At 47.9% G+C, this 72089-nt stretch overlaps 1 protein-coding gene across 1 annotated transcript; it reads right to left on the reverse strand.

Moving 5' to 3' along the window:
- Positions 1-1981: 1981 nt before the first annotated feature.
- LOC146839137 (uncharacterized) lies at positions 1982-39513 on the reverse strand. Its single transcript, XM_085603153.1, has 5 exons — positions 39416-39513; positions 15476-15547; positions 14073-14126; positions 9789-12943; positions 1982-9705 (listed from the first exon to the last, which is right to left on the reverse strand). The coding sequence occupies exons 4-5, from the start codon at positions 11828-11830 to the stop codon at positions 9636-9638; spliced, it is 2112 nt and encodes a 703-aa protein (XP_085459279.1). The 5' UTR covers positions 11831-12943; positions 14073-14126; positions 15476-15547; positions 39416-39513; the 3' UTR covers positions 1982-9635.
- Between the last annotated feature and the right edge of the window lie 32576 nt (positions 39514-72089).

Consider the following 72089-nt stretch of genomic DNA (forward strand, 5'->3'; position numbering starts at 1 on the left):
ATCCGGCCAACACCGGCCAAGTGGCCCCGGCAATGGACACAGGGCCCATTCGAAACGGTTTAACCGTGTGGGGGAGGGCGCCATTAAACCAAATACGATGCTGCCAAGCGGAAACAGGAATCTCCTGCGTCCTATATGGCGTATAATTCGCCGGGACTGCTGTAGGAGTGTACCAATGAAACGTGTTATCGTCCGCATTCACCGCCGGCAAAGTAACCCAAGAGTAAAATAACTCATAGGGATAAGATGCATATGCACTCACTACAAAGATAATAGACATCCCATCGTCAGGCACTCCAAACTGAGTCAAATGATGCCGGAGAGGTGTGCGGCTATGCGCCGCGATACCGACTTCAGCCATAAGGACACAGAGAAGAAAAACAATTTTTATTAACAGTAGCACAAAAAGGGTATATATAAAAAACCTTTTTAATGGACAAGCTTCCTCGAACCTATAGTAAATATTAGGTAGGTTAAAGCCGTCACTCCCGTTATCCGGAAACAAGAGTGAGGGCGTTGTGGACTTAATATAAGCACTACTAAGGTGCGTCAAATCATGAACGTTAGGTGCGCCATGTTGCAGGGATTCTGCTCATGCACAGAACTATGCGCAGGAAACCAGGACCTCAGTGAATTGCGGTGTACCAAAAACTCACCTCAGTACCCAGTGTCATGCTCCTCCCCCCTCGAACATCGTACGTACCGTGTAACCCTCGACCTCGCTGAGTGGTGGTGGGGGCATCCATCAGGAAACCAAAGCAAAGGTCCTTTGGGGGTGGCTGACCGAGTGGTGGGGGCGACTCGAGGAAACAACGGAGACGGAAAGCCCGGACGGGGACAGGCGCCACTTAACCGAACTACAGTTCCCAGGTTTCCCGGCTCTCCGTTACTGACGCCGATCACGTGGGCGTAACCCGGAAGCAGCTCCAGTTCAAAACGCCGCTCGGCGTTTCACTCGCTGCTGGTTATTCTCCGAAGCAGCCGAGGACTTCTAAGCAGCTATTGATTTCCAGATCTCCACGCCGCCCGTGTAGGGTAAGGGTGCACCTGCACCATTGAGAACCTTGTGAGCCGACCGGCTCTCGTAACTATAAGCGCGGAATAACGCGTTTGCTCTTAACAATTCATACGCTATGGGCGTTGTTCGTATTCCTGTATTTTGAGAACCTAAACCTTGTAAACCAGTTTGAAGTACCGATGCAAGCCTTGAGGGGGTTAGGTGATTAGGAAACCAGTACCCAGCAGATGCATCGTGACCCCAGTGACAATTGCAACGTTCATGGAGTTGAAAGATGTATTTTAACTCACCTTCCTTTGTGTGTATTAACAGGGGGTTTAAGAGGCGGCAGTCTGCTCTTCCCCTGTGATGTGAAGCACGGCATTAATTCTGGTGTGTATGGTTACCGGGCGAGGCTGAGAGTTGTTGCATGGGGGATGTGTGAAGGGAGCAAGTACTTACAAGGCCTCCTTTTTCTCCGTAGAAGCCATAGTGGCATCCAGAACATATTATTGATTGTGTGAAGTCCAGGATGATTACACCTGGAGAACAAGAGTTTTATTGATTTACAGGTGTGTTAGATACCATATACCTACAGGCTTGAGTTACCTCCACAGTGTTCAAATGAGGCTAATGTATTAGTGTCTTTTCTTTTCAGATCTCCCTCCCTGCTGTTCCCATCCTTTCCTTCCCCCGCTTGACCATCCCGCTCTCCTGTGCTTTAACAGCATTCAGGGTTGGGGCTGTCGAGAGGTGGACCCCCTTTGGCATCGATCCGCTCCCGAGGAATCTTTGAGGCAACACCCAGAACCCCTATCCGACTAGCATCAGTGTCTCATTCGTTCTCCGTATCATCTCGAAGCTACCAATGATTAGACAACCCAGAACAAGCGACTTAGAGTACTCTCAGGAATGGTGGGAATCAGAAACACCTTTTCGTTATTATTCTCATATCAGTCCACAACAAGAGTAATCAGAGACACATTATAGTTTAAAATGTTTATTTTTAACTACGTGCCCTAAGATGCAGTACTTTGGCTAACATAAGCAGACAAATGATTAAAAATAAAACCATCAGCATTGTTACAATACCAAATAAAATGAAGGGAGAAATCATGTTATATATGATAGTGGATTATAGTCACCCTCCCTTCATAACAAAGCTAGTATTATTAAACTAATAGAAGGTCTCTAGGTTTGAATGGGGAACCCCATACCGTAAAGATCAGCATAGGTGAATCACATCACAGGATCAGCTCTGCTCTGTGTCTGGAAAAAGTTTTCTCCAAAATGTCTGAATCATGCATGCAAAATGCAATATTAAAGGCACTTGAGTTTCAGATATTTGCAGCTGTGTGCGTGTTATGTATAGAGTGTGGGTCGATCAACATGAATTCAAAAGCATACATTGTTATTTGACCCTGACGGCTTCTGCACACAGTGTTCAGTCCAAGGTCACGGTGCACGTCTAGGGATGTGAACAACAGACCTTTCTCTTGTGAAGAAAAAGCAAGCAAGCAGATTTTCTTATAATAACAGCTACCTGCAGTGTCGTGTGCAAAAGCAGCAAAAGTGGCAAGATGGCGTTTTAAATCTAAGACACTTATGCTAACATAGCAATGTGTGTACCTGGAACTCCGTCTCCACTACAAGGCCATATCACTGTATGCTGATGATGCATTTGTGTACCTCAGGAACGTGCAGCCGTATCTACCGCAGGTGATGGAGGTTCTAGATGATTTTGGTAGGGCTTCTGGACTGAGGCTAAATTGGACCAAATCCAGCTTATATCCCATGCGCAAACTCACAACTTAGAACAGGAAGTGCAGCCCCAATTAGCACGGGGTGGCACCATGACATCTTCAGGTATTTAGCGGTGAACTTACCACACCGGTGAAGAACTTATACAGGGCAACTTAGGTGATGTCCAATGTTTGCAGCTCCCTGTCGTTTTGGGGCTCGCTGCCACTATCGACCCATGGGTAGAGTGGAGTTGCAAAAATGCTGTTAATACATTTATACTGCTTCTTGACCCACCCCCCCACTTTACTCGCCCCGGCGCTTCTTCAGGAAATTGAACTCTGTTTCTTTTCTTTTGGACTTAATCTGGGGAGCGGGTCACAAGAGAGTCGCGCTTCGCAAACTATACTCTACCTTGGAAAGGGATGGAGGGATGTACATATAAAAGACTAATAAAGAACTACAAACTACTGTGTGACTTGGAAGCCTATTATTTCTCAATACAGCCCTTGTTTGTGATCTGGTTACAGTTCTCACATTATCATCCGCACTAGAAGAAATGGGAGCCTGGGGTGTCTGATCATAGATACTCATTTACATACAAAGGGGGGTGAAAGCCTGCTCACAAAGCACAACACAACTTGTTTATGTAAAAGTTTATACATTGCACAGGGAGTGTGATTCAGGTAACAGTGTGAGTGTTGTATGACAGGAGCGGGCAGTCTTAGTTGCTGAGACATGAATGTCTGAAGGGTGCATCTTTAGCTCTTTCAACTGTTTGAGAGTGTGGCAGTCTCAAATTCGGGGGGCACAGATACCAACAGCTTCCCTCATAATCTTTGCTTTTTGCATCTACAGTTGGTGCAGATGCCACCTAAGAGAGTAACCTTTCCAGCTAGGCAGTGTGCTTTCTGGAGTCAGCCTGCTTTGATTTTCCCAAACTTTGGTCAGCAAAGGTAAATGTGTCTTCAACTAAAGTGTTCTTAGGTCGCTTTTGGTAACGTGGCTTGAGCAGTATGGCCTAAGGCACGCTCGAAGGTAAAGCAAAATAGTGGAAGTCACAAATTTCAATACAGTTTATTAAAAATAGACAAGGAACTTTAAGATTTAAACCAAGTTTAGATAAAAAAGAATATGTAATAATTATTCAGAAGCAAAATCTAAAGGAGGGCTGTGATTAAAGGATTATTAATTAGCAAAAACACCTGTCAAAACCAAACAAAAAGGTAAATGAATAAAATAAAAGCTGTTCCACTGAATCAATCAGGAAGTCACATACAAAACTGTATCTGACTTCGCTAGCTATGCTCGAGGAGACAAAGGTAAGTTTAGTCTCTGGAGATGATCAGCAATTGAATTTGATGCGAGGTTTTTAGCTGAATCAGTCGTAGAAGGTGATGAGCTGCACAGAAGTGGCTTGAAGTACAAAATTTCCGCAGAGTAGAATTTGGTCATCAATTTGAACCTGAATCTACGGCCATCAAAATCTAGGAAACTTTAGGCAGTTACACACAGCTGCGATCATCCCATTCACTCTAATAAAAGCCCAAGTGCCCGCATCCACTTGAGCGTTACCACAAAAATGGAATACTCAGGTCGAGATGGATGCCTCGAGGGCTATTCACAAAGGTATCTTACACCTGTGAGTAATCTATACGTGCAAGAAAGCTCTTAGAGTAACTTTGCTACTTTTAGCTATCCACCATTACATTAAAGTTACTCAAGTGTGGACTTGCACGTCTGCACACCCTTAAATAGATGTGGAGCAAAATGTACAAATGTAACTTACTGAAGCAAAAATGAACTATGGGCGGTGCTACATAAATGCAGCACCACGCATAGCCGAGCACTGGTAATGCCTTCTAAAACTGCATTTAAATCCAAACGATTGTTACAAAATTACCTATATTTTAAAATTAATTATTTCATGATAAAATTTGTTAACCTTTTAATAAATAAAATGTTTTAACTATTAAATAAATAATTTCAATTAATTCTATCCATAACTTTTTGTAAGGCAGTTCCGCCTCTGAACAGAGTTGCGAAAGGAAATTTAGTAATTATGAGTACATAATAGAAAAAACAAGGATTTTAGTTTAGATGGGATTTTTCATACAAACCTTTGAAAAAACATGTTTCAAATAATTAAATTTCAAGTTTGTATGGTCTGACCACTATATGGTGACCTTCTCTGTTACCATTAGCTGTCCACCGAATATTTTCTCTAATTCTACAGAATCTAGACTATCTAGAAATTGGAATAATTTGGACTTTAAGAAACTTAATTCATGTCTTGAGAATTCTAGACCTTTTTCGGAAGTTACTAGTATTGACGCAGCTGATGCTGTTAAAACCTGGTTGGCACATGCTGCCGACGCTTGCATACCGCAGCGTTTGCAAAAACACAACTCTCACCACCCGCCTGCGCCCTGGTTTACAGCTGCTCTAAAAAAAGAAAAAACCATCTGCAAAAACCTCGAGCGCAAATGGCGTATAAAATATGATCTGTGTTCCAAGCAAATTTACAAAGCTGCCTTAACTAAATACCATTCCTTATGCAAAACTGCAAAAGCTGAACATGTCAATCTAACTATCCTTGAGGCACAAAATCGTCCTAAAGCACTTTTTAAGGTAGTACAAAAACTCTCGGGTGCCTTGTGTCAGCCTAAACCACCTTGTCTCGATACCGCTCAGTGCAACTCTTTGGCTGAATTTTTTATCGCCAAAATTGATACCATATATTCTGATTTTGAAAAATCTGTTCCTCCTCCTTTTCCGTCTCACTTACCAGCCTTAACTACATCTTCTGATCGAGTGACTCCAAAGGATAGGTCCTATTTCCCTGCTCAGCTGACCCCCCCACAATACCTAACCTTACGACCCCCTGTGATTCAGGGGTCCTACGAGATACCTGTCCTCCTGCTTCACAGTTGATCGATACTTGGGACCCTCTTAATATCAATACTCTCTCTGATATTATCAGTAAAATTAAATCCGGCTCTCCATTGGATCCTTTTCCCCCTCAAATATTACAAATGTTGGACAATTCGTCCCTTGAACTTATTATGGATCTTCTTAACTCCTCCCTTAGAGAAGCTATAGTACCCCCTGCATGGAAACATGCGATGATAGTGCCTTTGTTAAAAAAGGCCAATGCCGACTCTAGCATTCCATCCAACTTCCGTCCTATTTCACTTCTCCCAGTTTTCTCTAAAATCATGGAAAAGCACATCAACTCTCAACTCTCCTCCCATGTTGAGTCAAGGGGAATTCTAGTCGCCGCTCCTACACGACGGTGTTTGCTACTGCGCTGACGACTCCTGTAAACGGAATTGGAGTTACGTCCTCTACTGAGTAAGTTTACGTCAGTACTTATCCGGTTTTCTAACTGTTGGAATAATACAGATTGGACTGTTCTGAAAAACCAGTGTCTTTGAATCACTTGTCATCGTTTACGCTTGTCCACCGGCCTTTTCATAACATTTCGACAACTCCGGCAAAAATACTCTGAAAAACAGAAGGTCTTTAGTGGTGGAGATTACAGTATACTCTACTACATAGACGACATGCTAGTTTTTAAAGACTTTATATATCGGGAACTCTCTGCATTGCTGTAACTGAATATCTCTGCGCCACTCAGTTCGACAGTTTGAATCTTTGCCTTGAAGAAGCCCATGTTTGGGCGAAACGCGGTGGCTGTGGATGTGACAACATCATTGTAATAAAGAAAAAACCTGAAAAGTTTACTAGTTCTGTGTGTATTATAAAATCTGTTTAGTACCACACTGTATTAGCTAATTCACTCTTGCGTTGCCTCTCATATCTCTTGTTTATCATTATTGTCTATGGTCTTTTAAGCGGCTGGCCATTTGAGGTGGGCAACACACGTATTACTCAAAAGTGACATGTTCAGGCAGTGCATATGTGCTTAACCTAGCTGCTTACTTCTCAAATTTCGAATTCTACACCCATCCCAATCCGGTTTTAGGTCAGGTTTCTTGACGGAATCCACTTTATTGGGGGTCTCTGAAAACATACGATGCCGAGTGGATGGGGGGGAAACCGTGGCACTCATTTTGCTTGATCTGAGTGCCGCATTTGACACGGTTTCCCACCCCATTCTTATTAATGCCCTTAGATCATCTGGCATCACCGGCTCAGCCCTCAACTGGTTCGTTAGTTTTTTATCTAACCGTACTTTCCAAGTCTTCTCTTCCTCATCTGCCTCCCAAATTTATACATCGACGTACGGTGTTCCGCAAGGTTCCATCTTGAGCCCCTTGCTCTTTAATTTGTATGTCAGACCTTTGGCTACTATTGCGGAGCAAGCCGGGCTCACTATTTACTCGTACACCGATGATACCCAGGTCATTTATTCTCTTTCTACGGGTTCACATTCCTCCCCCTCTTCCCTCTGCTCAGGACTCAGTAACATCGCTGCTTGGATGCATGATAACAAACTGAAACTGAACGGGGGGAAAACAGAGCTACTTCTGTTTGGCCATAACACCACCTTATGGGGACCCTAACATTGGCCCTCTCAAATGGGCACTTTACCTATTCCATCTAAAACAGCACGCAACCTCGGCGTCATTTTCGACGACCAGTTATCTATGAAAAATCATGTGGTTAAGACTTCTTCCACTTGCATCACTATCATTAAGTGGTTGCGTAAGATCATCTGGATGCTCCCCCAGGATACTCAGAAAACCGTGGTCCAGGCCTTAATCACCTCTAGACTGGACTACGGGAACATTCTTCTCCAGGGAGCTTGTAAAGAGGTGACTCGTAAACTACAGACAGTCCAGAATATGGCAGCGCGACTGCTCTGTAAACTCCCCAATACATCCCCTAGCTCCAACTCTCTACGCACTCTGCATTGGCTCCGCATTGAAAGCCGGACAAAAGTTAAGGCCCTTTGCTTCATGTACAGAATAAATGCTGGTCTGGCCCCACCCTATCTTAACTCCTTGGTACAGCACTACTGTTCCCCCCGTACTCTGCGATCATCTAATCAGCATCTGTTCTCGGTCCCTTGAATCAAAAGATCCAGAATGGGTGGCCGCTCCTTCGCTTGGTTGGCCCCTTCACTCTGGAACTCCCTTCCTCTCCGGTTGCGAACTGAACCCTGCTACCTTAAGTTTCGTAGACAGGTAAAAAACTGGTTATTCAATATGTAACAGCCTTCCTTTCTGACTCTTCCCCTCTCATTTGGTTTCTAGCGCCGGGAAACCTACGGGTAGCTGAGCGCTTTATAAACTTAAATATAATAATAATAATAATAATAAGTTAATAGTGTTGTATCACTTTTATTTGTTATAAAATAAATTTACCTTTATATTTAACATAAAAATATTTTATTTTTTTCAAGTTTGATAAACTTATAAAATGTACCCTACATTTTTTACACAGGGTGAGCTTCACCCAAGTTGAATATATAAAAAATGGTATTCTAAATCCTAAATTAAAAGTTAAGTAATATTTTTATTATGTATTCATAATTATTAATTGTAACAAATGTAATTATACCTTATTAAAAATGAATGTTATATCAGTGTTTAAATGAAAAACCATATGTTTATTAAAATAATAAAAGGTTTTCTTTTGAGATTTTTTTGCAATTGAATTTGTATTTTTTATTTGTAACTAGTTGCAGTTCCAGTGGATGGCCATGTGTGATGTAGGATTTACTCCGGCTCTGAGCAGGAGTACATTTACGACTGTTTTAGGTACATTATGGCTGGAAAGATTTTATAAGTGGGGTTCGTAAATAGAAATGGGCATACTCCTTAGTGGGTGAGTGCCTGTCCTTCCCAAACCGCTCCCTATACTCCTCTTCACTCCTGCCTTAGCCCCTCCCCTTTATTCTTAAGTATTTCATATTTTGCAGGCACTCCCCTCTGTCACTGCCACATTTACTACTAAAAAGTATACTAACAAGTGCGGAATCTCTGCAGTCGGGGCAGACAACTCCACAAAGAAAAAGACAGGAGAGGCAGAATGAATGCACGTAGTTTGTGAATCGCATTTTCTTGTATTTTAGTTGTCCTATTGTAGTTTATGAATAGGCCTGATTATCTGTGAGACTCTCTTTGGTGTATCTGACGAAATTGTAAAGCTGGTGAAACTGTCCTCAGCAGATGGGAAGCAGGTTCCATTTGTAGCAAAAAGGACATGAAAAGAGGCCGCTAAAGTGGATCTTTGTAATACGAGGCTGTGTCCCATTGGAACAGAAGTCATTAGGAAAATCTAGGGTGGTGCCAAGAATAGTTTCCATATGGTTGGCCTCGTCTGTAGTAGTACAAAGACTAGAGAAAGATGGGGTGGTATGTTACTAAGATCAACTACCAGTCATTCCATCACCTTTAGTTTTTCTCGATGATCAGCCCTACGTGGCACAGACATGAACAGATATTGGTCCCATAGAGACCTACGACAAAGGGACTCCTGCTGCAGCTCCCTGGTGAGGCTCATTAAGGCTGGAACAGTTTGAAGTTACTTGGATTCTAGATCCTAGCGGCGTGGCCTCAAAGTTCAGGATCGAATGGACCTTGTGGGTTGGAGCCATGGATTATAAACATTCAGGAGAAAAAACACACTGAATGGAATGAGGCCACAAATAGTTACTAAGGAATGAAGTTAATTCAAGCATTTCCATCCCTCGCTGTGCGCTTTTCTCAGTAGAGTTTGCAGGACAATCAATGGATTGATGTCTTTGTGACTGCTTCATCTGAAGGTTTTGCGGTGCTGAAAGCTCCTCCTCAGGATTTACAGTGAGCACCTTTTATTCTCCCACATTGTCTCTCTCATGTAGAGAGGTTGCATTTACAACTGAAGTTTTTGTCACATTGAAAGCACGGATCATTTTCTTTTACGTTGTGGGTTCTCTCTTGTTGAATCAAACTGAATCGCCAGCTGTCGCTTCCCTGGCATTTAGAACAAGGACAAGGTTTTTTCCAGGTAAGTTCTTGCAGGTTGAGCTAGACCAGATTTCCGGCTGAAACTTTTCCAGCATTCAGAGAGCTAATAAGGTTTGTGCCCAGTGAGAGTTCTCTCATGTCTAGTGAGTGTTATTTTATGACTGAAGCTTTTCTGGCTTTCAGAACACTTATACGGTTTGAGCCGAGTATGGATTCTCTCATGTACAGTTAAACCGGATTTGTAATAGAAACTTTTTGGGCATTCAGAGCACTGATACGGTTTATGGCCAGTGTGAGTTATCTCATGTTTAATTAAACTGGATCTCTCATAGAATGTTTTCGGGCATTCAGAGCACTGATACGGTTTATGCCCAGTGTGAGTTCTTTCATGTACAGTAAGGCTGGATTTATGACTGAAGCGTTTCCAGCATTCAGAGCACTGATAAGGTTTTTGTCCAGTGTGAGTTCTCTCGTGTTTAATTAAACTGGATCTGTCATAGAATGTTTTCGGGCATTCAGAGCACTGATACGGTTTATGGCCAGTGTGGGTTCTTTCATGTGCAGTAAGGTGGGCTTTCTGACTGAAGCTTTTCCAGCATTCAGAGCACTGATAAGGTTTTTGTCCAGTGTGAGTTCTCTCGTGTTTAATTAAACTGGATCTCTCATAGAATGTTTTCGGGCATTCAGAGCACTGATACGGTTTATGCCCAGTGTGAGTTCTTTCATGTACAGTAAGGCTGGATTTATGACTGAAGCGTTTCCAGCATTCAGAGCACTGATAAGGTTTTTGCCCAGTGTGAGTTCTTTCATGTCTAGTGAGACTTTTTTTCAATCTGAACGTTTCCCGGCATTCTTTGCATTGATAAGGTTTTTGCCCCGTGTGAGTGCTCTCATGGTGAGTGAGAGCTATTTTCCGACTGAAGCTTTTCTGGCATTCAGAGCACTGATACGGTTTTAGTCCAGTGTGAGTTCTTTCATGTTGAGTGAGACCATATTTATGACTGAAGCTTTTCCAGCATTCAGAGCACTGATAAGGTTTTTGCCCAGTGTGTATGCGCTCGTGTTGAATGAGACTGGCCTTACAACTGAAGCTTTGTTGGCACTCTGAGCACTCATATGGTTTTAGTCCAGTGTGAGTTCCCTCATGACGAGCGAGACCAGATTTCTGACTGAAGCTTTTCCAGCATTCAGAGCACTGATAAGGTTTTTGCCCAGTGTGAGTTCTTTCATGTCTAGTGAGACTTTTTTTCAATCTGAACGTTTCCCGGCATTCTTTGCATTGATAAGGTTTTTGCCCCGTGTGAGTGCTCTCATGGTGAGTGAGAGCTATTTTCCGACTGAAGCTTTTCTGGCATTCTGAACACTGATACGGTCTGAGCCCAGTATGGATTTTCTCATGTACAGTTAAACCGGAATTGTGATAGAAACATTTTTGCCATTCAGAGCACTGATACAGTTTATACCCAGTGTGGGTTCTTTCATGTACAGAAAGTTTGATTTTCTGACTGAAGCTTTTATAGAATTCAGAGCACTGATAAGGTTTTTGTCCAGTGTGGGTTCTTGTGTGTATAGCGACACTTGATTTGTGACTGAAGCTTTTCCAGAATTCAGAGCACTGATACGGTTTATGCCCAGTGTGCGTCCTTTCATGTACAGTAAGGTCGGATTTTTGACTGAATCTTTTACAGCATTCTGAGCACTGATAAGGTTTTTTCCCAGTGTGAGTGCTCTCATGGCGAGTGAGAGCTATTTTCTGTCTGAAGCTTTTCTGGCATTCAGAGCACTGATAATGTTTTTGTCCAGTGTGGGTTCTTTCATGTACCGTAAGGTGGCATTTCTGACTGAAGCTTTTCCAGCATTCAGAACACTGATGAGGTTTTTGTCCAGTGTGGGTTCTTTCATGCACAGTAAGGGTGGATTTCTGACTGAAGCGTTTCCAGCATTCAGAGCACTGATAATGTTTTTGTCCAGTGTGGGTTCTTTCATGTACCGTAAGGTTGGATTTGCGACTGAAGCCTTTCTGGCATTCAGGGCACTGAAAAGGTTTTTGTCCAGTATCAGTTCTATTATATTTAGTGAGGTGGGATTGATAACTAAAGATGTTCTCCCATTCATTGCACTTATTCGAGTTGTTTGTTTCTCCAAGTTGGGTTTGTTCCTGGATACATGTCATCTTAAGACTGAATTAGATTTCTGATTGTGTACTTGTTTATGTTACAACTGAGTATTAACTTCTAAACTACACTGCAGATGCTCTTCTTAACATATGTATTTAACTAATGATAGTTTTTACCTGGAGATCATTTTCTTACCTTTAAAGGCACCTATCTCACTTGTCTTATAAACTTTCACTGAGGAGCCCTTGTATTTACTAAGAGGCCTCCCATGGATTCATTTTCTCCAAGTTATTCCCGGGTGAATTCTCTCAAGTTTAATTAGTCTCATTTAGTGATTCTAGTTTATCACATTTGATTTAGGAGTTTTAAAAGCACTGATAAGGTCTTTGGGCTTTAGTGTTTGCCTGTTCGGTATGATTGTTCATACAAGTAATGACAGATGATTAGGGCAAGCCAGGGTGGTTTATGAATTATCAATAGCATAACAATGACTCCTTTAATACTTTCTGTGCCAGTCTATACTTTTTTGTTCAGTGGTTAAGACAGGTACATGATCCACTTTGAAGTTGCAGGACACTTCGAAACTACTCGGATCAACCCAAGAGACAGAGTTGGTGGGGGAAAATCTTCCTATATTGGAAATGATAATCCAGCATCTTTGCCGAAACGACATCTGAGAAAGAGTATTTACAATTTGTTTCTTTTAAACAATCTTTTCTTTCCTCTGAAACACAGGAGACGGAGACAAAAGCTTGAGCTTGTGAACCGGGGATATTAGTCTTTTTGACGGTTCTGTCACATCACAACACATCTACGGATGCTGATCTGTTGGGGAGGGTTTGGGTCTCCAAAGCATTTCTCATAAACCATCAAACAGAATTTACAGCACTGAGTTTTCTCAAGTGCACGGCGTGGGGATCAATTGTGGCCAATATTCTCCTTAATCTCAGTTACTGACACTTGGTAAACATTTATGGTCATTTTCATTTACGGATTTGACAACTTTCACATTCACCAGTTTCTTCCGCTCCAACATCCTCACCATTCCTGCCACATAGAATGTGTTTCTTTTCTGGAGCTCGAGAATGTTTTAACTTTCCTTGAAATAATCCATTTCGTTGTGTTTCACTAAATTTAAACCTTCTTTTTTCTGTTCATGCTTCAGTCACCTGTAGAAATGGAGTCAGAGATTGTAAATGAACACAAAGAAAAATGATTTATGACCGGATAATTTGCACAAGAAAGTATTGACAAAAACAAGCTAGGAAATCAGTTGAGTAGCATTTCTGATAGTGGTGAAACAACTCTGGGACACTGTGTAGATCGGGAGCTTCGGATCACTGGAACTCAAGGACGTGAGAGCAAACGTAATTAATATTTAAGAAAGAAACACAAGTTGCACATATATTGTGGCACAGATTCTCAGAAGCAGCCAACACTATCAATTTACAAATTCTGTGGCAAAGGCTGGCATCACAATGAGATATTCGTAATACTTTTAATGAATTATCAGATGTTATTTACTTCTCTACCCACATAAACTGTTCATCTATTCATTTTCCCAGTTATTTATGAAGGTACATTTTATTGAACAATGGAATTGGCCTTGTTGCACTCAGTGCTTTAAATTAACCCTGGGCGTAGTTTGCGAAGTAGCGCTATGCGTAGCTACGCAAAGTGCACTTCGCACTACGCGAACTACGCGTAGCATTTCGCGAACTGCGTAGTACCCTGTTCACACTGCGCAAGATGCCGTTTTCATTGATTGCACAGTGCGGACAAGCATCCGGCACTGTGCAATTATTGAAAACGGCATCTTGCACAGTGCGAGCTGTAGTTTTCTGCCGCTCGAGTAGATTTTTACTCGAGCGGCAGCTTTCTCAATGCAAACTGGTAGTTTCTCATCGCGAGCGGTCGCGAGCATACGCGACCACTCGCAATGAGGAACCTGACCTCCCCGCGTTGAGAATCTCGCCGGGATGTTTATGATAACTTGATGTTGCTGATCGCGAACGAGGAAAAAGTCTCGCCGGGATGTCATTTTGCTTGCTCGTGGTCACCAACTTGACGTTGAGGACCGCGAGCAAGCAGAAAATGACCGCTGCACTATGCTACGCGTGTTTGCACTGTGCTACGTGCAATTCGTGTAGCGCAAAGCAGCGCAAACTTTGCAAACTACGCGAGCATAGCGTAGTGCTTTGCCCAGGCTTACTTTAAATGCCACCGTAGACTGAGGCTGTGTCCAGTTAGCTCAGTGGAATTCACTATTTCAAATTGTGCGGATAATATTGGACTTACTTGGTGGTCCAGAACTCATCACGCTCCTCCGACAGGACCTGGGCACTGCAACGCCTGAAAAAGAGAAAAAAACAGCACAACCTTAAAGGAAACCAAAAAGGGTCAAGAAAAGAATAACACAAAACAGAGGAAAGAGAAAAAAAGGCTATCTTCCATTCTCACCACAGGGTCCAGCACAGGAAACTCTGCAGCAGATGCTTGTAAACCCATAACTTACTTCTAACCACAGTGCCCCCAAGGTCATCACCAGGTGCAGCTCCACCGGTCGCACCACCCTAAAGCAAGCCCTGTGTCCACGCATATGTACTGTGTCTTTTGCTTTTAGTAGACAAGATAGAAAAGGATAGGAGAACGCAAAAAGATGGAAGTCAGATCCAGAGAGAAAAGATGCCGAAAGAACAGACCGAGGGAGGATAGTATTATGTGGTGTAGAGGAGGAGACAAATGTGCTAATAGTTAAGGAACTGCTGGGCAAAACTGACCTAAAAAGGAACTGAGAATGATTTGCGCAGCTCAATGCAGGGGAGAGCGTCCCCAATCGCACTCCTTGGATTTGTTCAATAAACTTTAAACCATTGGTAAATGTTTTCAAAGCGCCAATTTTTATTTATCTTCTTTTGTTCTTGTCAATTACTTTCATCATTGACCTTGATAATGTGATATTCACTATATTTTTTGTTTTTGTGCCCAATGCATTTCGGGCCTCGCCTCTTCATCAATCAGGGGCTTAATCTGAAAACATAAAGGCAGATATTCACCACAGTCTACATTCAATATAAATGTGTGGTTGGTATTCAGTTAAAAGAATGGTTTATAACTCGATCAAAGACTGGGTAAATTACTTTCAGATTAAGCCCCTGATGAAGGGCGAGGCCCGAAATGCATTGGGCACAGAAACAAAAAATATAGTGAATATCACATTATCAAGGTCAATGATGAAAGTAATTGACAAGAACAAAAGAAGATAAATAAAAATTGGCGCTTTGAAAACATTTACCAATGGTTTAAAGTTTATTGAACAAATCCAAGGAGTGCGATTGGGGACGCTCTCCCCTGCAGGGAACTGCGCAAATCATTCTCATTAACTTTGTTCCCCAAACTCAGGGGGATAACCAATCACCACCAATCACACCTATACCTTTGAGCATACAGAATAGCCAGGAGTGCGAAGGTCCTTCCTCCATTTGGATCTAAAAAGGAACTGGACTATCACTACACCCCAACATGTTCCAGGAGGAATGTGGCTCCATCAGGTGATTATCAGAAGTTTGATAACAACAAGAATAGTGCAGAGAGGGAGTCAAATGTTAAAGCTGAAGAGACAAAAAAAACAGAGATCAAGAAAGGGAATAGAGAAAGAAGAAACCGGGGAAAAGGAAACTTGGAGTTATAAGAATCCTTACCTGACAGTTATATTATTTTTTGTTCCACCAAGGGTGGCAGCCACGTTGCACTGCCTGGTCATCCCAGAATACCTTGAAAGGAAGTAAAGAAATAGTTGAGCATCAGACGACAATCACACTTCATCCCATCTTCCAAATAACCGTCCTGAACTTCCAAAACAAAAGAATCTCTTGTTCTCTGGAGGCCATTGTCAAGCAACTCTGGTTATGAATAAATACTTTTTTTGGTTCAAGAACCACGATCCCTCGCTGGAAAAGGTCTCTGTGAATATGCAGTGCACCCACAGTCTCAGAGAACAGACCCCAACAACCCAGTCCACGTCTTCATAATGCACATCTTCCCATTTTCAGCCCATGAAACTTGCAAATCAAAACAATCTGGTTCACAAAAGGCATGTTAAAGTCCTTGTACATAATTCTGTACACCGTTCATAAATCAGTCAACCAGACTCTTAGATTTATACAAACCATGTTCTCTGAGCAACAGCAGTTCAAGCTCAAGCTGGTGCAGAGTTCGAATGCTGAGCAATGGAAGCAGCAAAGCATCAATGTGTTGGCGCTTTTTATTTATAAATTATCTAAAGGTGTAATGCAGCGGGTCAGTGTCTTGTGAGCTCTATAGGGCGGTGACCCAAGGACTAGAATTTGGAATAAATCCTTGCAAGACAAAGCTTAGAACATTGGAATGTTGAAATCTCCACTGAAGACAACGGAGCAGCAGCAGCCTCTAAAACCTGATATAGGCCCGCTGCTCTCAACATTACAATGTCCTAATACACAGCCTCTGCCTCTCTCTTTCCCCTGCCTCTCCAAAATATATGGGTTGGGCAGGAGAAGGCAGAAGATAGAGCCAGCAGCAGGGCACACAGGAGCCTCCCCCCTTCTTCCTCCCGTAGCTCGCAGTGTAACTGGCATCTCAGACGGAAGAGGGGGGATTTCAACTCAGCTCCTGCATCTCCCTGGCTCCACTGAATGATGAAAAGCAGTTTAGCTGAGCTCAGGGAGAACCAGGGGCTGACTTCAGCCTCCTTTCACAGCTATTGCTGTGAATGTTCAACAATTAACCCCCGTGGTCCTGCATGCGGCTGGTAACGGTTCAACATTCACAGCAACAACTGTGAAACAAAGGTTTTGAAGAACCAGAGGTGTTTCAACCCCCTCGGTCTCTGGGACATCTTTGTTTTATTAATTAACACATTCTGCCCTCATGGGGCAAATGTTGTAATGACCTTAAAGTCAGCCTTAGCAGGTAATTATGTCCATTAAAGGATTGCCCTCTTGGTAAAGGCCCTTGCCTTTGGAGCTACAACAAGCTATAAGGCTTTATTAAAGGTTTAAAATAATTACTGAAGGCATAAACATGGTTACTCAGTCAGAGAAATAATCATCATAATATTTTCAGGAGGATCATATACAGTTAACCTCTAAAGTATATCAAAAGCCAGAATCAGAAATTACTACATAGACAGACCAAAAAAACAAACGTGTGCTAAGAAATAAGAAAACGTTTTTCTATAATATCAAACAGCAAACTGACATAGAATCTGCTTAGTTAAAAATCAAGGAAAAGTTCTTGAGTACAAAATCAGTAAGAGGACTGACATGTAGTCTGCCTTTTGGAAAAGGGTAAAATAAAACAATTCCAGCAAATATCGCAAAACAGTACATTTTATAAGTTTTTAGACGGAGAGAACACATTATTTGTAATGTAATGTAAGTAGTTTATTGTCTAGTTAACTAAAACTTTACAATTCCTCATAAAAAGAAAAGTTATAGCAGCAAAGTCAATAGTTTGAAACTAATTAAAAATAATATGCCATAAAATATCCGTGCATTATGCTAAAAGTAATGATACAATTATAAAAATTGTAGTCCAATACAATACAAGAAGACTTAAAATTTGATAAAACGAGTACTCAGTTCTCAGTGGAGGGGTAAGTGTGCAATTGTCAGTTGCTTTGTGGGCAGCGGCAGCAGTAAATTGCTGTTGACTGTTTGCTGGAGCTTATGTCATCCGGGTGAGGGGTACCCTAGGTATATGTTGTTTGCTGTGAGGTGTCACTGGAATATCTTTTTATTGCAATGGTGAAGTGTTCAATGATCCAAGTTTCTCCCCTACCGCTTCCATAAATTGCACAAAGCGGCACGCTAGCTGAACGTCTCCACCTCAGAGGCTTGCCATCACAGCTTGTCTGCAGGTTCTTATCCCCATCCTTACAAAGACTGGCTTCAGTAACTGACAACGTTCAGCTTGTAGTTCTCTGCAGATGCATAAAAGGTGTAATACACTTTCATTGGCTCCCTCACATAAACGGCATCTTGACTGACCCGGCGATCGTTTCCAAGGGGGAAGGTGCGGCAGTGCTGGTAAAATACCCATTCGAAGATGAAGATATTTTTCTTTCTTCCTCCTGTTGAAACCTACGCCTAGGTAAGATTGCAGAGAAGACTTGACATAGCTTTGCACAACAAACCATCCGTGGTTTCTTTCTGTTAGTACCGCCTTGTCTTCTAATAGGGATAGGTTGTTCACTGTTTTGTTTACGATTTGTTTAAAACAATTGTAAGACCCTGAGACATTCCAAAGTTCCTCCAGACCCAGGCGCTCTTTTGATTCTATCAAATAGGTCATACCTGGACAGTCCCTCTTTCGATGTATTTCGTTCCATAGGTAGGAATTCAATGTTCTTGTACCAGTTCTTGGCATACGCTCCTTTGCGGGCCAAATCTTGGCTTTGTAGGCCGAATTCTAACCTTATTTGGACCGGTGAGACGTACATGGGTAGATTAAAAATCATTCTGGCTGCTCTTGAAACAGTGCTGTCTAATATGGCCGCATCTCTTCCCCTCAGGCACTCGCTCCCATAAGTAATTGCCGGAATGGGCTTCCCTTGCCAGACTTGTAAAAGTGGAGTAAGATTTGGGCCGGTGATTTTATGTTTGATAGATTTCATTGCTGCCGCAATAGAGTTGCCTCTTCTTTTGATGACATCTTTTTGTGAGTTAAGTGTGCCTCTATTGTCTATTATTACTCCTAAGTATTTGCATTGGTCAACTACTTCTATTGTTGAGTTAGCCAGGGGCCAGCGGCAGTTAGAGGTTTTCTTTCTCGGATGAATCCTCATTACCTTCATTTTGTCATAGTTGATGGTTAAACCATTGTTTGCTGAATATACTGGTTGTATCTAGTAGATGTTGAAGGCCAATGGGGGTTCGACTAACCAGAACGAGGTCGTCTGCATACAGGAGGTTGGAAAGTAGCAGCCCTCCTATTTTTGGAGCATGCGAATTACAGGTTTCCAGTTCTGATGATAGATCGGACATATACACGTTAAAAAGTGTCGGTGCCAGGACGCACCCTTGTTTGAGTCTCTTGGTTGTAGGGCTGTTTCGAGACAGGAACTTACCATCTCCTAGCTACACTTGTACCCACGTATTTGTGTGGAGAAAAATTAACTAGTTTAGGAGAGGTGATGGTATTTACTTATCCTTGAGCTTGTGCCATAATTTGCTCCTGTCGATTTTATCGAACACTTACGAGTAGTCTATAAAACACATGAATAGGGGGTGTTTTGCTGTTTTCGCTCCATCTATCATTAGGGACAGGGCAAGTATGTTCGTTGTTGTACCCATGCCCTTTCAAAAGCCCGTCTGACTTACGGGTATAATAGATTTTTCATCTGTCCAGGTAATGAGATCTTCCAGAAGTAGACCAGCATAATATTTCACCTCGACATCGATTAAAGCCACAAGCCTATAGCTGTTTGCTAAGTTCTGGGCGTAGTTGACGGAGTACCATTACACGGAATTATGCAGAATTGATCAAAAACTCTGTGCATTCCGCTCTGCAACTCCATTCCGTATCACCACAATTTATAAAACAGAAACCTCATAAATAACTCTAATATTACATGCTAAAATGCATATAATCATCTCACAAAAGTAAAAATGAAAATATAGCAAGCAGTGAGAGAGGTGATGATTTTGATGTCCTCACAAACCTAGGGAGAGAACCAAGCAGATGCCTTGAACACAAAGATCACATCATGCTGAAGGATTGGTGGTGGTCCCAGCCCCCTAGGACCACCCCAAGCACAGTTATGGGCAAAAAAATACAATCCCAACCAAAGGCCCTGCAAAGCATTATGGGACGATATTCTAGAGTGCAGTGAATAATATAGTATGCAATATCAAAACATTCAAGGGGCAGGCTCTCGGGCTCAGCTGAGAGCTAATACTATAATATTCACTAAACTCTAGAATCTTGCCCCATAATGCTAGTGTAGATGCAAGATGTGGAAAATCCGTATTAATCACTGAAGGATTTTGTTGAAATCCTGAATTTGTTGAGAATTTAGCATTTTATTCTGTATTGGGCTGTGGGGCCATCGAGACTGAAGGAATGTTCCAATTTGACTGTCTTTGATTCTACATGCTCGTCACAGAGGCCAGTTGGGCTGGGACCATTGGCTGTGACATCCCATTCTGTGCCATCTGATTCATGTTCCCATTTACAAGTTTGCTGCAAGCATGGCAAAGAGTGTGTCTTATTCTGCACACTATTAATATTTTAGGTATTTATATTGCCATGGTTAGTAAAACTGATACCTTGAGAAAAGACATTTCTGGATGCAACGCTAAAAGACAGGCAGACACAAAACCACACGCGCCCTCTTTGTCCGGTCTTTGACTTTGCTATATTGTGTAAATCTGCACAAACTTGTGTCGGTCTCATTATTTTTAATCAATTGACTTGCTTAATCCTTTGTCTTTAAATTGAATGATCAACTCTTTATACTTTTGCACAACAATCTCTGGTTATTTTGAGGCGCTTCACTCTGTGGCTCCTCAACTGGCCAGTTTACAACCAACTTTAAGTCATTCCAGAAATCTCTAGGGACAACAATTTCAAAGACCATATTCAAACCCATCCAAAGCACCTTCAAAACAGTTACAATCTTCCCCCCTCTGAGCACCACATTTCTGGCTGCTTCTAAGCTTGTGGAAATGTGTCCAGAATTTCAAAAGATCAGCTCTCGACCACGGCACATGCACATGCGCTCCTCCATGCACTTCTCAAAGGAAATTCTTTTACATCAACTGTTTCCGACTCTGAACCACATTCGTCAGCATTCCCTCTTTCTTTATTTTTCCTTTGTGATTTTCTCCCCTTCGTTGTAAATTTGTTTTTTATCTCTTCACATCATTCCAATCTCTTATTGTATTTATTAGTTCTCTCAGATGTGTTCTCAATGGTACAATTGTCACACCTCATATTGCTGAATTCACATTATGCTCTTTTGATAAATCCTCAAGTTTCTCATAACCGTAATGAGAAGCGTAATAAGCATAATGCTGTTCAAGCGGCAACCACAATCCTAGTCAGAGTAAGGGGTGCTTTCCCCCGCCAGTTATGTTGCAAGTGGATTCACTTTGTAGAGATTTGGAGACTGTAATGTCCTCTCCTTGTTGTCACCATTATGTGCATCAGTACAGTGTAGTGAACCCGATTACAAAACATCACATTGATTAAAGTCTATGAAGGATACATCACCGTTTGTGTGTATCGGGCACAGTGCACAGTGAGGACTCGAGGGAACTGCTTGGATGACTCCTGCAGTTCTGTAGAGCAGGGTACAGAATCACCCATACTACTGGTTTTTACACGCGTTGTGCCCAGGATCAATGAGCCTTGAGCTTTAGAAGCACGCGGTCCCTTTTAATGTGTAAATGTAGGTGGCGGTACCCGTTAGTGGCTGTTATCCGGCTCTACCTTGTATCTGGGCGAGGAAGCCTCATGGGGTCTGTGGAGGAAGGCGGGTCTGTTGTGATGTAATGATCAGTGGTTGAGATTAGGACCTCAACTTCCCTGGAAATGGCAGCACATCCCTTTATGCCTAATGAGGTTCATGACATTACAGGAAATAATATCACACTACAATAGACCCAGTGTGGCTACAGTCGGCGATGACATCAGGAAAACAACATGAGAAGACATAGATTAAAGACTTACAAGGACTGCCTCAATGACACTTCCTTCACCAAGGTACGCGTGTAGTGAAGTGTTGGGAGCTTCAATAGCTGCGGCGAGGCAGGAAAGGTATGATATGGTGTGGCTCACTGGTTAGAGGCGGCAGACCCGTAAGCAGAAGTCGGCCCGGGACCACGGTTTGATTCCCGCCGCTGCAGGGTCTTGGGCCAAGGTCAGCGGACTCGATAATTCTCTCGGTGCCTACTCTAACCACGGATCCCACTCAGCAACTCTGGGCAATAGCTTGCTTATCTCCACTTACGGCCCCATCAGCGCCGGGGATGCTTGTCTTCACCTTGGAGATTCCCAGTAGGGATCATCTCACAGGGAAAGCCAGGATGGGTTCCCCAGTTGCGCGCAGCGCCGGGATACTCCTGAGTAACTGCGCGCTTTACAAATGCAATATAACATAACATAACATAACATATGGCTTTCTACTCTCCATTGCAGAGCCAGGCAAGGACCAGACTGCACAGCCCGATCTCCCTTCAGCGACATGGAAGAGATGGCAGTACAGCTGCACCAATATCTCTTCCGCTCCCTTGAAAGGCCTGATAAGGACCAGGATGCATTGCTTATTCTTTCACTCTTGCATGGCCTGGTATGGACCAGGATGCATAGCTTGTTCTTTCACTCTTGCATGGCCTCGTATGGACCAGGATGCATTGCTTGTTCTTTCACTCTTGCATGACCTGGGAGGGCTAGGATGCTGAGCCAGGGCTTGGGGAGAACCAACATGTAAGCCAGGGCCTGGTGGGGACCAAGATGTGAGCCAGAGGCTAGTGACGACCAGGATGTGAGCCAGAGGCATGTTGGGAACCAGGATGTCAGCCGGGGCCTGGGGAGGATCATGATGTTGCTGGGGCTGGTGGGGACCAGGATGTCAGCCGGGGCCTCCTGAAGACCAGCGTATGAGACTGGTGAGGAGCAGAGCATGACCAGTGGCCTGGTGGGGACCAGAATGTAAGCCGGGGCCTGGTGAGGACAAGGATGTGAGCTGGAGGCATGGTGGGAACCAGGATGTGAGCCGAGGCCAAAGGGAAGGTCAGGATGTCAGCCAGGGCTGGTGGGGACCAGGATGTGAGCCAGGGCCTGGTGTGGACGAGAATGTGAGCCGGGTCCTGGTGTGTAAAGGGATGCTGAGCCGGGCCTGGCGAAGACCAGGGAACTGAGCTGCTCCTGGTGAGGACTAGCATGAGGGCAGGGCTTGGTATGGACCTGGATGAGAGCCAGGGCCTGGTGAGAATCAGGGTGTGACCCGTGGCATGGTGGGGACCAGGATGTGAGCTGGGGCCTGGTGAGGACCAGGATGTGAGCCGGGGCCTGGTGGGGACAAGGATGTGAGCCGGGGCCTGGTGAGGACCAGGATGTGAGCTGGGGCCTGGTGAGGACAAGGATGTGAGTCGGAGCCTGGTGAGGACCAAGATGTGAGCCAGGGCATGGTGGGGACCTGGATGTGAGCCAGGGTGTGGTGTAGACTAGGATGTGATCCATGTGATATGTAAATATTGAGGTACCCTGAGTGGGTATGTGCTGCGACTAGATCACAGACTAGCCAGAAGGGAAAGGCTGGACACTTGGACCCTGGAACAAAGGGCCAAGCATCCAATGACAAGGGTGTTGGGCCTTGTGAGCCAGCCCAGGGAGCTCCAGAGGTGCAGGAGGAAACTGACCCTGATAGGGACGATCTGGCCTCTGAGGGAGGGACTCCATCCCTGCCAGGGCTGGCAGATTTGGCAGAACTGACAGGAGCAGGTGGGCCTTCCGGAGAGGAGTTCTGTAAGGGGCAGAGAGACTGTCCCGCCCTTGAGAGCTTGAGGCAGATTGCCTCTAAGCCGGAAGAAGGGGATGACAGTGAGTTTCACAGAATCTCCTGGGAAGATGGACTGCTTTATACTGAGGCCAGAAACCTCAAGGAGGGGGCCACCAGGAGGTTGATGGTGCCCCGGAAGTATAGAGAGTTCATCCTGACTTTTGGTCATGATATCCCCTTGGCAGCACATTTGGGACAGACAAAGACATGGAACTGGTTGGTGAACCAATTCTACTGGCCCCATATGTCTGCTCCTATGTCACCTGTCAGGCCAGTGGGAAGGCAGGGGGCGAGACAAAGGCTCCCCTAATACCGCTGCCAGTGGTTGGGGTTCCTTTTGAAAGGGTGGAGATGGACATTGTTGGTCCCCTGGACCCACCTACTGCATCATGGAATAGGTACATCTTGGTGATAGTGGACCATGCCACTAGGTACCCTGAAGCAATCCCTCTTAGAACCATAGATGCTCCTGAGGTGGGTAGGGCACTGCTTGGTGTGTTCATCAGAGAGGGTTTTCCTAAATAGATTGTGTCAGATAGGGGCCCAAACTTTCTGTCTAGCTATCTGACTGTGATGTGGGATGATTGTGGTGTCAACTACAAGTTCACCACCACATATCACTCCCAGACTAATGGTCTGGTGGAGTGGTTTAACAAGACCATGAAGGGCATGATCAATGGGTTGTCTGAGAAACTCAGGAGGAGATGGGATGTTCTCCTCCCATGCCTACTGTTTGCATACAGGGAGGTTCCACAGAAAGGGGTTGGTTTTAGTCCCTTGGAATTGTTGTTTGGACACCCTGTCAGGGGTCCATTGTGCCAGCTGAGAGAGCCTTTAGAGACGCCTCTGCAGAAGCAAGGACAAAGTGCTGGACTATGTGCTAGGCCTGAGATCTAGAATGGCCTAGTATATGTACAAGGCAAGCAGAAAACTGGAGGCTAGCCAGAGGCTCGCGAAGCACTGGTAGGATCAAAATGCTACTATGCTTGAGAAGACTCCTGGACAGTTGACGCTGGAGTTGGAGCCTGTGGCTCCCAGGATCCTTGATGACAAATGGAGTGGGCCCTACCCAATCTTAGAAAAGAAGGGTGAGGTTACCAATGTGGTCGACATTGACAACCACAGGAACCCTCATAGGGTCCTACATGTGAACAGATTGAATCCCCACCATGACAGGGCAGATATGACCATGTTACTAGTCACTGATGAGGTAGTGGAGGAGGAAATCGAGCCAGTGCCTGACCTCCTCTCCAATAAAGTGCAAGATGGGTCAGTGGAGGGAGTGGTACCCTCTCCCAAATTGACAGGCTAGCAGCACAGAGACTGTAAGCAGGTGCTGGTGCAGCTTGCTGGCCTATTCTCTGTTCACCACATTGACACTGGTGACAGCCCACCTGTCAAAAATAAACTGTACAGGTTGTCTGACCATTTCAGTGCCAGCATTAAAGCTGAGGTAGGTAAGATGCTGGAGTCCAGGGTAACTGAACCTTCTGACAGTCCATGGGCCAGCTCAGTGGGGCTGGTGCCCAAGCCTAATCCACAGGGTGGAGGGGCAAAAGTGTTAAGGTTCTGTGTGGACTACAGAGGACTTAATGCAATCACAAAGACAGATGCTCACCCTATACCTAGAGCTGATGAGCTCAGTGATAGGGTAGGGGCTGCTAAGTACCCGAGTACATTTGATTTGACTTCAGGCTAATGGCAGATTGTCCTCACTGAAGGAGCGAAGACGAGGTCAGCATTCTCCACCCCAGAGGGACATATAAGTTCAAAGTAATGCCCTTTGGCTTAAAGAATGCAGCTGCCACCTTCCAAAGGTTGGTGAACAGGGTCCTGTCTGGGTTGGAACAGTTCAGTGCAGCTTATCTGGATAATATAGATGTGTACAGCTCCACCCGGGAGGATCACTTAAGCCAACTGAGGGAAGTGCTTCAGGCCATGCAGCAGGCAGGCCTGACTAATAAGGCAAGTAAGTTCCAAAAAAGGGCAGAGTTATGTGGTGTACATGGGTCACCTGGTAGGTGGAGGCCATGTACAGCCTCTCCAGGCCAAAATTCAAACTATTCTGTATTGGACGGCTCCTCTCACCCTGACACAGGTCAGGGCATTCCTTGGACTGACTAGGTACTATAGAAGGTATTTTCAGAATTATGGGACAATTGTGGCTCCCCAGACAGAACTTACTTAAGAAGATACCCAAGAAAGTGGATTGGACCCCAGAGAATCATAAGGCTTGTGACACTCTGAAAGCTGCTGTGTCCAGCACCAGTGCGGCTGACCCCTGACTACACAAAGGAATGGGTGGTTCAGACAAATATTTCAGAACATGGGATTGGGGCAGTGTTGTCACATTTAAGTAAAGAGGGCTTTGATTAGCCAGTTGCCTTCCTTAGCAGGAGGCTTCTTCCCAGAGAGCAGAGGAGGAGTGCCATTGAGAGAGAGGCTTTTGCTGTGGTTTGGTCCCTGAAAAAGCTGAGGCCATATTTGTTTGGGACTGACCTTCGTGTTCAAACTGACCACAGGCCTCTCAGATGGCTCGTGTAGATGTGAGGGGAGAATCCCACGTTGTTAAAGTGGTCTATTTCCCTAAAGGGAATGGACTTCTCTGTGGGACACAGACCTAGGGTTGCCCATGCCAATGCTGAAAGACTTTCCAGGTTTTTCCACTCAGCTGATGAGGACTACCAGGGTGTAAGTTAGTAACACATCACTTTTCGTTTGGGGGAGTGCGGCTATGCCGCAAAGTCATCCTGTGTCCTCGGCACCCCCATTCGTTTTGCTGACTGGTACTGGTGGTAACTGACTGTCCCTGGGCTTTGCCTAACCGGGCCCAGGGCCAGTGCTATGATGAAAACACAATAGGAATACAATGAAAACACCTACTTACACTAGGGCACACTATGGGTTAGGGTGCCCCTATGATTGGCATGGCCTCCCCTATAAGGCCCTAGTACATAATAGGGCTGGGGATTAAAACTACCTTTAAGTCCCTAGTACATAATAGGACACGGCACTTTAGAGGCCAGCATCATGCGTGCACTGCTGGAGCCAGAGGTCAGTTTGAAAGCCGCCCTGTGTTGCAGGTCAGTTTTTAACATGTAAATTGTGCCCAATCTCGACTTTGGTATTTTGGGCAGTGAAAAACAAATAAACTACAATATTTTGCCATATTAGGTACCCCCAGGGCCTCCCCTAGGTGTCCTAGAGGTGGGGGTGGGGTGGGGGCGGTCAGGTACTTATAAGGAGGACCCTTATTAAATAGGTTGTATATGCCTTGGGGTTAGTGAGATTGCACATTTCATTTCCACATTGTAGTAAAGTGCTTCTCAAAATCGACTTTTCTGCTAGGAGCACTGTGGAGTGAAGAGCTGCAATATTTGTACATATTCAGTACCCCTACAGTCTACCCTGGGTGTTCCAGGTGTGGGGGGTCATGTAGATATAGGCAGGGTCCTTATAAAAGATGTTTTATAAGCCCTGGTGTTGGAGAAATTGCCCAGTTCATTTGTCGTATTGCAGATCCCCAGCCACACAGGTTAACGTGGCATTCAGTGATTAATTATAATCTCCCGCACGGAAACAGAGATAAAATATCATTCAAGGACTCAATAGAATGGTAATGATAAATCCAAGAATATCCTATTGTTGGATTTATCCTAAAATGTACAGGCAAGAAGTTACACGTCGTTCTTGTCTGTAAGCCAACATTCAGCCCGCTAGTGCTCTCACCTGATTGGCCAGAGTTAAGTGGGTTAGCCAGGCTGCTTTGATGGAAGTGATAAGTAGCCCCTGGGGTGAAGGAGCCATTCTGGGAGGAGAGGGTTCTGCTGCATAGGAATGCACGAACAAGGGGGAGGGGTTGTAAACTATGATCTTCAAAAGAAGGAGAGGACAGGCAGAAGAAGCCACTTTCATTTACACCCCTACCCTCTGAACCCAGCCAGGTGGCAGACTTAAGGAAGGAATGTGCAGATGCCAGGGGGAGGGAGAATATGGAGATGAGCCATCCTGGAGGGTGGTTTAGTCAGCTCATGTCTCTCTTCAGAGACTTCAGCCATATTGCCCTCCTGTACGACCCCAGAGAACACTGAATAAGTATCTGGTGCCACTCAGCTCTGCTGCTTGAAACTGAGAAAAGAAGAAGGACAGCCAAGCTGGACACTTGATTTGCACCATCAGGCCCTGCATTCTAAATGACTGCGCCTGCTGCATTACCTGAACTACAGCCCTTTGGATGTAGCTTGTTTCAAGAGGAATAAAGAGTGTGCTCCCTACAAGCTACAGGTTAACAGAGCTCACCTGCATCAACACCACCAACAGTCCCCTGCCTGGAGTGTATCCAGTGGACTTTTAATGGTGCTGTCCAGGTGCATTGTGGGAATTGTGGTCCCAACCTTTCAAGGACAATTTTGGAGATTCCAGACCCTTGGATTGTGTTTTGGACACTTTGGACCAACAAGAGGAACTTCAGGATGAAGTTCCAGACGTTTGGTGAACTTTTGTGAGATAGCTCCATAGGGAGACCAGACTCTCACAGAAAGGCAATCCGGCGAACCCTCACTGAATCCGGACTGCTGGAGGAGGTTGCACGACGTCTGGTGAGAAATCCTCCAGAAAAGTTTCTAAGTGTGAAGGTAAAATCTTGACCGGGGCCTCCCGCTTAGTGTATCCAACCAGGGATCCATCTCGGTCGGCCTCAAACTTTGACCTTGTCCCGGTCAGAGGCAACCAAATGTCCAGAAGTGACTATTGGTTTCTAAGCACTAAAAAGTGTTTAATCTTTAAAAATGTATATCTCTGGTTCCCTACATTAAAATTTTTTTTGTTTTGATGTTATTTAAAACATAAACATATTTTCTATTTTTATAAATTGGTGTTGAATTTTTATTGTGGGTTGTGTCTTAATTAATTACTGAATTGGTGTTTTTAAATTCTTTACATACCTGTCCCAGATGTTAAGCCTGCCTGCTCACAGCCAAGCTACCACGGGTTGAGCATCGGAATACTCTTCTGAGACCTATTCTGAGCCCTATATCGTGTCCGTGGTATTATTGTCAGTGGTAGATATATATTAACCACTATTAATAATCCACTTTCCAACAACAGGCCTCACCTCCCCTGCCTGCTCTGGAGAGACCTCCTCCTCTCTGCACTCCCCTCCCCGTTGACAGGCCTCACCTCCTCTGCACCCTCCAGACAGGCCTCACCACCTCCGCAACCCTACTGGACAGACCTCATGTCCTCTGCACCCCTCCTAGAATCACCCCACCTCCTCTGAACCCCCCCAAGCACGGGACAGGCCTCCCCTCCTCTTCATCTCCTGAACAGTCCTCACCTCCTCTGCACCTCGTTGGATAGGCCCTACGTCCTCTGCAGCCCCCGGACAGGCCTCGCCACCTCTTCACACCTTCTGGACAGGCTCCAACTCCTCCAACCCCCAGTTCAAGACAAGCCTCCACTCCTGGACAGGCCTCATCTGCTTTGCACCCCCTGGACAGGTAAGGCCTCACCTCCTCTGCACCCTCCTGGACAGGCCTCACTTCCTCTGCAAACCCTGGACAGGGCAGGTCTCAACTCCCCAGACCAGACCCCCACCTCCCCCCCTGGACAGGTCTCCGTTCCTCTGCACCCCCAGGACAGGACAGGTCTCATGTCTGCATCCCCTCTGGACAGGCTGCACATTATCTGCACCCACAAAGCACAGGAAAGGCCTCACTTCATCTGCAACCCCCTGGATAGACCTTACCTCCTCTCCACTCCCTGGACAGGCCTCACCTCCTCTCAACACCCTGGACAGGACTCACCTCTGCACCCCCTGGACAGGCCTCACCTATGCACCCCTTAGACAGGTCCCACCTCCTCTGCACCCCGTGGTCAGGGCTCACCTACTCTGCACCACAGGACAGGCCTCACCTCAGCACCCCCTGAACAGGCCTCACCTCTGCAGTCCCTGGACAGGCCTCACATTCTCTGCACCCTGTGAAAAGGTCTCACCTTCTCTAAACCACCCCTGGACAGGCCTCACCTCCTCTGCACCTCCCTGGACAGGAATCACCTCCTCTGCACCCCCTGGACAGGCCTCACCTCCACTGTATCTCGGACAGGCCTCACCTCCTCTGCACACCCTGCATGGGCCTCACCTCCCCTGCACCCTATGGAATGGCCTCACTTCCTCTGCACCCACTGGACAGACCGCATGCCTTCTCTGCATTTTCTGGACAGGCCTCACCTCCTCTGCACTCCCCTGAACAGGACAGGACTCACCTACTTTGCACCCTCCTGGACAAGCCTCACCTCCTCTGCACCCCACTGGACAGGTCTCACCTACACGGCACACCCTGGACAGGCCTCACCTCCTCTGCACTCCCTGGACAGGCCTCACCTCTTCGGCACCCCCCTGGACAGATCTCACCTCTTCTCTGCCCTTGTGACAGATCTCAGCTCCTCTGTACCCCTTGGACAGGCCTCACTGTTATGTTCTATATAGGTACCCTAATATAGGCCCGGGTCACATCATATACCTTCACCTACATTATTTCCCCTACACTACACAATAAAAAAGCTTTTAGGATTGAACCTTTACCTAGTTCTAGTCCTGGGTGCAAAAGGAGGGTGTTTCCCTGAACAATAGCCTCCTATAACTTCATCAATGGACTCACACAGTATGAATGAATATTCATGAGGGTTCTTGGAAACCAGGCAGAAGCTACACCACCTGCATAATATCTACGTGCAAGGTTCATCCCCTACGTCATCCTTAAATCCAACAATGGCTAATACAAGGGACAAGGGACAAAGAAACATTAGCTACTTTCTGTAGTTCTACAGCACATCAGAGAGAGGAGATCAGGACTTCCATGCCGACACACTGACGCGAGACGCGGAGGTTCCTGCATGCAGACAATCCAGCTCGCAGTGGTCTGAATATCCCTTGCGGGGTGTCCAGCTCAAGACCAGAACGGGGGTCCCACAGTCTCTCAATTCAGGTAATGGGGTTTGACTTATCCTAGGAGGATTCTTGGCTTAGCACCTACACACATGCTAGGTACACTTAGATACATCTAGTTAGGATTACATCGTAGGAGTACACATTTATTACTGTCATGTATTTTATATGCTTGTATGCATTCATGATTTTAGCAGAATGATAGAAATCTATCATCCTTTTACGTTTCTAGTGCTTCTAGTTGTCTATATCCTGCACTGTCTATTGATTGTCTCAGCACATCTATTTTACACTAGAATAATGACTTTTCAATAAATACTTATTGACAACGTCCCAACCATTTACTCTGTGTATCTATCTGAACGAAAGTGAGCACGAGTGACTGAGCGAAAAGTGGTGCATTATTTCCACGGCCCTGAGGGATCGGGGTGGTCATGTTCGATAGTTGCCAGGAACTATCCCCTCCTTGGTAAGAGGAGTTTCCAGTGGCACTGTGAGCTAGCTGCTATACAGGCCAACATACCCGATAGAGGTGTCCAGAATCAGTCTGACACCAATCCTATAGTCTATGTTGTCTAAACGTGCAGAACCTATAAAGGGATATAGGAACTACACAACATGACGTCGCCAACGTTGGTTGGGCACTTATTTAATAATAGAATCTGAGTAGTTCAGTCGTGCTAATCTCAGAGACCCTTCTCACATATTCCAGAGACGTCTGGAGTGGGAGGGCACAAAAATTCCGGCACAGCTGAGTAGTCTAAATACTATTTATTGGCTGCTGGTTAATCAAGCTTGAGGGACACATTGCTCCTAGAATTGTGTATAAACACCTTATCTCAAAGCCTAACAAGGCCCTTCTTAATAAAAACATTAAAAGGAGAGGCAGTGGAACAACAACTGCAGTTCAATGCCACAGATGATGAAAATGATGCAGATGCAATTCAAATGACACCAAACGTCAGAAATGCCGTCACCATAAAATTGGGTGCGTATGGTTTCACATCCATGGGTGGAACGGTAACATTTGTGATTGAGGTACACGAATCCTATAGAACAGAGGTATTCTATTCATGGGTTACAGTCCCAGCAGCAAATGCAATAACAAAAACATTTCATTTCTACACAGAAGATGAAGTGCCAAATGACTATAATCCTTACGAATATATTGAAATTCCACTAATTTACCAGGAACACCTATACTGGTTTAAAGGCGCCCTCCCCCATACTAGGAACAGAGTGAGACTGGGTCCGCTCGGAAGAGACAGAGCAACATGGACAGTATTAGCGGCCTAAACACCACACCCTGACATTGAGACAATGCCAGGAGGAGATTTACTTATACTCCACAAAGAACTAATAAGACTATACAGAAACATGACAATTTGTAATGAGAACACTCACACTACAGCCAACACCGGCTACAACAACAACAGGACCAGTCCAGACTTCTAAAACCAAGATCACACCACAAACATGACATGCAGTAATGGACAAATTCCCACAAAACGTGAGCAAATGCCTTTCTGGATAGCTCAGAAAATAACACGGCTGGAGGCAGTGTTTCCACACACTACCCCGCATGAAAAACACAGAATGTTAACAACCTGCTTGCCAATGGGAGTAGCTCCCCTGATAGAGGTTTGTACCTCTTGGGGTACAGTTTTCGCTGCCATATATTCCAGAACTTATGGTAATCCCTCCTCAGCTGTAATACCAGATGTAGAGAGACAGATACAGAACGAGTGCGGAGCAGAACCTGCTCTGAATTTGGGGATGAAATTACTGGGTAATTATGCCCGGGTATCAGCTATATTATTAGCAAATATTAAAGGTGAGGCAGCATCAGTGGCAATATAATATAGAAAGATAAAACAAAAATATTAGAGCAAGAAAACGTAGCCACCAAGGGAATTAACCTAGATTGTCCCAATCCTTCTGTAGGACAAAAAAGTAGCGTAACAGAATCAACACCCACACTGATTAAACTTACCGAGTACCCATACTTAAGCTACCAAGTGTTCCCGACAACTTAAGCGCCTAGGATTCTCCATCTCAAGATCAACACAATAAATCATTGGAAAGACAGCTAAAAGCCCCTACGATTCTATCAAAGCGGAAACGTAAATGACTGAGAAAATCCAGAAAGCGCAAATAAACAAGCCAGGTATCAGATCAGTCCCTGGCAACATCAATTCAAACACCGCAAGAAGATATCGTAACCCATAGCAGTACGGAAGCGGCAACCCCCAAGGAGTAATCAACTTTTTCCCCAAATTTGCCTGTCACGTTCAATACCTCGAACCAAAACTTAAGGGAGTCGCCTCCGCCAAGGAAATTATATAGTTTATTCAAATCTGGAGCTGGGAAGGGAAAATAAAATTCTAAAACTCAGGCAACACAAGTATCAGTGAGATGCCTCAAGTCGGCAGCAAGGAAAATAAACCAGGGCGCGCCCACCTCGGTTGAAGAAACCGGTACCGACGTAAGGCGACCTGCGGAAACAAATGGGGGAGGCGCAAACCACCAACAAAAAAACAGATCAGAACCTCGGGATCCATCCCAGACCCCACGAGAGCCAATGGTGGCGAAATACACGGAAAAGATTTTGCATAATGAATTGGAGTACGATCCCCCAGTTAATAACAAAGTCGTCTTCAATCCACAATACGCCTCAAGGGGAACGCACAACATATTAAATAGAAATGTCTTGCTAAAATTATTCCAAGCTCTCCCATCCCTAAATCACATAAACACCAACGACATCGAAAGTATTGAATTTAATCAAAACCTGAGTTTCACCGGTCACGAAGTTACAATAGCCACATTTTCCAATAAAATGCACATCGACCTCATTTGGCAGCAGAAGGACACGTTTGCCAAATGGGGAATTGAGTTAAAAAAGATAACTCCCCCGCGTTATCCCAGCCCATTACAACCACTCCCTAATACCACGAGTCTCCTAAAAGGGGCAAAAGGCCCAGATCATCAAAGTCAAACGAGGGATAAAGAGCACCAGGCCAGGAAAACTACTATCACTCTTGATTACCCCGAAGCCGGGAAGCTTTCGACCCCTTGGGTATTAAATAGAGAAGGCACATCCTTGGGAATGGCATGAACATCTTCAACACTAGCCTCCCATTCACACCACGGATGTAACATCTGCTCCTGGAACGTGCACGGCCTTCACTCAAAATTAGAAGACCCAGATTTCATGGATTTTATCACACAATATAACATTCTCCTTTTTCAAGAATCTTGGCGGACAACTCCATCCCCAATAATAGGTTTTAAGGAATTTCTGAACCCAGCTAAGAGAGCCACCAAATACGGAAGAGCAAAAGGAGGTCTCTCTACTTTTATTTCTACAGAAATTCCATGGCAGGCTTCCATTGTAGATTTAGATTGCTCCTGGATGTTGTGCGTCAAAATAGACGTCCCGGAGACCTACACCCTGCTCATCCTCAACATCTATATTCACCCTGCATCTAATCTAAAGAAGCTAAGAATTGAACAATTAATTACTTCATTAAAAACATTAAAACTTGCCTATTTAGATGCTAAAATCATTCTGTCGGGCGACTTTAATATGAATTTACAATACGATAGGAGTAAGGGAAAAAAGGGCCCCATACAAGCCCCCAACCGACAGGATACTTCCTGCAAGAAATGCGCATCTCGCTTGAAAGACCTTTCAATGCGCATACTCAATGGCCAAGGCCCGGCCGACCGGCCCGCAGCATACACCAGGGTTACACAAAAAACACGCTCTACTATAGATTACACCTTTACAGATTACGACCTTTTTCCATACATCGCGAATTTTCAGATAAAAGATAGGGCGGAAAGTGATCATCAGCAACAATCTTTTACATTATTAATATCTTTCAAAACCTCAGCGAAAGTAAATGCGCTATCATCTTTAACACAATGTTATAATTTAAAACGCCTCCGCTGGAATAAGAACAACATCGAGGCCATCGCAAACACTTACACCAGTCTTTTGGAAAAGTCCAATCCCGAAACACTAACCATAAAAACTTGGGAGTTTTTTATATATGAAATTAGCAATATATTTTTTAAAAATACCCATGCCCGCAAAGCTGGAAATTCAAGAGGGGCCGCCTGGTTTATCAATAATCTGAGGAAACAAAAACAACAACTAAATAAATACCTCAGACAATTACGATCTCGGGGACCAGAATGCCACCAGGAACTTCTGCTGTTAATCGCAAAAACTAGAAAACAGCTAATAAATTACATAAAACTCACAAAAAAAGAGCACCAAGAACATATCTGGGCCAAACTTCATTACGCTTGCAAATTGGGGGATTCCAGGCTTTTTTGGGAACAAATAAACCAACTAACCAATGGCCGGAATCAACATCATCATTCGGATATACTGGAGGCCACATGGAGAACCTACATCGAACTCCTATACAACGGAGCTGCACCTCGATAGGCTTCAAACTGTGAAGCACTAACAGTGAAGGAGGCTGGAGGCCGAGATAAAGTTAATGGTATCAATAACCTCGAACCACTTGAGGATTCAGTGTTGTTCACAGAAATTCAAGTGCTAAAAATGATAAAGAACTTAAAATCGGAGGGAGCCCCAGGTCCGAACGGACTACCAAATGCCCTGTTTCGACATGACCCCGCATTCTGGTCCCAAGTTCTGACTCCTCTTTTTTCCAAAGTTACAGCAGATTGTTTGATCCCTGAGTCCTGGAGAGGAAGTGTCCTTAATCCAATCTATAAGTCGGGTTCCCGTTCGGACCCCTCCAACTACAGACTGATTGCGTTGATCGATGTAGAGGCGAAAATTTACGCATCTAATCTCTTAGTAGAATTAGAGGCTTGGGTTAGTCTAAAAAACCAAATACCTCCCACGCAAACCGGATTTCGGGCGGGGATGGGCACCCTAACGAACATCTCTGCGGTCACTCTTTTAGCTAATCAGGCCTTCATAAAACCAAGGCCCATGTATGCCTGCTTCGTGGACCTTAAAGCGGCCTTCGACAAAGTTTCGAGAGCCTCTCTATGGGCTAAAATGCAGGCCTGGGGGGTCCCGTCTAGACTCTTGGAGGCCATTATCAACCTGTACTCTCACACCTGGGCACAAATCAAGAAAGGAGACGGGTCCAGTGCCACCGGCAAGATCCCAACATTAAATGGGCTAAAACAAGGTTGCGTATTAGCGCCTTGTTTGTTCAACATTTATACGTCAGATCTTGACAAGTGCCTTCAGTCAATTCCAGCTGACCCCCCAAAACTGGGCAAATAACCAACGCCATGCCTTCAGTACGCAGATGACATAGTACTGCTAGCACAAACACCAGCTGGCCTGCAGAAACTGATCACGGGACTAGGAGCCTACACCACCTTCAACCAGCTTACGATCAATCACCAAAAGACTAAAGTAATGCGTTTTTCAAAAGATAATAAAACACCGTCCAGGTATACCTTCTCCTGGAAATTGGGCGAACAACCATTGGCCCGCGTTACCTCCTACAAATATCTAGGCTTCGTGCTAGACAGCAAGCTTAACTTTAAACAACACGTGGAACAAGGAAGTATAAAAGCATAAAAGCAAAACAACTGTTGTTCGCCTTTAAAGTCCTGAAAAAAAAGCTCATAGGTTGTTCTACCAGTCTCTTGCTACAAGTGATAACCGCAAAATTTCTACCCTCCATCTCGTATGGCTCAGAAATCTTGAACACCAAAGATGCCACCACCCTAAATACAGCACAATCCATATTTTTCAAAAGACTGTTCTCAACCCCGTTACACATCTCACAAGACCAAATCCGTTTAGATTTTGGATAAAAAAATCAGATTATGGCCACACAAGGTGCCTTAGTGAAGTACTACTGGAGGATGAGGGAGGCAGAAGATAACACTCTAGCCCACCGTTGTTGGGTTGAGATTGAAAGTCAAGCTCGACAAGCTAACTCGACGACGACAATCCTGCAGGAATCCTTGTCGGCGTTACAGCTAGAGGAGTTCTGGTCAATACCAGTAACGTATTCTGGATTAAAAAACGCGGTGAATTCCGCAATTAAGAGGAACTCCCTACTAACTGACAAAAATACTTTTTTTTTAAAATACCACGCCTGGGATGTGATACAGACATATCAGAGGCTAAAACCGCAACGGTACCTGATTGAACATATCTCTTATCATAAAAAGCATTACCTGATGTTGCTACGACTGGGATCATTCCCCTCAAAAGATTTAACCCCGCAATGGAAATTCGTATGGCCATCGAAGGAATGTCGCCTTTGCTGTCAAGGGGAGGAGTCATTATTACATTTATTATGCATATGCCCTTTTTTACTGAAAACACGCAAATCCATTCTTCGGGAGATTTTAAGGAATGAGCAGATCAGAACATGTAGAGCTGCGGTCATTAGGTGTCTCGGAGGGCTCTCGACTCCACTCTCCTGTAGCGCCATAAAAAATTCTGGAAAACAGCAGCAAAAGAATTGGACACAATTTCTACAAGCCAAGTAGCTATTATACAACCCGCTGGCTGACTTCTTACTGTGGTCATGGTTCTTTTAAGGTTTTCTTTTTTGATTAATGTTTAAAAAAAAAAAAAAATTCATAACAATAATTTTTATACACATATGCTCATTTCATGTTTAGAATCAGTACTTTATGATGGTTTGCCATCCTTTTATGATTTTTAAATAATCAATAAAATAATTACTGGGGTTTTATTCTTTCTTTTCTGGTTGGGCTTAGTTACTGTTTTCTACTTGCTTATTAGTGGTACTTATCTTAGACAGAGCTCTGCAGCTTCGAACGTGAACTTGATTTTAAAACCACATGTTTCTTCACGCCGTGAACAAAGAGACTTGTCCAATGTGAACATTACAGCGATTCCTATTCCTGATGGGATAGTTTGGGACAAGGTTGGCTATGATGTATTCGGACCTACGGAACTTTTAAAAATAGCACAAGTATTTAAAATTTTGTTAAATTACATCATTACCTCCAGTACATTTTCTGATGATTGGGACTCTGAAACTGTTAATAACATGTTGTCTGATTTAGAAAAAAAATGCCCCATTTCCGAACACCGAAATGTTAGAAGGTACTTCAGACTATGACACTTTGTACGGTTACAGACATTATGGTCATCTTTTTTTTTCACAAATCTATATCACGTAGAAATGATTTCGAGCACCGCCAGTGGGAACATTGCCCTAAACCACCAAAAAGTAGTTCGCAAACATTTGCACAGAAATGTTCATATTTTACAAGGTTTAACACTTCTGACCCAACCTCATATTATTATAAAGTTGCACCCACATCGGCACTGAAAAATATGTTGACAAACACAAAACAGATTTACTCTGCTTCCTTTATTGCCCAACTGTCTGAACAGGATTTCGTCCTATGGAAGGACACTAGACTTAAAATCAGTCTGGGGTTCTAGAGTCTGGCAAGTCCAGGAAACAGAAGCGCTATTTAGAGCATGCCTCATTCCACAGCAGATGATATTTCTGAATAACACCGTGCAACAGACATCCTGTCTTGGACTAGCCAAGAACAAGGACCTGAACACACCTCGGTTTCCAACACCGTCACAAATGGAGGGGTGCAAAATTCAACATCACAAGAAGGGGCAAAAATAGATGACATTTTTCAGTACAATAGATCAGACCCTGATTGGAAAGGATGGTTGGTTTGGCCCATAGACACGAACAGATGTCAGAAAAGATTCTGGGGTACCAACAAAGGGTTCAGTATCCATAGGCCAGACCCACGCTACGCAAAAAGAGAACATCCGGGGGTGGTGACATCATACAGTGTTGGGAAGTTGTGCCTTGATTGGTTGAAAACACTCACACAGGTGAAACATCTCTTATCCCTACCGTCAGATGATGTGGACCTACGGGATTTTTTATTAGGTTTCAGAAAGCCATGTGACAAACGTTTCTTATATGATCTCTTTAACGAAATCCGGAAAATCTCCCATCAAGAAGCAGCGGAGAGACTTAGAGAAATAGACAGGATTAACCTAGAAAAGGCGTTAGCTGTAGTGGACAATGCTATGACGACATTAACATCCAGGATTTCTTTACTGGGCAACATTGTATCTTCACCTATTGATGTACTAGAACAAGACTTGTCCATGTTACAACACGGGCAATCACAGCAACGTTCTATTATGGGTAAAGTCATAGCTCTATAAAAATGCATTAAATAAATAAATAAACCTCCCATGCAACCCTAGACAGGCCTCACCTCCTCTGCATGCTCCTGGACAGGCCTCATCTCCTCTGCACCCCTGGACAGACCTCACCTCCTCTGCACCCCCTGGACATGCCTCACCTCCTCTGCCCCCTGGACAGGCCTCTCCTCTTCTGCACCCCTGGACAGGCCTGACCTCCACTGCACCCCCCTGGACAGGGCTCACCTCCTCTGCCCCCCTGGACAGGTCTCACCTTCTCGGCCGACCTGGACAGGCCTCACCTCCGCTGCACCCCTGGACAGGCCTCACCTCTGCACCCCTGGACAGCCCCACCTCCTCTGCACCCCTGGACAGGCCTCATCTCCTCTGCCCCCTGGGCAGACCTCACCTCCTCTGCACCCCATGGACATGCCTCACCTCCTCTGCCCCCTGGACAGACCTCACCTCCTCTGCACCCCCTGGACATCCCTCACCTCCTCTGCCCCCTGGACAGGCCTCTCCTCTTTTGCACCCCTGGAGAGGCCTGACCTCCACTGCACCCCCCTGGACAGGGCTCACCTCCTCTGCCCCCCTGGACAGGTCTCACCTTCTCGGCCGACCTGGACAGGCCTCACCTCCACTGCACCCCTGGACAGGCCTCACCTCTGCACCCCTGGACAGCCCCACCTCCTCTGCACCCCTGGACAGGCCTCATCTCCTCTGCACCGCTGGCCAGACCTCAGCTCCTCTGCACCCCCTGGACATGCCTCACCTCCTCTGCCCCCTGGGCAGACCTCACCTCCTCTGCACCCCATGGACATGCCTCACCTCCTCTGCCCCTCTGGACAAGCCTCTCCTCTTCTGCACCCCTGGACAGGCCTTCCCTCCTCTACACCCCTGGACAGGCCTCACCTCCTCTACACCCCTGGACAGGCCTCACCTCCTCTGCACCCCTGGACAGGCCTCACCTCCTCTGCACCCCTGGACAGGCCTCTCGGTGCTTCTCACAGGAGCTCTCGGTGAAGGATTCTCATTAAGGACAGAGGAGTCCAGAGTTCATTCCACCACATACAGCGCCTCTGACTCCGCCCTGAGCCTCGGGGCGCAATGCACAGGCCCCGAAGATAGACACTGCTCCCCTGGACAGGCCTCTCCTCCTCTGCACCCCCGGACAGGCCTCACCTCCTCTTCAACCCTGGACAGGCCTCACCTCCTCTGCACCCCCTGGACAGGCCTCACCTCCTCTGACCCCTGGACAGGCCTCACCTCCTCTGCACCCCTGGACAGGCCTCACCTCCTCTGCACCCCTGGACAGGCCTCAGCTCTGCACCCCTGGACAGGCATCACTTCCTCTGACCCCTGGACAGGCCTCACCTCCTCTGCACCCCTATACAGGCCTCTCCTCTCCTCCTCTGCACCCCTGGACAGGCCTCTCGTCCTCTGCACCCATGGACCGGCCTCACCTCCTCTGCACCCCCTGGACAGGCCTCTCCTCCGCTGCACCCCTGGACAGGCCTCTCCTCCTCTGCACCCCCTGGACAGGCCTCACCTCCTCTACACCCCTGGACAGGCCTCACCTCCTCTGCCCCTGGACAGGCCTCACCTCCTCTGCACCCCCTGGACAGGTCTCACCTGCTCTGCACCGCTGGACAGGCCTCTCCTCTGCACCCCTCACCTCCACTGCAACCCCTGGACAGGCCTCACCTCCTATGCCCCCTGGACCGGCCTCGCCTCCTCTTCACCCCTGGACATGCAGGCCTCACCTCCTCTGCACCACTGGACAGGCCTCTCCTCCTCTGCACCCCTGGACAGGCCTCACCTCCACTGCACCCCTGGACAGGCCTCACCTCTGCACCCCTGGACAGCCCCACCTCCTCTGCACCCCTGGACAGGCCTCTCCTCCTCTGCACCAGTGGACAGGCCTCACCTCCACTGCACCCCTGGACAGGCCTCACCTCTGCACCCCTGGACAGGCCTCTCCTCCTCTGTACCCCTGGACAGGCCTCACCTCCTCTGCACCCCTGGACAGGCCTCACCTCCTCCGCACCCCTGGACAGCCCCACCTCCTCTGCACCCCTGGACAGGCCTCACCTCCATGCACCCCTGGACAGGCCTCACCTCCGCACCCCTGGACAGGCCTCTCCTCCTCTGTACCCCTGGACAGGCCTCACCTCCTCTGCACCCCTGGACAGGCCTCACCTCCTCTGCACCCCTGGACAGGCCTCTCGGTGCTTCTCACAGGAGCTCTCGGTGAAGGATTCTCATTAAGGACAGAGGAGCCCAGAGTTCATTTCACCCCATACAGCGCCTCTGACTCCGCCCGGAGCCTCGGGGCGCTATGCACAGGCCCCGAAGAGAGACACTGATCCCCTAGACCTGCCCAGAGGCGCCGGGGGCAGGACTGTGGCTCGGACCGAGGAGCTTTAATACCACACATCAGACACGAGGCGCTACACACCAGGCACGTGTTCATCCCTCAGAATAAGGGAAATTACGGAAATGTCCTGTTCCATTTCGCATCTTTCAGCCCCGGGACCTGGTTCCGGTGATGCTGCTGCCGCCCCCCCCTTCCAAAAATTGACCTTTAACCCGGAAGTGTCCTCTCTGGGAGTGGGCAGATCTCCAGGGGTATTTATGACTTGTGGTGATGATCGCGTCTTGTGCAGCTGACACTGCACCCCACTGTACCCCACTACTGATGTCTGTCCCTCTAGGGGTGTTATACTGTGTTTATCTCTTCTTGCGCATAACTTGTGATAATAAATGTTTAATACGAGGCGCCTTGACTCCTCCCCCCCCTCCCCCAGGCCTCGTTCACGCTTTATAGACATCCTAAAATAAATACAGAAGAAACCCCTCCCTGGGGGGCTGCTGCTGCCTCTCCCTGGTGACCCCTGTAGTAGGTTAGAAGGGGCCCCTCTGCTTCTGCTTGTGGGAGGGGCCCCTCTGCGTCTCATGTGGGAGGGGCACCCTCTGCCTCTCCTTGTGGGAGGAGCACCCTACTTCTGCTTGTGGGAGGGGCCCCTCTGCTTCTCCTTGTGGGAGGAGCACCCTACTTCTGCTTGTGGGAGGGGCCCCTCTGCTTCTCCATGTGGGAGGGGCCCCTCTGCGTCTCCTTGTGTGAGGGCCCCTCTGCGTCTCATGTGGGAGATGACCCTCTGCTTCTGCTTGTGGGAGGGGCCCCTCTGCTTCTCCTTGTGGGAGGAGCACCCTACTTCTGCTTGTGGGAGGGGCCCCTCTGCTTCTCCATGTGGGAGGGGCACGCTCTGCGTCTCCTTGTGTGAGGGCCCCTCTGCTTCTCATGTGGGAGATGACCCTCTGCTTCTGGGAGGGGCCCCTCTGCTTCTCCATGTGGGAGAGGCCCCCAGCATCTGCTTCTGGGAGGGGCCCCTCTACTTCTCCTGGTGGGAGGGGCCCCTCTGCTCCTCCTTGTGGGAGGGCCCCCTCTGCTTCTACTTGTTGGAGGGGCCGCCTGCTTCTTCTTGTGGGAGGGGCCCCTCTGCTTCTCATTGTAGGAGAGGCCCCTCTTCTTCTACTTGTGGGAGCGGGCCCTCTGCTTCTCCTTGTGGGAGGGGCCCCCATTTTCTCCTTGTAGGGGGGAGGGGCCCCCTGCTTCTCCATATGGGAGGGGTCCCTCTGCTTCTCCTTGTGGGGGGAGCCCCTCTGCTGCTCCATGTGGGAGGGGCCCCTCTGCTTCTCCTGTGGGAGGGGTCCCTCTACTTCTCCTTGTTGGAAGGGCCCCTCTGCTTCTCTTTGAGGGACCCCTCTGCTTCTCCTTGTGGGAGAGGCCCCTTGGCTTCTTCTGGGAGAGGCCCCCCTTCTTCCCCTTCTCATGTGCAAGGAGTCCTTGTCAGTCACACCTCAGACATGCTTCTGCTTCACATACAAACACCTTTTACCTCATTCTTCCAAAGGCCCTCTTCACAACCACCCAACCTCATCCACAACCACACCCCAGACAGGGACAACCACACACCAGACAGAGAAGACTAACCACCAGACAGGGAGAACCACACACCAGACAGGGAGAACTACACACCAGACAGGGAGAACCACACACCAGACAGGGACAACCAAACGGACAGCCATACACCAGACAGGGACAACCACATACCAGACAGGGACAACAACTCATTAGACAGGGACAACCACTTACAGGGACAAGCACACACCAGACAGGGATAACCACAGACGAGACAGGGACAACCATACCCTGGACATGGACAAGCACACACCAGACAGGGACAACCACTCACCAGAGAGGGACAACCACACAACAGAAATTGAGAACCAAACACTAGACAGAGAAGACCAACCACCAGACAGGTACAACCACTGTTGGAGGGAGGACCACCGGGGAGTCGGGGGAGACTACTCCGGGGCACCTTCCTACCGCGAAGTTACAGCCGAGCGCCGCCGAGAAGCCTCCTAGGAGAGGTCCTTCTCCTGTGATCGTACTAGGCCCAGTAACACCACTACACAGGACTCCGTATCAGTTGCTTATCTTGGTACTTTATCAATGGTAGCACATTCAATATATTTACAGGGGGATCGAGTGATCCAGAAGAGTCTCAATGTCTTTGTGGGGGTAGGGTAGCGGGACAGTCTTAGTACCAGCCTGGTACGGGGAGGTTCTGCGCCAGACCTTGCGGGCTGGTCTCAAAGCAGCTCGGACGTGGAGAGCCGCGACGGTGTCTGCAGGGCTCGGGTGGTAGTTCCGCTTGGGTCGAGCCGCGACACAGTCAGCAGGGCTCCGATGGTAGGTCCGCTTCGGTCGAGCTGCGACGAGGTCAGCTGGGCTCTGATGGAAAGTTCAACAAGGTCGGGCCGCGACAGCGTCAGCAGGGCCCCAAAGGTTCGTAAAGGTCTTTTAAGCACGATGGAGCCGCGATGTCGTCAGCAGGGCTCAGAGGGTGGTTTCAGGATGAGTCTTTCTCCGTAGGGTCAGCCGCGATCCGATCAGCAGGGCTCTTGGCTCCGGGATACAACTGTCGTCTTGTTGCCGGGTCGCCCCAGATATAGGTCTGGAGCCCTTTGATGTCCGGACCCTTGCGCCCGGGGGGGCGGAGAGGCCGGGTTGGGAGCGGCCAGACACCCAGCAGGAGAGGCGCCAGGCCCCAGAGAGCTGTGGGGCGATCGCACCTAGGTGTGGAAGGACGGTTGGGGGTCCCATCGATACTGCCCTCCGCCGGGAGTGGGAAGGGTTCACGTGGTATCCCCCGGGCCAGGGGTTGGCGCCTCGATGTTGGGCCTCGCTGGGACCGAGGCCGGGTGGAGCGGGGTCACGTAGGTGGTTACGTAGAGTCACGTACAATCCAAAATGGAGGAGCCCCGAGGTGCATGGGACCTCGTGCGGCTCAGCGAGGGGGAACAGGACCACGCCACGAGGCCGGCTCCAACAACCACATACCACACAGCGACAACCACACACCAGACAGGGACAGCCACATACCAGACAGGGACAGCATACCAGACAGGGACAGCCACACACCAGACAGGGATGACCACCCACCAGACAGGTACAACCACATACCAAACAGCGACAACCACACACCAGACAGGGACAGCCACATACCAGACAGGGACAGCATACCAGACAGGGACAACCACACACCAGACAGGGATGACCACACACCAGACAGGGACAACCACACACCAGAAATGGACAACCACACACCAGACAGGGACAATCACATCCCAGACAGAGACAACCACATTTCAGACAGGGACAACCACACACCAGACAGGTACAACAACTCACCAGACAGGGTCAACCGGTCAGGGGCAACTACACACCAGACAGGGACAATCATACACCAGACAGGGACAACCACACACCAGAAATGGGCAATCACATATCCAACAGGGACAACCACACACCAGACACGAACAACCAGACAGGGACAACCACAGATCAGACACGGACAGCCACATACCAGACAGGGACAGTCACATACTAGACAGGGACAACCAGACACCAGACAGGGACAACTATATAGCAGTGCAGAGCAGACAAATGAACATTCAGTAGCAAATGTTATGCTTTGTGTCCAGTCCACACTGCCTCAGAACATCTTTAACATACAGAAGTCAGTGTTTGAATTCATTCTCAAGCAGCTTGCACATGCCACTGTTCATTTGTATCCAGGGACACACAGGCCCCCATAGGCACACAGAGGTACACAACTCACAGGCACTCAAAGGCACATACATGCACACACGCGCATATAGAGGCACACATAGGCACACACAGGCACTCATAGGCATACACAGGCACACACAGGCACTCACATGCATGCACAGGCACACACAGGCACTCATAGGCACACACAGGTACAAAACTCACAGGCACTCAAAAGCACATACAAACACACATGGGCACATATAGGCACACATAGGCACACACAGGCAATCATAGGCATGCACATGCACAGAGAGACACACACACAGGCACTGACATGCATGCACAGGCACACACAGGTACTCATAGGCACACACAGCCACTCATAGGCACACACAGGCACACATAGGCATACATAGGAATACACAGGCACTCAGGGGCACCCACAGGTAGACCCAGTTACGCACAGGCACCCACAGGCGTGCAAAGGCACACATAGGCACACACAGGCACACACAGTCACACATGATAGGCACACCCAGACACACACAGGCACATACAGGAAGACACAGGGACTCACAGGCACACAGAGGCACTCAGGCACATGCAGGCACACATAGCCGCACACAGGCACTCATAGCCACACAGGCACGCCAGACACACTGAGGCACACCAAGTCACTCATAGGCTCACCCAGGCATACAAAGGCACACACAGGCAATAATAGGCACACACAGGGGAACACAGATACACAGAGCTACACACAGGCACTCAGGCACACCTAGGCACACTCAGGCACTCATAGGCACATACAGGCCCACACAGGCACTCATAGGCACACAGGGACTCAGGCACACGCAGGCACACAGAGGCATCCAGTCACTCATTGGCACACAGGAACTCATAGCCATACCCAGCCATACAAGGGCATACACAGGCCCAAAGAGGCACACGTAGGCACCCACAGGCACACACAGGCACTCATAGGCACAGCCAGGCACACATATGAACACAGGCACTCACACACACACACACATGAATACACAGGCATATACAGACACAAACAGGGCCTGGTAGACACACACAGAAACACATAGTCACTCACAGGCACTCAAAAGCACCGAAAAGCACAAATGGGCACCCACACAGGCATTCATAGGAACACAGTCCTATATAGGCACCCATGGGCACTCATAGGCACACACAATCCCTCATAGGCACACACAGCCAGTCATAGGAACATACAGCCACTCATAGGCATACACAGGCACTCCTTGGCACGCACAGGCACTCCTCGGCACATACAAGCACTCATAGGCACAAACAAGCACTCACAGGCACACAGAGGCACTCAGGCACTCATGGGCAAACACATGCACCCATGGACACACACAGGCATACAGATGCACACAGGCACACAGATGCACACAGGCACTCGCATATGAATACACAGGCATAAACAGACACATACAGGCACTGGTAGACACACACAGGCACACTCAGGCACACACAGCCACTCATAGGCATACACAGGCACTCATGCTCACACACAGGCACTCATAGGCATAAAAAGGCACTCATGGTCAAACACAGGCACTCATAGGCACGTACAGGCACTCATGGGCGCATACAGACACTCATAGGCACAAGCAAGCACTCATAGGCACAAACAAGCACTCATAGGCACAAACAAGCACTCATAGGCACTGCTGTTCAAAGACACAAGGATGGAACTGACACGTCAATAAAAAGCCGGGAAACACATTCTTGGTAAAAAGAAATATGAAATAAAACCAGAATAAAGAGCAGAAGATTAACGGCTTCCACATTGCACCATTCCTGAGTTACCTATAATTATGCGGTGACAGTGTATTATGTGGATAAATGAACTGAAATGCAAGAGAGTGCCTTTGGGAGTCAGTGGGAGGGGGCAGAGTGAGGAGGAGACGAGATAAGAGGTGGGGGGACCCACAAAAGCAGATACTTCCATCATGGCGCACACACCCCAGCAAGAGGAAGATGAGCGCAGATGAAGAGCCGTAACCACCCAACAACGGAGCCAGTTAATGAAATAAATATCACAGAAAACATTTCAGAAGTGAGACGTCACTCAGGCTCTCAGGGCACGCGTTAGATGCATTGACAAGGGCGTGAGATGTGCCCTTTATGATTGTAATAAAGGAAGGATGCAGAGAACCTGCGGTGGCTGCCATGATCCAAGGAGGAGGAGAGTCTGAGGACAAGGGAAAGAAGCGCCTGGATACCCTCACGGGTGACAAGAAGCGCTCTATGATTCTACAAATCTACCCCTTGATTGATGAAAAGAAGCTCCAGGGACCAGCATCAGCCACCAGTACTACAAGGGAACGAAGCGCCTGGATAACCCCACGGGTGACAAGAAGCGCTCTATGAATCTACAAATCTAACGACTGAGAATTGAAAGAAGCTGCCGGGACCAGCATCAGCCACCAGAGGACAAGGGAACGGAGCGCCTGGATACCCTCACGGGTGACAAGAAGCGCTCTATAAATCTACAAATCTACTGAGTGATTGAAAGAAGCTGCTTGGACCAGAAGTCCACAGGTGATTTCACATAATATTTCCAGTGGTACGCCTGGAGACCAGTGCCCAGTGCAGCTTTCCAGTAGTACTAGAGTTAAACTTTACAAGCACTACATTGTAACTCTGCACCTGTACATTGGAGAATTGTCACTGTGTGCAAAGATGCTGTGTCTCGCAAATCACATTTCATCCTTGAGTAATAATTCCACTGGTTTCCTTGTTCTGTGTGTGTTCTAATCCCTCCCAACTTCCAGGATAGAATGCGCAGATTCTCACAACCTTTCGCGTGTGAACATTTGTAGATTCTTAATATTAACTGAGGACAGGACTTCCGGGTGCCATGGGAGCCAGATCCAGTCTCTCACAACAGAGGGTTGGCCTTTGCTCTCTTTCTTCAACCATCTTGCAGCGTCCCATCGTATTGTAAAACTAGACACACTGTGCACGACCAAGGTGGCTATATCCAGATAGTGCCCTTTATGCCCGTACGTGAGGAGACAAAAGACACACAAATGATGGATGGAATGCGGAACATATCAAACATTCACCCCCAGTCAAGAGATCTGGGTTAAATCCATTCTTCTTTTGCTCACCATGGCATCCTAGTTTAGACCTGGCTATATGCAAATCAGTCTTGACCCTGCTTCTCATGGAAAAGTCCAGCCCGAACTGCCAAGCCAGGTCCTCCTTCGACAAGAAACAAGCATCCTAAAACTGGTTACGTGGTGACACCTCTCATCAGCCAGGCTAGCTTGAATCCAGTGGCACTGTGAGCCCGGGACCTACGTCTGGACATACCCAGAGCACTTAGGGCAAGAAATCTAAAGGCACACAAATGATGGACGGAATGTGGAACAAATCAAACATTCACCCCCAGTTAAGAGATCTGGGTTAAATCCATTGTTCTTTTGCTCACCATGGCATCCCAGTTTAGACCCAGCCATATGCAAATCAGTCTTGACCCTGTGCCTCAAGGGAATAGTGCAGCCCAAACTGCCAAGCCAGGTCCTTCCTGGACCAGAAACAAGCATCCTAGGACCAGTTTCGGGGTATCACCCCTCATCAGCCAGGCTAGCTTGATTCCAGTGTCGCAGTGAGCCCGGGGCCCCATGTCTGTACATACTCAGCGCACTTAGGGCGAGAAAGCAAAAGACACACAAATGATAGAATGCGAAACAAATCAAACATTCACCCCCAGTCAAGAGATCTGGGTTAAATCCATCGTTCTTTTGCTCGCCAGGCCACCCCAGTTTAGATCCAGGAAAATGCATACCAGTCTTGACCCTGTGCCTCATGAGAAGAGTCCAGCCCGAACTGCCAAGCCAGGTCCTCCCTGGACCCGAAACAAGCATCCTATGACCGGTTTCAAGGTTTCACCCCACATCAGCCAGCCTTTCTTGAATCTAGTGTCACAGTGAGCAAGGGACCCATGTCTGGGCATACCCACCCTAATTAGGGCGAGAAAGAAAAAGAAACTCAAATGATTTACGGAATGCAAAACAAATCAAACATTCACCCCCAGTCAAGAGATCTGAGTTAAATTCATTGGTCTTTAGCTCACCATGCCACTCCAGCTTGGACCAAGCCATATGTATATCAGTGTTGACCCTGCTCCTCATAGGAACAGCCCAGCCCGACCTGCCAGGCCTGGTCCTCCCTGGAGCGGAAACAAGCAGCCTGGGACAGGTTTTGGGGCCTCACCACTCATCAGCAAGGCTAGCTTGAATCCAGAGGCACAGCAAGCAAGGGACCCACATTTGGGCATACTCATCCCACTTAGGGTTAAAAGTCCTGCAGCAACAAATGATGGACAGAATGCTGAATGAATCAAATATCCACCCCCACTCAAGAGATCAGGGTTAAATCCATCATTCTTTTGCTCACAATGCCACCCCAGTTTAGATCCAGCCATATGCAAATCAGTCTTGACCCTGCTCCTCATGGGAATAGTCCAGCCCAAACTGCCAAGCCAGGTCCTCCCTGGACCAGAAACAAGCATCCTAACACAGGTTTCGGGGAATCACCTCTCATCAGCCAGGCTAGCTTGAATCCAGTGCCACAGTAAGCCTGGGACCCACTTCTGGGCATACCCGGCACACTTAGGGCGAGACTATGGGCCAGATTCACAAAAGTAATCTGAGACAAAATCCTTACTTTATGACTTTCGGTATTCACAAAAGGCATTTAGGAGTAGTAAAGCTAGGATTTTGTCTTAAGTTTGTCTTAAGTTTTGGTCTTAAGACAAAATCCTAACTTAAGTTAAGTTTAGCTTCTTCTAGTTTCTATCTTCTGTGATGTTACGAGAAGTGGTTTTGACGGGGGGTCTGAGGACCTAATAAAAAATCCCTGAGATCCATGTAATCTGAAAGAAGGGACAGGTGTTGCTTCATCTGGGAGAGTGTTGAGGTTTTTAGCCAATCAAGGCATAACTTCCCAACACTATATGATGTCGCCACCCCAGGGTGTTCTGTTTGTACATATCGTTGATCAGCCCTATTGAACCAAAACCCTTCGATGTAACCCAGGATTCTAGATTGACACCGTTTGTGTCCGCAGGCCAAACCAACCACCCCTTCCAATTGGGATCTGATTAATTAAAAGAACCATTACGTATCATGGTATCTAGTGTATCCTCACTGTTGTGTGTTAAGTGCTGCCAGTTCTCAAATCGTGAAAATGAGGGAATGCAATGCGTGTTCAAATCCTTCATCTTGGCTATTCCAAGAGAGGAAGTTTGTTGCACTGTTTTATTCAGGAAAATTATTTGATGTGGTAGGAGGCATACTCTGAATAAGGCCTCAGTTCCCTGAACCTGCCAATCTTTTGTCCCCCAGACAGATTTTGTGTCTATGGTTTCTTTCCAAAAGTCGAAACCCTGAACAGACAGTTGGGAAATAATGGAGGCACAGTATATCAGCTTGGTGTTTGTTAGCATATTTCTCTTCGCTGGTGTAGGTGCAACCCTGTAATAATAAGAGGCTGGGTCTGTTGTGTCAAAACAAGGAAAATAGACCTCTGTTCATCCTAAAGACCAATATGCTTGTATTGTAATTGTTTGTAATTGTTTTTACTGTACTCGCTTTTCGCCCCTTCATTCCCCCTGTTTCCGCTGTGCCCCTCTTTTCCCTACAGTAACCTTCGCCGATCCCGGTTTCCCGCTGCTGCGTACCCTGCAGCCCTGCCCCCCGATCCCATTCGGCCACTCCCTCCCACCTCCCTTTCTTATGGCAGCCACTGCACGATGAAGGGAGCGACCCTTGACCCTGTTTAGGAAGGTCGCTCCCCACGCCGCACAGCATCACCTGTGTGTTGCGCCCTTGAGCCCTGCTGCCGCTCTGCCGTGAGTTCAAGGCCCTCCTCCAACCGCAGGCTACCACCAGCGCCTCATCTCTGGTGGCCAGTGGTAGGCCATAGGCTTTTGCTTGCATGCTTTGTTTTGCCTGTATTGCAATTGTTTGTAATTGTTTTTACTGTACTCGCTTTTCTCCCCTTCATTCCCCCTGTTTCCGCTGTGCCCCTCTTTTCCCTTCTGTACCCTTTGCCGATCCCGCATTCTCGCTACTGCGTCCCCTGTGGCCCCGTCCCCCCGCTCCCATTCGTCCGTTCCCTCCTCCCAGCTGCTCCTCCCTCCCACCTCCCCTTGTTATGGCGGCCGCTCGCACCGGGCGCGCGGCTGGCGTGCCGAAGGCGCGCCTAAGGCAAGCCCGTCTGCGCCCGTCCATGCCTGGACTGCGCCCAGCTCCAGTCCAGTCCAGCTGCGGCATCACCACTGCAGACATACACTCCTGCCACGCACCATCACAACTACAGGTCTTGAATGAATGGTGGTATGGGCCTAGGGATGCACCTGTATATAAGATCGAATGGCGGATTATGGGAGAACCATCCCTATACCCACTCCTGTACAGCATATCGGCCCCTAAGCTCCTCCCACCGTAACACAGGTGATAATCATGTCCTGTCAACAGATGTTGCGTCGCATGGGTTGGTGGGGGTGCCTTACGCAGGAGACCTCATTGTGGTAAAACTGTCTACTCCTTCAGGTAGCAGACCTACAGGGGTTCAGCGGCTGGGATCGCATTGGAGTATCAACTCTTGGGGATGTCATGAGGGGTCACACTCTAGGCTCCTTTCATGACCTCCAGGGGGAGTTCTCCATTCTCAATTCTACAAATCCCTACAATTCAACCACAGAGTCCTGGTTATCTTGATTTTCATCATCTGACCCAGACACTGTAATTGACCCACCCCCTGATTCAGACCTATTAGCTCCTAGAGCTAATCTAAGATCATCTGCTGTCAGCAGATCTATCAGGTGTAGTGTGGAGGGACTCTGTCCTAGCTTCAGGTGCCTTGCAGCACACATTGCTTTCAAGTCAAGGAAAGTCATGTCCTTGTACTGAGGCTGGGTGGACCCACTGGTTTTGCCCTTGAGGACATTCTAGTGTTTTGCAGTGTTGTACTACCTACACTAGTTTGTGGCCTACTGATCCTAGCTTGAGCTGTAGAGAGGGTGTGCTATCCCTTGACACACAGCTCTAAGTTCAGTAGAACTTATTGATACTAGCTTGACTTTATATGTACCTTGAGTACCTTAAGTGGTTTTCAGTTAGTAATTCAAATAGAAATGTTCTGGTAAAACAATGGCGAGCTGGAATCCCACACGCTGCCCACCAATGTGAGTAGTTGGCCTGGTACATGCTGTTCACTAGTTCAAGTGAACACCTTGCACCAGTACAATTCGACTCTTATGGTAGATAGGTTTAAGACAACCTTTTAAAGAAAGCTATCCTAGTGGTAGCTGTGGAGAGCAGCCTTCAGGCTAAGTCTTTAGAGGAATGTAAAGCAGCTTGTTTTACCTTATAATCTCTTGAATTACTAAATGAAAGGACACCACACATTTATCTATATCAAATATATATGTATTTATTACTAGACACACTCTACTAATATCTTTATGAGATTTGAAGTCAGGAACATATGCACAAATCAACGTTTCACAATAAATTAAGCACAAATATGGCTGAGGCCCTAGGGACGTACCAGACCATATACTTAAAAAGAGACTTAAGAACAACAATTTGAGAAGGGACAAGGCCTAGGGCCTTCAGAAGTGCTGGGGCCTCACTAATCCACCCAAGGCAGGTAAGTAAAGGACCCACGGGAGACGCGTGCAGTGTGAGAACACAGCCGCGGATCCCAACTGACTTCAATGAAGCAAGTCGCGGTTGGAATTTTAGAGTTTTAGGATACTTCAGGAGAGTCTACAAGCAAGTCACTTACAGGGGAAGTAGTTCTAGAGCCAACACACACAGGAGCACCGTAGTGCTGGAGTTACCTCACCCAGGGAAGCCGGGTGCATAGGTGTCTTTTGGTGTTGGATCGCGGCGTAGTTTTTAGTGGGAGCCAAAGAAGACTTGCTGCTTGTGAAGACAGGACAAGTGTCCGGTGGAAGCCAAGGCTGGATTTAGAAGAAAGAAGACCTGAAAGCAGAGGGGACAGTTTTCAAAGTCACTTGGAAGTGACCCGGGGCAAGGAAGATGGATGCCCAAAGTCGTCGGGTGATTTCAGGTGATCACAGGTGTCTTGACTCTTCAGTCACGAGGTCCAGGAGGTGTTGACGATGACCAAGAGCTGGATTCGGAGTGTCCCATGAAGTCTGCAGCTTACTGCGGTGTCGAAGACCAAATTGGAGCCAACAAGCCTTGGTAACAACAAGTCTCGTGGAAAGGAGAAAAAGTCAGCGGTGCAGACCAACAAGGTCTGAGGGACTCACCCAGCGAGGATAAGTCAGGGCAGGCCTGGTGCAACCAGGGGAGCCATTTGAAACTGTAGAAAAGTCTTTTGGGGACCCACAAGCCAGCTGGAAAGGGATCGCGAAGACGCCTCGGGAGGATTCGCTCAACAGGGGCCCACGGTCACTCGGGATGGGGTAGGCCTCTGATCTTCGGTGGAAATCTTGCTGGAGGCTTGGGCCACACGTGGTCCAATGCACAAGTTCGTAGAACGTCGTGAACGGGTTGCACTCGAAAATAGTGTACGGTACCCAGGGATTGCGGTTCCTCGTCACTCGTGGGGTCCACTTGCCTCACCGTCGCTGGGGACTCACGATGGCCTTGGAGAAGTCAGGAAATCCTCTTTCTGGGCTGCAGGGACTTCAGACTCCGGCAGGAGCGGGAAAGTTTGTGACCGTTGATGCAATGTTTTGGTGCCTGCCAAGCGGGGGAGTCACTCCTTGACTCCAAGGGAGATTCTTCTGTCTTCCAGAGGTAATGGAACGTCGATGGTCCAGGATTCTTCTTTAGAGCGTCATCCAGGGATATCTAGTTTGCAATGGCAAGGGTTCCTAACTTATACTAGAAAAAAAGGGAGGGACTAGCTCTATGACCCCTCCTATGGGAGGGTCAGGGGAGTGGGTGGTTACACCTACTTCCCTTTGTCCAGTTTTTGTGCCAGAGCAGGGGTAGGTAGCCCCGGAGCCGATTTGAACTGGCATATGCACAGAGGAGCCTACTGCTCCCCCATTGCAGGACTTCAAAGCACTCTAGGAGTGCACCCACCCAGCCCCAATACACTAAACCCTGACTGGGAGGTCGTCTCACCTCCCTGTGACAGGATACCTATTGTTGGGCCTCCTCCACTGTGAGTTTCGGTCATCAGCAGGAGGGCAGCCCAGTGTCTGTGACTGGTGGCATCCATTTTGTGATGCCAGGGCTCTTCAGGATTTTCCCGTGTTTCCACAGTAGGTATATGTCTATCCCTCTAGAAGGGTGGGATCATACTCCCACACCAGTTACTGGTGTGTGGGTATGATTCCAAAGCATTTGACACCAAACACGACATGTTTTGATGCAGCCATTCCAAAGTTAGCATTGACCGCGAGGTTATGATGCACTTAAGAGTATATGGTTTGACCGCATTCACAAACAGCCCCAGAGAATAGACGCTGAGAGCTGCAGAGGGGCCCTGCTCAGGCAGAGGCACCCCCTCACATGGAAACCAAGCACCCTGCCCTCAGGATTGATAGGTCCTGCCTTAGGGGTGACTGATAGGTTTAAATGTGTGTGCAGGGTGAGATATAGTGAACCTATATCTCTGTGAGGAGTGCTAACACTACCTCACCCAGGCTGCAGTAGCAGGCCTGTGGTGTCACATTTAGTCTGCTTGCCAGGGGTGGCATAATACATGCTTCGGCCCCTGGTAGACCTGTGACGTACCTATGCCCTTGGTACCTAAGGTACCATATACTAGGGGCTCATAAGGTACCACAGTATCCAATCACTATTGCACCTAATATGCACTCCAAGTCGTTTAGAGAGAACAGAGAGGCTGGCGCTCTGATTAGCAGGGTCCCAGCCAGACTATAGCCAGAAACCAGTGTAAACATCAGAAAAAAAGTGGGGGCAACATAAGGTGCAGATCCTACTCTCCTACACCCACTCTCAATTCTACAAATACTTACAATTACATCATGCCTTGCAATCTTACATTAAGGATCGGACAGCCTTACCTGAGTTTAGTCCACTAGAGGGGAAGCTCCTGATGGGCGACCTTAGGGACCATAAAATCTCCAAAATCTATCAAAGCCTAGTGATGAACAGCCCTACAACCCTTGCTACCCTATGGGCCTCATAGGACATGGACATAGGACCTATAGACTACAATGACTGGTCCGAGGCACTTCAATCACCATGTGGAGCTGCAATCTAAACCCGCCTACGCTATATTCAATTTGAATACCTGCATAGGGTGTACTACACCCGACATAGATTATGGCAGGCTGGACTGATCGCCTCTCCTCAGTGCTCCACTGTCACTCTAAGGACGGCACCTTCCTACACACAGTTTGGACGTGCCCCACTCTCGATCGTTTTTGGTGAGGGGTGCTTCAAAGCCTATCTGCAGTATTAGCATGGGGCATTCCCCAGTCTCCCAAACTCACGTTCCTGCATTGCACATACGAAATTGGGGGTAATCATTACAAAAGACATTTATTATTTTTGGGCCTGACCCTTGCAAAATGGGATATTGCCAAACATTGGAAGGCTGATACCCCTCCTCATGTATCGACAAGGAAGGGAGGCATAGATTATGCTCTGTAGTTAGAGCCACCGGTATTCATAGCCCGTGGATGCCCACGGAAGCACCCCAAAATATGGAAACGGTGGGCCATATATAGAACCATTCCCTTGGAGACGCACAACACAGAGGATCGCCAATCAATGAATGAAGTCATAGCATCCAATAAAGATGGAGGGTTTATACCAATATCACACGCCTATATCAGAGACGCGAGTAACCAAGAACAGAATGCACAAGACTAGGCGCAGAGTTAGGACCTGTGTGATGCAGTTGTTTTTGTTTTATGTGTGTAATCATATGATACATAAGATGTGGACTGTAATTTCCCTTCTATATATGATTTATATGTCTATCATCATGTGGAAACCCTGTGTTGACTTTCACAAACTCAATAAAATATGTTTTTAAAAAAAGAACAAGAAAAATAATCAAATGTTTGTTCAAACGTTTTTGAACTACCCTTTGGCGGTGTTGGGCAATGTTCCTATTGAGTGTAATTATAAACAGCGCGTGGGACACTAGCATTATGTAAGAAATGGTTACCATAATATTGTTAATAGAACAAGTCTGGGTGGTCAATTCCGTTCCACTCGCGGAATTTGGGTAATTTTGCATTCGCCGGAGATCGCGGAATTGCCAAAGATTCCATGATCCACGGCTTCGTGGAATTTTTTGCTTGTTCGCGCTTTCAAAATGCGTGTTCGCGAGATATTTCCCCCCCCCGAGCACGAAAACGGGGCTTGTGAACAGGAAAAAAGCATCGCGAAATGGCGGAACAAGCAATTCCGCGTGTTCGCGGAATTTCGGCGTGCTCGTGGAGATTTTTTACCATTTCTTGGAGGTTTGCGTAGCACGACTTCGCAAATTTCGCCCACCCCTAGCCATTATACAATTCATCATTAGAAAATGCAGCTGATTGCTCTAGATCTGCAAGCACATTATGCACAGTTTCAATGTCCCAATCATCAGAGAAAGTATTAGAGGTGATGATATAATTTAAGGAAATTTTAAACAAATATGGAATTTTCAATAGCTTATTCGGACCGTATACATCATATGATACCCTGTCCCAAACTATTCCTGCCGGAACTGGAACTGCTGTATTCGTCACCAGGGACAGGTCTCACGGTGCGATGATGTATGTGGTTTCAGAACCAAGTTCACAAGTTGTACTGCAGAGCTTTCTGGGAGATAGTGTCCACTCTGGAGCAGCAACAAGACAGTCACCAAACCAATCAAGAGGACCAGAAACAGTAAAGTGATTGTTATCCAGAGATGTATCCATGGAACAACAAAGTATGGCTTTTTGAGCCAAAGATAGAGAGTATACACTCGTAGCATGAAAGGGAGAGGCAGTGGTGGCAGTTCAGTTCACTAGAATCCGATGAGAAGTCGCCATAATGCACAAAGTAGCCATACGCCGCTCTGACTATTTTAGGCAGCTCAGCAGGTTTTGTAGAACTGGGAGATGACTCGATCTGTGGCATATTCACATAGACGTCGTCAATTTTTAAAATTGACATTTCAGTACTCGTCGACTGTACATTTTCAGTTGTTTCAACTGGAAGAAGTATCATTTTATCTTTGTGTACACCTTCTCTTTGCAGAGGGGAATCTTCTGTAGTTATTTAAGCTTCCATGTGAACTTCCTGAATGGTAGCGAGAGGAGTGTGGTGGCTACCCAGGAGCCCAAGCAGCTTATTGTTGAGAATCAGCCACATAGTGTGGTTTGATCAGATCAATGAGACAAACCTTTTGTCTCTGCGAACGGCAAGTGGACGAAGAAGTACAGTTACAGTACCTTCGACAGCCAGGACAGGTACAGGTGCTCTGTAAGATGGCCCAAATTCTTTCTTGTCCAAAATGTTCTCTCTGACTAGGTATCAAATCTTCGGGATCGAGGCTGGTCTTGCCGGTACAACCTTCACTTCTCCAGTGGCACTGCATTTTTCTTGACGTTGCTTTGTGCACCCCGGAATTCATTGAGTTCCTGTAAAACAGCCAAACGTTCATTGATGTCAAATGGTGTTCTCACCGCCACTGTGCTGACGCTATAAGGTCGGGTTTCCACATTCTCACACTGAACAGGAGTTCGTAAGGAGTACGACCCTTTACGGATTTTCTTGGCATGTTATTGAGTGCCCTCGGGACCCCATATATGTAATTGAGTCAATTACCACCTGAGCCTAATACCCTTGCTGTTAAGGACTGCTTTAAGTCATGTGTTTTCCTCTCAAGTACAAGGATGGTAGGGGGAGGAGTACAGCAAGGCCACACCCATACTTCCCATGGCTTCTTTGTAAGCCAGAGAGCTAAATGCTGGGCCCTGGTCAGAATCTAGTACGCCAATTGCGCATGTAAAAATGAAGATTCGCAAATCCTTTATAACAGTTCGATCATCAGCCAAGTGCTGTGGCCAAACCTACAGGAATCTGGATCATGGATCCACTGACAACAAGATGTACTTGTAAACCCCGTCTCAGTGTAAGGGCCGCAGTGATCCAAATAAACAACCGCTAAAGGCTTGTCTGAGATCAGTAGGGGTGTCTGAGGTGGACGTGCTATGGTTGAGCATTTCATCTGCTGGCAAATGTCACATTTGAGGACGAAGTCCTTGGTCTATTTTGTAAGACCATGCTACCAATATCGATACTTCAATAATTAAACGGTATCCGCGACCCCTGTGTGTGCTGACCCCAGACCCTCGTGAGCAGCTAGTATTAAACCCAATCTGCGAGCAGTGTTTGGTATTACTCTATCCCACACTCCAGGAATTTGAGCATACGGAATGTTTGGTGCATCTAACTTGTAGGAGTACTTGAGTGGAAAGCCTTTCGGCAAGAGGGGGTCATTGCGAGCAGCATTGACAGCAACCATGATATCTCTGTCTATTCTCGTACTTGAACCAATGATTTCAACACCGGCAGTAGTGCGAACGGCTGCTTTAGTAGCTTCATCAGCCATGGAATTCCCTGCAACGTGAACGCCAACACGTTGATGACTCAATGTATGAATAACATGAGCCCATGGCAGGGCTTCTTTCAGCATTGCCACCTGTTCCCAAAGCAGCTTGAGCTTGATAGTGCAACCTTTGGAATCTCAAAATCCCTTCTGGCCTCAATAGTGAAGGTATTCATTATAGGACTGGACACAGTAGAATAAATCACACACTATAAGTGTGGGGAGTCAATGATCCGTAGTTTGTAGTGCCATAATCAGAGCTTTGAGTTCTGCAAGCTGCGCTGTACAGTCCCCTAGGGACTGAATGTGTGTTTTTTCAGGACGGAAGTTTCTGTCATGCATGCGCCCCTTTACGATTGCGCATGTCGCAGAATATTGCTATTGTATTCCAACGCAGGCTGGGCCATCGGTATAAATAATATATATATAGCAATATAGAGACATTCTTTCATTCGGCAGAGGATATTCTTGTTCATTCTGCAGAAATGCTTGTGTTTGTAATGTAGAATTGAATCTGTAATCTATATATGTTGCAGTGAGAGAGTTGGGCCATTGTATCCATCACGGATGTAATGCTTTGGCATCTAGAATGCTTGCTTTGGTAACGGCCTCTAAGGTCGGTACTGGGTTAACGACTATTACTCAATTATCCTGAACCAGTGGTCTCTCTCTCTCTCTCTCTCACTACAGCGGTCTGTACCACGGTGAGGATTTCCTCAGTACGTACAAAACACAATTCAGCGTTCTTGTACAAACGTGATTTGTATGCAATCCGTACGGTATAACCTTCATTCCAAGTGATATACGCTTACCCAGTGGGTCCAGCGACTATGTGGATCACCAGGTTAGTTGTGTTTACACATGTGTGCAAATGTTTGGAAGCTATCATTTCAGCTTGTACGGAACGTAAAATGTTTGTATGGTCCTGTGTACAATGGTTGATTAAAAAATCAGGTCTAATTAAGTCATAGAATGGTTTTACTCGTTCTGCGTAATCCAAAATGTATGCTCTGCCAAAATTTAAAAAATCCTAAAAAGGATTGTAGTATTTCTAAGTTGTTGGAGGTTGGAGCAGTGCACATATTTGAGAAAAATGTGCTGTCAGGCTTTTGGCTTCACTTGACAACTCATTTCCCAGAAACAGGACATTGAGGTGGGCAATTTTAGATCTTTTTAAATTAAATTTGTAACCCAGGTGAGCGAACCCAAGGGTTATGTAGTTCACTCTAGCCAAGTGTTCCATTAGCTCATCGTCCATCAGATAAATATCCTCTACATAGGACAATGCTTCCTCATCTAAATTTTGAAGTAACTCAATGACCCTGGCTGAAAACAGCCCCGGGCTTTTCTTATATCTTTGAGATAAACGACGAAATTGATGCTGTGAACCTAGCACTGAAAATGCGGTCAAATATCTGCTTTCAAGTGCTATATTCCGGCAGAAAAATCAATTTGAGATATCTAGGGTTATTTTGTATTCATTCCGCAAAAAGTTATTCATTAGCATGGCACTATGTGCATTTTACACTGTAAATGTGCGTGTGGAAGTGTTCAAATGTCTATAGACTAGACCAGTGTTTCCCAAACTGTGGTCCGGGGACCCCCAGGGGTCCCTGACACTTTCCCAGGGGGTCCGCAGGCAGCAGTTTAAAAAGCACTGCCCTTGTATAATTAGCAGTTTTCCAGCAACAATAAAAGTGTCAAGATAACACCAGTTTACCTGCTGGAGAGAGCTGAGTTTTGTCCTGTGGCAGCTTTGAGTTATCTAATTTAGCACAGAGGGTTATTATGCCTATTGCAAAGAACGTGTACTGTGCATTTTAAATAAAAGTATTTTATGTACATAGGCGAGTGGGTTACTGCTTTTGTCACAAAGATTATTTTGTTACTGCGCAGTACATAAGTGAAAACCGTAATCTAGCACAGTGACCTATAAACTGTCATCAAAGAGCTGCTTGCAAACTGCATGGTACAAGTTAGTAACTTATGTTTTTTCCCTGTCTTTCATTATCCCGATGCTGCTAAAAAGGTTTATTAGGGTGGAAATATATTTTTATTGTTAAAGTCAATGCTAACCAATGTCTTGTGTTCTGAATCCCGAGTTTTTTGTGCTTCTCCCGACCAAGCACTCTTTAAAAATGCCTACCAGTATACATGACATGTGAATCCTACACCTGGTAGTCCCCTTTGCCTTATGTAACATTTTCTATACACTGATTTACACTTATGATTAATTGTCTCTATATGTGTGTGATGTAAAGTGATAACCGTGTTGTAGACTGCACCATTGTTTCCTAAATTTCTTTAGGGGGAGAGCCTCCCAAAGCCCCCTCTGTAGTTGTCAGGCACACTCAATGCACTTGGTGTGCACCGTATGGGGACTGGTCTGAAAACATTTGCCAGGGCTGCTTTGGGTTCCCAGTCTGGCCCTGGTAGGAGCAGGAGCCTTGTACTGCGAAATAAAACCAACCATTTAAACGTTAGTCACAGAGATGCAGCACCAACCATCCCATTAAAATGTTAGTTTTTTGCAAATTCTTTCAATATAAAATACTAAGGGGGATATTTACAAAAGAAGTGGTGGAGCGTGTCGTTAGCCTCTGTGGCTTAACGACACGTGCCGCCACTTCAGAAACGCAGGGCTGCACCATATTTACAAGAATATGGTGCAGCCCTACATTTTGCCCTGTGCTGGTGCTACACAGGCAACACAGTGCAAGGGTGTCTGCGTGCAGGGGAAGATTGTTTATGTAAAGGAAGGTCCCCCCCTTCCTGCACATAAACAATCTTGAAATTGGGTTTTGTCACTTGTATGTGTGCTGCTTAATGCAGCACACATGGAAGTTACAAAATGCCATTTTTTAATGATTGTCACCTTCCTGAACATAAATAATCCAAGGTGTTTTGCTTTTTCCATGTGTGCTCCGTCTGTACCACAAACTCTCTCTGGTAGTCCGGGGCTTGCAGCACCGGAGCAGTGCACATGGCTGATTTTAAGGTGTCAAAGGCTGTTTGGCAGCGGGGTGTCCAGTGCACCTTCTTGGGCTGCTTTTTGGACGTTAACTCTGTGAGGGGGCCAACAATGCTCCCATAGTCCCGGATAAACCGCCGGTATTATCCGGTGAGGCCCAGGAATGCCCGGACAGCGGTCTGGGTAGTGGGGGGTTCCCAGGACTGGATGGCATCTATCTTTGCTTGGAGGGGTGCCACCTGCCCGCTCCCCACTTGATGGCCCAGGTAGGTCACGGACCCGTGGCCGACTTGGCATTTGCTGGCCTTGACTGTGAGCCCGGCCCGCTGGAGGGCGGCCAGGACGGCTTTCAGGTGAAGGAGGTGCTCTGCCCAGTGGTTGCTGTACACGGCAATGTCATCTAGGTAGGCCGCGCTGAAGGCCTCAAGCCCGGCCAAAACCTTGTTCACCAGTCTCTGGAAGGTGGCCTGGGGCGTTCTTCATTGCGAAGGGCATCACCCGAAAGTGGTAATGGCCATCCGGGGTCGAAAAGGCGGATCTTTCTTGGGCGCCGGGGGTGAGCTGGATTTGCCAGTACCCGGCGGTGAGGTCCAGCGTGCTCAAGTAGCGAGCGGCCCCCAGGCGGTCGATGAGTTCGTCGGCCCGGGGTATCGGGTGGGCGTCGGTCTTGGTTACAGCATTCAGGGCTCGGTAGTCCACGCAGAATCGCAACTCTGGGGGGTGGCCGGGAGCTGCGGCCTTGGGCACCAGGACGACAGGGCTGGCCCACGGGCTGTCGGAGGGTTCGATGACCCCCAGGGTCAGCATCTTCGTTACTTCGGCCTGGATGCAGGCCCGCACTCGGTCAGGCACCCGGTAGGCTCTGTGTCGCACGGGGGGGGCTCTCCCCGGTGTCGACGTCGTGGACGCACCAGTGGGTCACCCCCGGGGTGAGGGAGAAGAGGGCTGCGTAGTCCCGCAGCAGTCGCTGGCAGTCATTGCGCTGTTCTGGGGTTAGGGAAGAGGCGAGTTGGACCCCTTCGATCGATCCATCCTGAATGCTGGACTGCAAGAGGTCGGGCAGGGGTTCGGAGTCGTCCTCGCCCCCCTCGTCGGTCGCCAGCAGCAGGCTCAGTTCGGTCCGGGCAAAGTGGGGTTTTAGCCTGTTCGCATGTAAGACCCGGAGGGGGTTTCGGGGGGACTCTAGGTCGACCAGGTAGGTGACGGGACTTTTCTTCTCCACTACCTTGAAGGGCCCGGTCCACTTGTCCTGGAGGGCGCCGGGTTCGACCGGGGCCATGACCCATACTTTCTGTCCGGGCTCGAATTCCGATCGTACCACCGCTTCATGTCCTCCTGGCTGGCCTCGAGGTTGGCTTCGGCCATGGCACGGAACTTGCGGGTCTGATTCCGGAGAGTCAGGAGGTATCGGTAGACGTCAGGAGGGGCGCCTTGGGGCTTCATCTCCCAACTCTCCTTGACCAGGCTGAGCGGTCCGCGGACCGGGTGTCCATACAATAGCTCGAACGGGCTGAACCCCAGGGACTTCTGCGGGACCTCCCGATAGGCAAACAGGAGGCACGGCAGCAGAACATCCCATCTCCGCCTGAGGGGCTCTTCCAGGCCCTGGATCATCCCTTTTAATGTTCGGTTGAACCGCTCAACCAGTCCGTTCCCCTGAGGGTGATAGGGGGTCGTGAACTTGTATGTGACCCCGCACTGCTGCCATAGGGACCGCATGTACCTGGAGATGAAGTTCGTGCCGCGGTCGCTCACCACTTCGCGGGGAAATCCCACTCGGGAGAAGACCCCCATCAAGGCCCGGCCTACCACAGGGGCCGTTATAGTTCTTAGCGGGACCGCCTCCGGGTACCGGGTGGCGTGGTCCACGAGGACCAGGATGAAGCGGTGGCCCAGGGCGGTTTGGGGGTCCAGGGGCCCCACAATATCGATTCCGACCCGTTCGAACGGGGTGCTGACGGCTGGAAAGGGCTGGAGGGGGGCCTTGACCCGACCCCCCGTCTTCCCACTGGCTTGGCAGGTCTGGCAGGACCGGCAGTGGTTGTCCACGTCTTTCCGCATCCGGGGCCAGTAGAAGTGGGTCACCAGACGACTGTACGTTTTGTCTTGCCCCAAGTGTCCGGCGAGGGGCACATCATGTGCCAGGTTGAGAAGGAACTCCCGGAAGCGGAGGGGGACCACCAACACGCGGCTGGCCCCGAGTTCCGCCACTTTCTGTTCGCTGTACAACAGGCCCTCGGCCCAGTAGACCCAGTGGGTGCCGGTCTGGTCACCGTTGGCTTGTGCGGTCGCCTGTTGTCGGACCCCTTCGAGAGAGGGACAGGACTGCTGTTCTTGCTGGAACTGCTCTCGGGTGGGGCCCCCTTCGTGTCGCCATTGTGTCAGTTCTGGTAGGGCGCTCGGGGACGCCATCTCTTCGGGGGAGGATTCGCTGGGTCCAGGGTCGGTGTCCGCCCCCTCTTCGCTGCTGGTGGTAGGAGGCGTGAGCCCCTCGGCTGGGGCGGCCCCGGAGGTCGGGGATGAGCTGGAGGCCCAGGCGGACATGGACCGGGTGATGGCGCAGGCCCAGTCAGCCAATCCCAACATCCGGAGGTGCTCCCGTCGCTCCACTTGAGCCCAGGGGGAACTCTCCAAGTCGTTCCCCAGGAGACAGTCGACAGGGGCGTCGTCGCGCACCGTCACTTTCAGCAGGCCCGTCACCCCTCCCCACTCGAAGGGGACCAGGGCCATCTGGCACAGGCTTTCACTGTTGTCGGCCGTCCGTACGGGGCACAGGACATTCGGTAGAATCTGTTCAGGGGTCACCAGGTGGCAGCGGACAGCGGTGATACTGGCGCCTGTGTCACGAAGGGCTTCGGCCCGTTGTCCATTGACCGTGACCTGCTGCCGGTACTTCTGGGTGTTGCTTGGGATGGGGGTGCAGGGTACCATTTCTCGGCTACCCAGGCAGACTAGAGACATGGCTGCCGGCTCCCACTCAGTGTTTCCTCGGTCGAGGGTCTCCTCTTCCTCTTCTCCTTCTCCCAGGGCGGCGGCTTCGGTTCAGGGGGCAGACCGGATCGCTGGCATAGTGTCCGGTCTGTTGGCAGCCGTAGCATGTTACTGGTGGCCGTGGTCCGGGTCTGGCCGGGGGCGCCCCCCTTCGGGCTAGGCTCGGGGAGAGTTGTTGCTGCGGTGGCCCTCGAGGGGGGCTCCTGGGGGCCCCGGCGGGAGGGTCTCGGTTCCTGTTCGGCCCTCCCCCTCCACCGCGCTGGCGGGGGGGTCCGGTGGGGTTCCTCTGGTACTCCCCCATTGAGTTCCGGGGGACCCGGGAATTGACCCAACGATCGGCCTCGACGGCGAGTTTTCGTGGGTCGGTCATTTTGCTGTCGAGGAGGTGCTGTCTCAGTTCCACAAAGCAATTGTTGGAGAGGTGCTCCCACACGATGAGGTCGACCAACTGCCCGTAGGTAGTGACTTTGCTCCCTTTGATCCACCCTTCTAGGGCCCGACTGAAAAAGTCCACATATTCCACCCAGGTGGTGCCCGGGATTTTCTTGCAGTCTCTGAACCGCTGGCGGTACATTTCCGCAGTGAGCCCGTAGCGGGTGAGCAGGGCCTCCTTCATGTGATCGTAGGAGGTCATCACCTCCTCCGGCAGCTGGAGCAGCGTGTCTCGACCCTCACTCAGGAACCGCCCCCACAGGCCCGCGCCCCAGTCTTTTCGGGGCACCCGATGAGAGGTCATGGCCACCTCGTAGGCCTTGAACCATTGCTGGATGTCGTCATTCTTGTAATACTCCTTGACGACCTCTTTCGGGATATGTACCTTGGTCTCGGAAGGCGGTAGAGTGTCTCTAGTACTGGGGGTGTTGGTCCCTCCGTTCTTGGCCTTGATCTCGAGCTCCTTGAGACTGCGCTCGTGCTCAAGAGTCAGTTTCTTCTCCTCCAACTCCCGGTGTCGTCTCTTCTCCTCGATCTCCTCTTGAAGCCGTAGCTGCTCTAGGGCTAGTTTCTTTTCTGCCAGCTGGAGTTCGCCGTCCAGCCGCAGTCGTGCGAGCTCTAGCTCGTGGCTCCGGACCTTCTCCCGCTCTCGTATTTCGTCTTCGGAGAGGCTGGTTTCTAGACTCCTTCTTCCTCCGGTTGCCGGAGTCAGTGCGGTTGCTGTGGTCTCAGTCAGGGGCAGGGGACCTTCTTCCTGGGAGGGGCCTGCCCCGGCCTCCCACCATGCCCTTAGAGCCTTCTGCATCTCCTCTTTGGTACCTAGGCCGGTGGTTGCAATGCCTTTGTCCTTGCAGAACTGCTTTAACTCTTTGTGCGTATATTCCTCCAGCCGTTCGGGCTGGAACTCCATTGTTGCGTTGTTTTCCTGGCTGCTCATGATGCTGTTCGTTTGGATGGGTAGCTAGTGGGTACTGTCTGGTACGTATTGCGTTCGGCTCGGATCCCGTCGCTGGCCACCAAATGTTGGAAGGTGGACCCCGAGGAGTCGGCGAGACCACCAAGGGGGGGGCCCTCCCACTGTATGAAGTAGCCGAGCGCTGCCGAGAAGTCTCCTGGGAGATCCTTCTCCTACCACGTACTAGCACAGTAACACCACCACACAGGACTCAAGGAGGTTGTCTCAAGACAAGAAATGCTTTATCATCAATAAGAAGGTTACGAGGTCAATATTTACACGAAGGGATCGAGGGATCCACCAAAAGTCTCAATGTCTCTTTGGAAGGGTAGGGGTAGCGGGACAGTCTTTGGCAGGGATGCGGTACGAGGGTACCTGGGGCCCAGTTCTTCTCCTCAAGCTGGAGGACCTCCGATCTCGGAGGGGTTGAGCCGCGACGGCGTCAGCAGGGCTCTGGCGTACAGTTCAAGGAGAGCCGCGATTCAATCAGCAGGGCTCTCAAGGTGGTTTCTGCTCAGCTCGAGCCGCGACGTCGTCAGCAGGGCTCCGAGGAAGGTTTCAGCGAGAGTGGGCCGCGACAGCGTCAGCAGGGCTCCGATGTTCCGGGTGGCTTCAAAGTGTTCACAAGAAGGAGCCGCGACGCAGTCTGCAGGGCTCGTGATGGTTCCGACAAAAGTTCTTCTCCGTAGGGTCAGCCGCGATTCAATCAGCAGGGCTCTCGACTCCGGGATACAACTGCCGATCTGTGGCGGGGTCACCCCAGATATAGGACTGGAGCCCTTTGATGTCCGGACCCAGGCGCCCGAGGGGGGCGGAGAGGCCGGGTGGAGGTGGCCAGACGCCCAGCAGGAGAGGCGCCAGGCCCAAGAGGTTTGCAGGCCGATCACACCTAGGGATGGGAGGACAGTTGGGGGTCCCATCGATGCTGTCCTCCGCCGGGGGCGATGAATGGTCCCTGCGGCACCCCCTGGCCAGTTCGTGGTGCCTTGATGCCGGGGCTACGCTGGGGTCGAGGCCGGGTTGAGCGGGGACGCTCTGGCTGGTGCATAGGGTGACGTGGATGCCAACAAGATGGCGGAGCCACGAGGAGTATGCGACCGCGTGCAGCTCCGGGTTAAGAGCCTTGGTGCAGTTCAGACGGGGGGCCCGTGAAGGCCGGGGCGGGGAACGGGCACAATCCATAGGGTTAAGGACCACGCCACGAGGCCGGGTCCAACACTCTTAACTTGTGTTTTCCTAGATCTGGCTCCCAAATTATCGCTGTCTAGCGTAGCATAGGTTTCCTCGATAAGTCTAGGTAATTCCCACTCCTGCTCTGCAGGAGTGAAATCCCTCAGGCATTGGTTTATAGCCGATGCAGCTGCTTCCCCATTTATGTTACTTAACATAATGGTCGATACTGCAGAAACATTTCCATCAGTTTCATCCCTAAGTCCAGGGCGGGTCCTGCCCCGTACTCATTCTGTACCTGTTTCAGTACATCAGGTAGAACTGCTATTGAAGGGGTTGTTCTGCTTGGGTTTTCGGATCGGGTGGAACCCGCTCTACAGAGCCCTTCTGACCCAAAACAGAACGTTACCCCCTCCCTAGGGTCTCTTTACACCTAAATAACCACATATATATGTACCACCTAAGGACAGGGAATTCCTATTATATATCGATACCAAGACTTCACAGCCTTGCGATCTCAGCAACCACAGTCTCGCGGCCTCAGTCAGACCCATAATCTCCTACCCAGACGGCAGCAACACACAGTCTCGCGGCCTCAGTCAGACCCAGAATCTCCTACCCAGACGGCAGCAACACACACAGTCTCGCGGTCTCAATCAGACCCAGAATCTCCTACCCAGACGGCAGCAACACACAGTCTCGCGGCCTCAGTCAGACCCAGAATCTCCTACCCAGACGGCAGCAACACACAGTCTCGCGGCCTCAGTCAGACCCAGAATCTCCTACCCAGACGGCAGCAACACACACAGTCTCGCGGCCTCAGTCAGACCCAGAATCTCCTACCCAGACGGCAGCAACACACATAGTCTCGCGGCCTCAATCAGACCCAGAATCTCCTACCCAGCCGGCAGCAACACACATAGTCTCGCGGCCTCAGTCAGACCCAGAATCACCTACCCAGCCGGCAGCAACACACAGTCTCGCGGCCTCAGTCAGACCCAGAATCTCCTACCAGACGGCAGCCTTAGCACGAGCTCATCCTATTATTACCGTAGTACACGACAGGGGAATCGGGATTACTATATATCAGATCACACAAAGACTATTAGCTGAGCACAACCTGTTCTCTAGTTTGAGGGGCTCGTTTCCCCCTCATCCAGTTATCACTCACCTGACCAGGATTAACCTCTGTTCATGCTGCGTTAACTCTGACTGAAAGAATAGGCTATCCTCCTATATAAAGACACACAACACATGCTAACTCACGACAAGCTAAATACTTTATTTAAATGCCACATGCACATTTGCAAAATACATCATATATACAACCTGCAAGGAAAGTAAAAGGTTAAGTTATACACTTCAAAGAAAAAGGGGTCGACGTCACCTTGGTTGTATGTAGCCTGTGCTCAATGGTCATCTAGGTTCCCTTCTCGTCTATGCCTCGGCTTCGCCTGGAAGTCACCCCTCCGCAGTCGTGGGTCTACTCCCTTCTCCCTCTCCGAGTCACTGGAACCTCTTCCCCATCGGCTACTCTCTCCTCTTTAGATTCAAGTTCGTCATCTGTCTTCCCTGGAATAAGTAATAGCTTTTCTGCTAACGGCCAGATGCCGCCTATGGTCTAGAAGCAAGTGCCCTTATCTAACTCAGACTTTCACTAATATAGAAGTGCATTCCCTCATGGAAATTTCCAGCTCGAAACCTGCCGCCCACCAAATTCCTGTACCTCCCCGTACCAAGGACACTTTCCCAGCCGGCCGGCCTGATGTAGTGTCTTCGGCATGAAGAAAAATACAATCCTTCGATAAGGGCCGGCCTGAACCGGTTCTCTCCGAGCGAATAACACCTCGTAACCAAAACATCGCCCTCCCTCTAGAAATGTCCCAAGCTGCCGGAGCAGAAAGAAAGATGGAGTCTCTCCCGTTTGAGGCCTACCAGGCCTGAATTCAGCACAGCTCTATGAAATACCCTCACTATAGGGCAAGTTATCCTCAATGCTAACGAATCTATCCCCTAGGCTATGTATGTAGGCCCTGAGCTATGGGTAGGAGCACGGGATTGTGTCAAAGTGTCTAATAGATAGGCCCTATTCACTACTCTAGTCCTTAGACTTGGATGGAAAGAGACTGAAGTCATATTGATCGCTCTACAATACAGAAAGGCCGGGAAAATCAAGCAATACATTTCACCCTTGACTTCAGTCTATTATACATCTTATTAAACAGAACTGACATCGGTGGAAGAATAATATGAAACAAAACTAACCGATCTATGTCTAGTACCAGATGTGCAGAATTGAAGCAGTGAAGGGATACACTGAATAAAACAACAGATAGAAATCAAAACAGCAATAGCAATCAAAATGCCACCTAATATGTGGCGTAGCATATGCATGTCCGGTAACCAATTAAAGAGCCAGTCAAACCAGCCCTGATCAATGTGTTTTCTAACTTCATCTGTTAAGTCATGCAATTTATCTATGTGTGTACGAATGGATTGTGTATGATCAGATAGGTTAAAACAGCAGAGGCCTTCAAAGTCTGAGCAACCATGTCCATGTTTAAGCAGAAGATAATCAATGGCTGCTCTATTTTGCAAGATGGCTCTACGTTCACCCTGGGCGTCTAATAGCAAGTCAGACAAGACTGTAGAAGTATGATTAATAGATTTAACCATCCAGCAAGCCATTTTCCCAATGGATTTGGCATTGTAAACCGCCAAAGCAGGAACACCAATAATTGAAACAGCTAGACTAAGGTATTCAGACTTGGAATATAGATGCAAAGATGAGTCACAATCCTCCTGTAACATCACTGTATCTCGAAGCACACGAGAGTTGGCATTCGGATGTGAGGAGAACATAAGTAAACTCAATCTAGTAATGGCACACGGGCCGCCGGAAATGTTTGCGGGGACGTAGGGCCAGGAAGCATTACCACATGAGAAAAGCCATCCGGCAGGTAGCAACATCGCACGATAGTGACTGGGAGTAACTACCAAACTATTGCAAGTCATATTGTTCTGGACTGAGATACATGTCGTCGGTGTCCTCTGGAAACACAAAGTTCGTTCGTGAGATGTAAAGGAAGTGGCGCCTCTTAACTTGAGACGTAGACATTCAGAAATTGCATTAGGATTACATGTGAGAAAGAAGCATAGGTCACCTTGTGTAATATTATACGTAATTATTTGGGACTGGATGGGAAGTTGCTCATTCGGCAGTTCAGTACACAAAGGACAATATACATGGGTAGCAAAATCACCCAGGATAATATTCGGACGAGCCTTCGAAATGTTAAAGATACTGATTAAAGTCTCCAGCGAGGCGGGGACAGCAACTAGGCAGGTCGCCAGAATATCGTGCACAGATCTCATCGGTGTCAAACAGAAGTGAGGGGCATCAGTCACTCTTTTTGCCAGTAACGTCCAAAAGTTCGATGACGAATCCCACGCATTGAAGGAACGCAACACTCGGGTTCCCAGTTCATCCCGGGTTGATGGGATCCCTCTTCTCTCGTCGTACCAGCCCGAAAGGAGTCCACCGCCGACACATCCTGCAGCAACACTCCAAAGAATGATCTGAAAAAGAACCAAATACAGGCATTAATCATTCTCGTAAATAACATTTATCAGCTGGGACAGCTTCCCAGCTATCTTTCCCTGGCCTCATAACCAAAATGGTATTATCCTGACCGGTGGCAATAACCTCTGCTTGTTCAGGGGGATTCTTAGGCGATTGCACCCAAACCCTGGCCCCAGGGTTATCCGTAGAGCCAAAGCCTTTCTGGCCACGTACAGTTAGCAAAGTTGGGGCAGTGCCTTTCATTATTTCACCACTGAAAACAGGCATAATGAGTAATTGAGCCACTCGGTCGGTGCGGTGTATCAGCAAGTCATTCTCACTGCTATTTAGCAGAAGTACCTTAATCTCTCCCTGATAGTCACTGTCAATTACACCTCCAAGTACCTGGATGCCTTTTACAGCCAGCCCCGATCTAGGGGCGATCAATCCAAAATTCCCCGGTGGTATATGAATACCAACACCGGTAGCAATGATGACCCGATTTTTACTTTCCAGAACGGTGTCATCCATAGCATGCAAATCTAAACCTGCCGACCCTGGGGTCGCTCTGCATGGAGCCAGAGCTCCGGAAGTAATTTCCCAATACATCACAGTTTCATTGATTACATTAGGCATAGTCTCAACCTTTGGGGGAAACAAACGCATAAATGGAGATTCAGCATTTAAAAAAGGACGATTATTCAGGATCAATAGTGCTTGGGGTAAAAAATCTCGCCAATTTTTATACTTGTCATCTGTTAACTTTCGTAACTGCCCCTTTAACAGGCCATTCAATCTTTCCACCAGGCCTGAGGCCTGCGGGTAGTAGGGTATATGAAATATCCATTCAATATTATTTTCCACACAGAATTCCTGTACCAATCTTCCACGAAAATGGGATGCATTATCAGATTGAATTTGGAATGGCACACCATAATACATCATAATCAATTCTAATGTTTTTATGGTATTCAATTGGGTGGCTTGCTTACATGGAAGAGCTACCAGCAAGCCACTATATGTATCGACAATTGTGCAAACATATTGACAATTTCTACTCATGGGAAGGGGTCCGATGTAATCAATCTGCCAAATTTGAGCGGGCAGTTTCCCGCGATGTAAATGGCCTCTAACAATTTGGGGTACTTTACGCTGTCTGATATGTTGACAGACGGGACAATGTAAAATAACATTTTTGATTAGATCCAGGGGAATATAAATTCCTCTATCAGCAGCCCACCTGCTAGTGGCCTTCTCTCCAAAGTGTCATGCCTTCTGGTGTGCCCATTTCGCCAATCCCGCAATATCAGGATCTTGTCTGTCCACCACTGCCTCAGCAATTTTAGATTTCTCATCTGCAATGTTATGAAAAAATTTGTCAAGGGAGTCAATTGGGGTGTGAGCATCCACATGGAAGATGGTAACAGTACTCTGTGGGAGCATTTCCCAAATCTCTTGCCATAACTCTTTTCCCCATAACTCTTTGGAGTGTAACCTCCAATTATGGGAATGCCAGGTCGGCAACCAAACAGCCAGTCCATTGGCAGTGGACCAGGAATCGGTGAAAATGTGGCATACACCAGGTAACTCTTGTTTCAAAACTTGGTAAACAGCATATAGCTCGGCAAATTGGCTACTCTTCCCTTCACCAGTTGTGCTCAACAGTTTCTGTGTGACCGGATTATAAGACACCGCCTTCCAGTGCCGTGCCGTTCCAATAAACTTCGCTGACCCATCTGTGAACCACACATGGTTCCTGTCCTCAACGGACAAATCATCAAAAGGTCTACCCCACTTGACAGGAGACTCCTGTTCTAAAGGTACGGAACACTCAC

This window comes from Triturus cristatus, chromosome 4_2, assembly GCF_964204655.1.
Source record: "Triturus cristatus chromosome 4_2, aTriCri1.1, whole genome shotgun sequence".
Lineage (NCBI taxonomy): Eukaryota > Metazoa > Chordata > Amphibia > Caudata > Salamandridae > Triturus > Triturus cristatus.

What these genes read in the sequence shown, in the direction of transcription:
- LOC146839137 (XM_085603153.1), bottom strand. Translation starts at nt 11,830, where the DNA reads ATGACATGTATCCAGGAACAAACCCAACTTGGAGAAACAAACAACTCG. An exon ending in ACACTCACTAGACATGAGAG is followed by an intron (nt 9,706 to 9,788) that starts AACTCTCACTGG and finishes CTCAACCTGCAA; the next exon opens with GAACTTACCTGGAAAAAACC.